The 71,523-nt window shown below is 34.0% G+C and overlaps 3 protein-coding genes and 1 long non-coding RNA gene across 4 annotated transcripts; all 4 read left to right on the top strand.

The window, feature by feature from the left end:
- Positions 1-15,597: 15,597 nt before the first annotated feature.
- On the top strand, positions 15,598-17,591 carry LOC108458644 (transcription factor MYB3R-3-like). The gene is made up of 7 exons (XM_017758050.2): positions 15,598-15,696; positions 15,807-15,861; positions 16,144-16,201; positions 16,304-16,398; positions 16,518-16,621; positions 16,704-16,832; positions 16,907-17,591. The coding sequence occupies exons 1-7, from the start codon at positions 15,626-15,628 to the stop codon at positions 17,589-17,591; spliced, it is 1,197 nt and encodes a 398-aa protein (XP_017613539.1). The 5' UTR covers positions 15,598-15,625.
- A 2,630-nt stretch (positions 17,592-20,221) lies between these two features.
- LOC128285619 (uncharacterized) lies at positions 20,222-22,461 on the top strand. Its single transcript, XR_008276131.1, has 3 exons — positions 20,222-20,380; positions 21,293-21,334; positions 22,218-22,461. It is a non-coding gene; the product is annotated as an uncharacterized LOC128285619 (long non-coding RNA).
- A 3,897-nt stretch (positions 22,462-26,358) lies between these two features.
- Positions 26,359-27,090, top strand: LOC108460028 (BON1-associated protein 2-like). The gene has a single exon (XM_017759414.2). It carries the CDS (start codon positions 26,471-26,473, stop codon positions 27,011-27,013), a length of 543 nt encoding a protein of 180 aa, XP_017614903.1. The 5' UTR covers positions 26,359-26,470; the 3' UTR covers positions 27,014-27,090.
- Positions 27,091-42,655: 15,565 nt separating this feature from the next.
- Positions 42,656-43,416, top strand: LOC108459984 (BON1-associated protein 2-like). Its single transcript, XM_017759373.2, has one exon. It carries the CDS (start codon positions 42,775-42,777, stop codon positions 43,318-43,320), a length of 546 nt encoding a protein of 181 aa, XP_017614862.1. The 5' UTR covers positions 42,656-42,774; the 3' UTR covers positions 43,321-43,416.
- Positions 43,417-71,523: the final 28,107 nt, after the last annotated feature.

Here is a 71,523-nt window from a genome sequence, read left to right as displayed (position 1 = left end):
GTCACCAAACAACACTGGGTCTCAGTCTTTCAGAATCTTCGCGCCAAGGACGTAACTTGGAGAGCACCGTGGATACGCCCGTCAGTTCTGCTATACAAGGTTGGAGATCAAGATTGGGTGCCACTACTCAGGTTATGGGGAGGATTTGGATATGCTCCGTTAATGGCCCAAAGGTAATTTTTTTCACGACAATTCGTACCCGCCACCGGAGGATTAGCACAATCAGAGTTTGCTTTTGCGGGTGAAGGATATATAAAGAGGGTCCGAGATACTGCAAAGTCTTGGAAGAGAATTCATCACATGGAATTAGCTCTATATGCTGATACCTTCACCCAAGATTACGACATATGGAGAAAGCAACGGGTGAACAGCCAGCAAATCTTGTAGACAAATTACACCGTCCAGAATCCTTTCTCGACAGAAGTGCCATCCGAGCTAGAAATAGCAAGACAGGAATTTGAGCGCGAAAAGGTCAAAATGTTGCGGGACATTAGTATTCTTCAAGAAGAAAATTACCAGTTGAAGATCAACATCCAGATCGAAAGGTCTAAAACCGAGAAAGTACAAAAAGAAGTTGAAGTCGTAAGAAATGATTTTAGGGACCTTCATCTAGAAAATAAAAAGTTAAGAGTCACTATCAAGAATAGTGGGTTGGGTAAGTCGTCAACAGAGTGGAGAGAAGAATTAAACAATGCTAAAGGCAAGATGGAATTTTGGAAAAAGAGGGCAGAGAAGGAGGAGGAAAAGGCTGCGCAGATTATGATAGAATTGAGAAAGAAAAGTGCTGAACACGAAGCTATGTCTACCAAATGGACAACCAGTCAATCTGAACGTCAAAGCTTAAGAGAAAGAGTACGGGATCTAGAAGATGCGTTGCGAGCTCGTCAGCAACAATTGGATACTCTCTTAAAAGCTTTGGAAGAAAAGAATGATCAATATGATAGAGACACTCACGCTTATAAAACGGACCTCCAAGAAAGAGAAATACAACTTGGCTTTTTGATCAACAAAATCCGTGAAGCGGCTGTGCACATGATACAACTATCAGATGAAGCAGAGGATCTCAGTTGCCAATTCCCGCCGAGCCAACAATCGAGCATATCGGAGTTCTTAGAGCGAGTAAAGAAATATAGCGATATAGCTAGGAAGTTTGTGTAATGGCCGAATCAAAAATGGCGAAATGTTTTGTAATGAACTCTTTTGATGAATGAAATGCCTAATAGGGACTATCTCGAGATCAACACCAATTTCTCGCATTTCTTTCATGACTGACATTCATTCAACATTTATTCATTCATTCATTGCATATACATATCCCATAATCATTCGCTAAGGTTAGAATCATATAATTCGCAGTTGCAACACTTCAAATCTGGAACCACGTCATTCGTATAAAACGCGTCGACAAGTTGGAGTAATGGAGGCTAATTTCAATGAAAGAATCGAAAGGATAGAAAGAGTCCAGAAGGAATTACAAGAACAACTGGCTAAGTCACAGTAAGAAAAGAGGGATTTGATAGTAAGATCTCGAGAGGAATCACTTGAACAAAAGGATCAAATGGCTAGAATGATGGAGATGATATCAGTTTTGGTCAAAAGAAAAGGACACATGCAGAACCCCGATAGTATGGAACCTCAATCAAGAATTAATCATGACCAGGATCCACTCTATCCCCCAGGATTCACTCCACCACATGCCCACGTAGCGTAAAGAGGGTATACTCAAGGGGAATCCATAGGCTTGGAACAACGACCTATGCCATTTGCTCATCTAGGGCAAGAAACATTTATGTCAAATCCCGGAGCAACCCCTGCCAATCTTGTAGTTCCAGATTTAGATGATCCAGTCGAAATAGCCAAGTTGAAAATAGATGACCACGAGGCTCAAGAGAAGTATAGGAGTTTGGAAGAAAGACTCAAGGCAATAGAAGGCACTGAAGCCTTCTCGGTACTAGGTGCTAAAGAACTCAGTTTGGTACCTGACCTAATCCTGCCTCTAAAGTTCAAGGTGTCTGATTTCGAAAAGTACAATGGGACAAGATATCCAAAAGCACATCTTGTCATGTTTTGCCGAAAAATGACTGGTTACGTGAACGAAGATAAGCTACTTGTACATTGTTTTCAAGATAGTCTAGTAGGATCGGCTCTTCGGTGGTACAACCAGCTCGGTAAGGAAAGGATCCGATCTTGGAAAGACTTGGCGTCGGTATTCTGTGAGCAGTACAAGCATGTATCAGATATGGTACCTGATCGAATGACTTTACAAATGATGGAGAAAAAGCCGTCAGAAACTTTTAGACAGTATGCGCAGAGATGGAGGGACGTCTCAGCCCAAGTGGAACCCCCACTGATGAAAACGGAGATAACCGTCCTTTTTATCAACATCTTAAAGAAGCCGTTTTATGACAAACTAGTGGTAAGCGCCACGAAGGACTTCACGGATATTGTAATATCCGGTGAGCTTATAGAGAACGACGTCAAGAGTGGTAGAATAGAAGGTCAAGAAAGTTCAAGAAGGGTAGCGCCCATGAAGAAGAAAGAACTAGAAGCCTACATGGTGGGAATGGGAAGCCGTTATACCCCTAATCTGTATCCAAACCAACCCCGACCTAGAAATTATCCACCTCCGAATTTCTATTATCCTCCTCAAACCCCTTACTACCAAACACCGCCTCCTTACTCTTCTTACCCTGTTTACGCCACAAGTAACCCGAGATCAATAGCCAAATTCCCACAAAATATAATACCCGCCCAAGGTCAACCCAAAAACGAGCAGAGGCCAGCAAAACCCAATTTCAAGAGACCACAATTTACCCCTATTCCTGTGTTATATGGGGAACTGTACCCAAAACTTTTGGAGAAGCAATTGATATCCCCATATTATATGGCACCCTTGAGGCCCCCATACCCGAAATGGTACGACCCAAACGCTAGTTGTGCATACCATGCGGGAAACCAGGGACATTCCACGAAAAATTGCCTAGCCTTTAAGAGGAGAGTTCAATGACTAATTGATGCGGGTATTCTACGATTCAATAGTGCCAGTAATGCAACTGGAAACCCGTTCCCTAACCATACTGAAGGGAATATAAGCACAGTGAGGAAAGAAGATGAATGGCAAGTTAGAAGATATGTTTCAGAAATAAGGACGCCTCTGTAGAAAATCTGGGAGGCATTGGTTAAGAATGGATTGCTCTGTTGCCCCGACGGTAATCTCAGAAAAGAATGTCAGGTTTTTTGTGATTTTTATGGAATTGTAAGGCACGACATTCAATCATGTGAGAAATTTAAAAGGTTACTGCAAGACCAGATAGATAATAAGGAGATTGAGATTATTAATGAAGGAGAGGCCAATGAGAAAGAAGTATGTGCTTCTGACAATCAATCGTCAGGTTGTCCGTATAGCACCGATCGACCATTCGTAATTTATTACGATGTAAGGAAGGAACCGGTGAAACCAAAAATGATAATTGAAGTACCATATCCTTTCCCTTACAAGGACAATAAAGCAGTACCATGGAAATATGACGTTAATATCGTCACACCTAAAGATGAAAAACCCAAAGCCATGACTGGAAGCGTCGGAGAAGTAGGTCATTTCACTCGTAGTGGAAGATGTTATTCGAAGGAGATAAAGAAGAACAGTGACTTGAAACAGAAAGGAAAAGCACCGATGCACGTGACCAAAGATGAGCATGAAACTGTGCCTGAACAAGAAGCTAAAAAGCCTGTGGACGAGGAGGAAGCACAGGAATTCTTAAAATTTATCAAGCACAGTGAGTACAATGTGGTAGAACAATTGAGTAAGCAGCCAGCGCGAATCTCGGTATTATCTCTGCTGTTGAAATCAAAACCATACCGGAACGCTCTGCTGAAAGTGTTAAATCAAGCTTATGTGGCAAACAATGTATCAGTTGAAAAACTGGATAGATGGATGAACAACCTGAATGCAGATAATTTCATTTCTTTTAGTGATGATGAAATACCACCCAATGGTAGAGGCTCAGTGAAAGCATTGCATATCACAACCCGCTGTAAGGGCTATATAATACCGAACGTGCTCATCGACAATGGATCGACACTCAATGTCATGCCTTTGGCCACACTTTCCAGGATTCCGATGGATTTGTCCTATCTAAGGCCCTGCCATTCTACAGTAAGGGCATTCGATGGAACAAGACGAAAAGTTATGGGAAAAATCAAAATCCTTCTAGAAGTGGGTCCCTACATATACGATGTTGAGTTTCAAGTCATGGACATTACACTATTATACAATTGTCTCTTGGGAAGACCTTGGATCCATTCTGCTGGAGCAGTCCCATCATCCCTCTATCAAAAGGTGAAATTTATCATGGATGGTTGTTTGGTCACTGTCGAGGGAGAAGAAGACATTGTCGCATCTATCTCTGCTAATGCACCATACCTTGAAGTAAGCAAAGACGCAGTAGAATATTTCTTCCGATCCCTTGAATTTGTCAATTCCATATTCATCGCTGAGGGTAACAAAATTCCCGAGCCAAAACTGTCGAGAAATACCAGGATGGGTATCAAGTTGACTATAGGAAGGGGAGCTCGAGCGAGAAGAGGTTTAGGGAGATATCTGCAAGAAATAGTTAGGGCTCTAAGGCCAGTACACCACAAGGCCCGATACGGTTTAGGCTTCCAACCGGACATGCATCAAAGAAGAAGGCAGTGGAAGAAAGATCAAGAAAGAAGGATCGCGAGAACCTTAGGCCGAGAACTAGAATGAGAGCCTGTAGAATTCCCTCTTTTGTCAAGAACATTTACGTCTGCGGGAATGATATACCCGGGGCAGGATAATACACAAGGCACAATGTTAATGATCGAAAAGGGTTTTCAGAATATCAGTATAAATGTCATTGATAAAGGAGCTAACGCAAGTGAAGACATCTCAAGGATACGTCCTTGTCCCCTGGGTTTCAGGTTGAACAATTGGACTGCCGAGGATCTTCTTGTAGTTTATAAGTCTTCAGAATAATGCTCAAACGTTAACATTCTGTTATGCCCCTAGATATAATAGAATTCGTTTGTAAGAGCCTGCATTCGCTCTTTATCATTCAAATGAATATCAATGAAGATGCATTTTGTCATAATCTTTCACATTATCACTAATTTCATAATCATTTTCTCATTTCATAGCCAATCCTTACATTTGCCTCATGCCATGCCATAACATTTCGTTTGTTGGTTCCAATACTTGGATGCCCCTCTATAGTTTCCTTTTCCATTCAACTTTCAGGTGCTCAGATGTCAACAGCATGAACAAACCCGTTACGAGTCTTGAAATCGATTTTGAGAAGGTTGTTTGTTTAGGAGAATTCGAAGCCGAAGAAAATGCTGAAGACTATGTCTCGTCTCCTGACTTGCTAAGAATGATGGAACAAGAAGATAAACAGATTTTGCCTCATCAAGAATCTGTTGAAACAATAAATCTGGAAACTGAAGAAAGAAAGCAAGAAGTGAAAATTGGGACTTCTATTTCAGGGGGCACTGGGTATAATTTGATTGCTTTGCTCCGCGAGTACAAAGATGTATTCGCATGGTCATACCAGGACATGCCAGGGCTGGATGAATATGTAGTGGTCCATAAGCTCCCATTAAAGCCAGAATGCAAGCCCATTCAATAAAAGCTAAGACGGATGAGACCTGATATGTTGTTGAAGATAAAAGAGGAAGTCAAGAAGCAATTTGATGCTGGCTTCCTACAAGCCTCCAAATATCCAGAATGGGTGGCTAACATAGTCCCGGTACCAAAAAAAGACGGTAAAGTACTAATGTGCGTGGATTATCGTGACCTGAATCGAGTAAGTCCTAAAGATAATTTTCCCTTACCACACATTGATACGTTGGTGGATAACACAGCAAAACATTCATTGTTTTCTTTCATGGACGGATTCTCGGAGTATAATCAGATCAAGATGGCCCCTGAGGATATGGAGAAAACTACCTTTGTAACAATGTGGGGAACATTTCGCTACAAGGTGATGCCATTTGGGTTAAAGAATTTGGGGCAACATATCGAGGCTATGGTGACGTTATTCCATGACATGATGTATAAAGAAATAGAGGTCTACGTCGACGATATGATTGCTAAATCCTGAGGGGAAGAAGAGCATGTAGTGAACCTGAAGAAATTGTTCGACAGACTGAGAAAGTTCCAGCTAAAGCTCAACCCGGCCAAATGTACGTTTGGGGCTACCTCAGGAAAATTGCTGGGCTTCATTGTCAGTGAAAGAGGTATCGAGGTTGATCCAGATAAAATAAAAGCTATTAAAGAGCTACCACCTCCGCGCACGCAAAAGGAAGTCAGAGGATTTTTAAGGAGGTTAAACTACATCGCCCGATTCATCGCTCAACTTACCAACCAATGCGACCCAATCTTTCGGCTTCTTTGAAAACATAACCCGGGAGAATGGAATGAGGAATGCCAGGTGGCCTTTGATAAGATAAAACAATATTTATCTAGTCCTCCAGTGCTAGTACCGCCAACTCCGGGAAGACCAGTGATATTGTATTTGACTGTGTTCGAAAATTCAATGGGTTGCGTACTGGGGTAACACGACGAGTGAGGAAAGAAAGAAAATGCGATCTATTACCTCAGTAAAAAGTTCACTGAATATGAGGCAAAGTATTCATCCATTGAAAAATACTGTTGCGTCTGGTTTGGGTAGCTCGGAGACTCAGGCAATACATGTTGTATCATACGACATGGTTAATTTCAAAGCTAGATTCAATAAAGTACATGATGAAATCACCTGCACTCTCAGGAAGAATGGCACGGTGGCAGATCTTACTATCGGAGTACGACATCGTCTATGTGAGTCAAAAGTCAATAAAAGGAAGCGCAATAGCTGACTTCATAGCAACCCGAACAATGGATGAATATGAGCCATTGAGATTTGATTTCCCGAATGAAGATTTGATGTGCATTATAGAAAAAGAGGGCGAGTCAAAAAAAAAAGTCATGGAAGATGAGCTTTGATGGTGCATCGAACGCATTGGGGCATGGGATTGGAGCAGTCTTAGTATTACCAGAAGGGAATCATTACCCACTCACTGCCAGGCTGAACTTCTTCTGTACTAATAACATAGCGGAATATGAGGCATGTATCATGGGACTTCGTGCAGCTATTGAACGAAACGTCAAAACTTTAGAGGTATACGGAGACTCAGCCTTGGTGATTTACTAAATCCGTGGAGATTGGGAAGTGAGAGACTCAAAACTGGTTAAATACTGAGATCTAGTGGTAGAGTTGATTAAAGAATTCGAAGAAATAACTTTTAATTACCTCCCACGAGAAGAAAACCAATTGGCTGATGCCCTGGCCACTTTGGCTTCAATGTTCAAAGCAAACAGAGAAACAGAAATAATGCCTCTTCAAATGAGCATATATGAAGTCTCTGCACATTGTTTCAGCATTGAAAAAGAGACAGATGGACGACCATGGTTCCATGATGTCTTAGAATATATCAAGAATCAAAAGTATCCCGAACAAGCAAACGAGAACAAAAAAAGAACAATCAGAAAAATGGCAGCGGGATTCGTTCTTGATGGGGACATCCTGTACAAAAGAGGAAAAGATCAGGTGCTCTCGAGATGCGTAGATGCTGTTGAAGCCAGAAAAATACTTAAAGATGTCTATGAAGGAATTTGCGGGACACATACCAATGGTTTCACTATGGCCAGGAAGATTATGAGACTCGGATATTACTGGCTGACGATGGAAAGCGACTGCATTAATTTCGCACGAAAATGCCACAAATGTCAAATTTATGGTGATAAAATTCATGTAGCCCCTTTACCCCTTCATGTCATGACTTCTCCGTGGCCTTTTTCTATGTGGGGCATGGATGTTATAGGGCCAATTTCCTCAAAAGCTTCCAATGGACACTGATTCATTTTTGTAGTTATTGATTACTTCACAAAATGGATAGAAGCCGTATCGTTTGCCAATGTGACGAAGACTGCGGTTTGCAGGTTTTTGAAAAAGGAAATCATTTATCGATATGGCTTGCCTGAAAGAATCATTTCAGATAACGCCTTGAATTTGAACAACAAGATGATGAAAGAAGTGTGTGAGTAATTCCAAATAAAGCATCATAACTCCTCGCCCTATCACCCAAAGATGAATGGAGCTGTTGAAGCGGCCAACAAGAATATTAAGAAGATTATTGGGAAAATGACCGAGACATATAAAGACTGGCACGAGAAGCTACCATTTGCTTTGTATGCATATCGCACATCTGTACGGACATCTACGGGGGCAACTCCTTTCTCTCTGGTCTATGAAATGGAAGCTGTGCAACCTATCGAAGTTGAGATCCCCTCTCCACGAGTCTTAATGGAGTCGAAATTAGAGGAAGCATAATGGGTTCGAGCTCGATATGACCAGTTAAACCTCTTCGAAGAAAAACGTCTAAAGACAATTTGTCATGGACAGATGCACCAGAAGAGAATGATCGCGGCTCATGATAAGAAGGTACGGCCAAGAGAATTCCACGAAGGAGAACTCCTACTGAGAAAAATTCTCCCAATACAAAGAGACCTGTACACCGAATTAGGAAGGACCATACGTCGTAAAGAAGGCATTCTAGGGCGGAGCTTTGATTCTCACCGAGATGGATGGGAAGGAGTTACCGAATCCAGTGAACTCAGATGCTGTAAAGAAATATTATGCTTGAAAAAGGAAACCAAGATGAAAACCCAAAAAGGGCATCTTAAAAAAAAAAGAGAGAGAGAATAAAAAGGGATCAAGGTGAAAACCCGAAAAGGGCGTCTTGATTAAACACAAAAGATTAGGATGAAAACTCGAAAAGGCATTCTAATGAAGTAAACCCGGGCTTAAAGAAAAAGGCGTTTTGAATGGTGGGTCAAATAGTGAGACTACAGTATCTGAAGCATTTCTGAAAGCTCGAAATCTTCTACGCAAGAAGCCATGCTCGAAAATATTTTTGATTGAGGAACGTGGAAGAGTTCATGCATTAAATATCTAGAGCATTTGCATTCGTTGAATGCAATCCCTTTCCTCTTTATGACACTCTTTTACTATCATTGGTTAACTTTCTTTATTTGCTACATTTGAAATGAATAAATGTGAGGTATCCTTTTGTCCCTACCTGACCATTTTCATACATCTCATTATGTGGTTCAATTACATGATAAATAGTGAAATGACATACTCTAAAGAAAAGAAATGTTAAGCATTACCCAAGTAAGAATTTGATATGTACAAGAGTCTCAACGCAAGGACAAAGCTCAACCAGGGGCAAAAGAGTGATATCTGAGAAACACAGATTATTCGTGAAGCTTGAGGACTGCACGGCATCAAGAGAAAGTCAAGAGTCGAAGCAATGAACGTGGATCATCAAAAATCGTGACAAAAAGAGATATATGACAAACATGCCTAAAGCTCATAGCATAATCATATAGGCATAAAGGCATTTAAGACAAACATGGCATATCATGATAACATCATGAATGACATATACAGGTACTCCAGCGGAGCAAGAGGATGCAATGTTAGTTATACTGAATCAAGGAAAAGACACCTGAGCTCCACCAGATGACATCTTTTGGGTATGTGGATGTTTCATTTCTGTTTTCAAAAAAATCAACTCATAATTGCGAGAGGTGAGTTGAGCCTCGGGGCACGCCGATGTATTTTCAAATTCTACTTTCAAAAAAATCAACTCATATTGCGAGAGGTGAGTTGAGCCTTGGCTTACGTGTTGAGTCACTTTCAATTTCTGTTTTTATCAACTCATATTACGAGAGGTGAGTTGAGCCTCGGGGTATGCTGAGGCATTTTCAATTTATGTTTTTCAAAAATCAGCTCATATTGCGAGAGGTGAGTTGAGTCTCAGGGCACGCTGAGGTATTTTCAATTTCTGCTTTTCAATTTCTGCTTTCCAAAAAATCAACTCATATTGTGAGAAGTGAGTTGAGCCTCAGGAGACGCTGAGGTGATTTCAATTTATGTTTGTCAAAAAAAAAATCAACTCATATTGCGAGAGATGAGTTGAGCCTCAGGGCACGCTGAGGTATTTTCGATTTCTGCTCTTCAAAAAAATCAACTCATATTGCGAGAGGTGAGTTGAGCCTCAGGACACGCTGAGGTTATTTCAATTTCTGTTTGTCAAAAATCAACTCATATCGCGAGAGGTGAGTTAAGCCTCGGCTCACATGCTGAGGTCTTTTCAATTTCTATTTTTAATTTCTGTTTTTCAAAAATCAACTCATACTGCGAGAGGTGAGTTGAGCCTCAGGACATGCTGAGGTAATTTCAATTTCTGTTTTCTCCAATTTATGTTTTTCAAAAATCAGCTCATATTGCGAGAGGTGAGTTGAGCCTCAGGGCACGCTGAGGTATTTTCAATTTCTGTTTTTTAATTTTCGCTTTTCAAAAAAAAAAAACCAACTCATATTGCGAGAGGTGAGTTGAGCCTCGGCTCACATGCTGAGGTATTTTCAATTTATGTTTTTTCAATTTATATTTTTCAAAGATCAACTCATATTGCGAGAGGTGAGTTGAGCCGTGGGTTCATATGTCAAGTTTTAAGGAGTCAATTCATATTGTGAGAAATGAGTTAAGCTCAGGATCACATGCCGAGTAAAGAATGAAGATTGGAGCTGATTGAAGACACCAGATCTTTTCTCCCTGAAGTTGCAGTGAAGCTGATTGATAATATCAAATCTTACCTTTCTGAAGTGGCAGAAGAGAGGGCCACAAACCTTATCTCGCTGAAGCAATAGAAGAGCAGATTGAGGTTGTAGATCTTATCTCCCTGAAGTTGCAGTGAAGCAGATCGAAGCCACAAATTTCATATCCTCAAAGTTACTTTGAAGTAGATTGAAGCTACAAGGCATATGTCAGAAGATGTAGTGGATTGAACCAAAGCTACAAGATGCGGTGGACTGGAAAGAGACTACCTAAACAAGAGGAGTACCAAGGAAGTCAAGACTCGGCGAGACTGGGCAAAATTGGCCTTTCTTTGTGTCTTTGCTCTATTCCCATTACACGACAATGAGCAAAGAGGGGCAGCTGTTGCAGGCTAATTTTGGCCCAAATACAACCCAATTACTCAAACCCCTTAAAACCCAATACAAAATAGCCCAAACTACTAACCCTAGCCCAGACCAATAATAAAAAATAACAAAGAAAAAAAAGAACCCTGGCAACCCCATGATGTTTGCCACCCCACGCCTCTGCAGCATCATTCCCAGGCATCACAGACTCCTACCAACTCCTCCATACCTTGCAATCAGACAAGACAGAAGCAATAAAAAATGGGTGTAAAAGGGTTATAAAAACCCAAATCAAAAACTGAAAGGGGGTTCCCCCTTTCTTTTCTTTTTCTAGACAACCTAAAATACAAAAGAACAAGAGAAGTATCTCAAGTTTATAATCAAAGTAACAGTTTTAATTAGTACTCAAATACAAGCAAAATATCCAAACAACCAAGCGTCGATATCAACACTAAGGTGATTTTCTTTTTTTTTCTTCATTTCAGTTTCGGCCTTCTATTTTATATGTGTACATACTAAATAAAATAATAAAATAATAAAGTAAACAATAACAAAAAAAAAGAAAGAAAAATTTTACCTTTTGAATATCCGCCACTGCAGCGGTGGTGGTAGCATGCATGCCGCCACGGCGAGACTCCGGTAACGGACCGGTGCTCCTTCCCCCCACTAGATTCTCCTTCCCTATCTCCCTTTCCTCTCCCTCTTTTTCTTTTTTTCCTTTTCCCGGCTCAAAATGATTTTTTTAAATTTTTTTGACTAATATAGGGGACCAAAACGCACCGTTTTGGTCCCCCCGGGTTAATAATAAAACGACGTCGTTTTGGGCCCCAGGTCGGGTCGACTCGACCCGCTCCGACAGGATCCGCGTGTTTTCTAAACGGAAGGGCTATTTGCTAATCGGCCCTTCCGCTTTTTAAACGTTTACAATCAAGTTTTATATTTTAATTTGGCCCTGAATTTTCCTTTTTTCAATTTAGTCCCCCCGTGCTACGCTGGGTTTTGTATAAATGGGAATATGGCGCTCTTGGTCCCTCTGAGTCACTTGCACGTTGCAGTTCGGCCCCGTGGCTTATTTTATTTCAATTTTCACCCCAAAGTTTATTTTGTGCTCGATTTAGTCCTTTTGTTAGTTTATTGTTTGTTTTCAAATTATTTTGTTATTATTTTTATTATATATTATTATAAATTATAGTCTATATAGTCATTTTATTTATTTATTACACATATAGTATAGTATCTTTTATATATGTATATGAACTTAGTATACTTGGGTATTATATTATATATATATAACTTTATATGTTATATATATACTTTTAATATTGTATTTTATATATATCATATATTTTAATGTTGTATTATTATATTTTAATATTATACTACATATATTTTCATATTACATTATATACATATATTTTATATATATTATCATGTATATATTTTGATATTACTAGTTATATATTACTTATATATTTCCATGTATATATTTATATCTGTCCCATAAACACATTTATGTAGTGTTGTTAATATTTTTATGTTATTAGCATTTCTAATATGTATGGTATATGTTCATTATCATATATTATATATATCTATATACTTTCAATATTATTAGTTTTTCTTATATACTATTCCATGTACATATTTCCATATTATCTTATGTATATATATTCTTAAATACTCTTACATGTATATGTATATTTTAATACCATACTATACATATATTATTGCATAATTAGTACACATGTTTTATTATACATATATATACACTTTTTATTTGTATTATTTCCGTATATCATATTATTCATTTTATACTTATTATTTTCATTATTGTCATTTATATATTATTATTATTTGGTGTACATACATCTTTTATTATTATTATTAGTATATAAATATATTTTCTATGTTTATAGTATCCCTAATATATATTGTATGTGTTCATTTATATTATGTATACATGTATCTAGTATGTATATATTTTATCTTTATTACTATTGTTGTTAATTTTAGCATATGTTTTATGTGTGCATGTATATATATCTCTAGTATATGTATATAGGTGTATATCTATGTAGTATCGTAATAGGTTTCTATTATTATTCCCAATGTGTATATATTATGTAAATATTTTAGTACTATAATACATATATATGTATTCATGGTGTATTTGCATTACATACGTATCTTTTTAAAATAAGAGAATTCTAATGTCCAATGTGAGTCATTCAAATGTTTTAAAAAAAATCATATTTCAAAATATTTTTTGAAATCTTAGACAAAAGGACGTTATTTAATCAATTTGGTACCAATTTTGGGCGTAGGGAGGGTGCTAATTCTTTCTCGAACGTAATCGGCTCCCGAACCCATTTTCTCAAATTTCGTAGGTCAAAATTGATTTAAATAAAATAAAATGTTTTATTAGGTGATCTAATCACACCTAAACAAAAGGATTGGTGGCGACTCCACGTTTTATTTTAAAAGTCGATCCTCATTTTTCAAAATATAAAAATGGTTTCGACAATTATATAACAAAAGATTTAAAATTTTAAAATGTTATCCAAAATTTAAATGAAAAATATATATATATAACAAAAACTAAAAATATATATATAACAAAAACTAAAACAAATTTAATATTTCAAAAAAATTATCCATGCAAGCAGACAATTTTGAAATGATTTAACAATATATTTTTTATATAATTTTTTTAAATATATGCATGTTAAGTCCTCTCAATCTAATAAAAAATTTATCTCTCTATTTATAGGTCAAGTCCTCTCAATCTAATGGTTACAAAAATATAAGTGTAAGATCAAATTTATGACACTTAAATAAGCTATAGAGAAATATTTTAGAGTTTCTATGACATTTTGCTACACTCTCCAAGCTTTCAAACCTTTCTATAGAGCTTATGGGTGTTCAAGATGTATTTAAAAGTATAAAATTTGTTTTTAAAATTATTACAAATTATAAAAAATAAAAAAATAATTACTTACATGTCATACCACTAGGATTTCATATTAACAAAGTTAATGAACGTTAACTTTTCATTCGCTCTAACCTGATTGTTTATATAAAGAGGGTTAAATAAATTAATTTGTCATTATATATATAAGTAAAAGCAAATATTAAATCGCTTTATTATAGGGACTAGATTAAATTAATCCCTTTAATAATTAATTTAATAATACAGAAACTATTTTAATCTGATTTCTATATATAAAGAAAAGAGTGAGTTTCATATTAGAAAGAAAAAAAAAAAAATAGAGAGCTTAAATTAATAAAGTTTGATAGGGACAAATAGGAGTTGGTCCTCAAATAAAATGTTGCTACAAATTCAGGAATAAATTGTTTAACTAAATTAACAAAGTTAAACATTATATGTGAAAATTGTAATTTAGCTATTTGAAGAAGGATGATTATAAACTACATGTAATGGTTTGATGGTTAAAAGTATTTATCGGCTCAAATGTGATTTGGGTTTGAGTCGCACTAGTCGTGTTTATTGTTCGGGCTAAATTTTTTTATAAAAATATAGATAGATAACAAAAAATTAAAGAAAATTTAATATTTTTAAAAACGTTATCTAAAATTTAAATGCAAAAAATAAAACAAAAGATTAAAAAATTGAATGTTTCAAAAAAATGTTATCCATCCAACTAGTAGACATTTTTGAGATGGTTTAACAACTTATTTTTATATAAGACTTTTAATGTTTTTTTAAGTGATAAATCTCAAAATTATATATGAATTTTAATTTAATTTATAATTATGTACATAAACTTTAATTTGATGTAATTCTACACGTGAAACTTTAATTGTGGTTTAAATGTATACTTAAAATTTTAATTACGATTTAATCATATGCATCTAAAAAATAAATACATTAAATTATTTTTACATTCAATAAATATAATTATTTATGCATGCGGTATATAAACATAAAATGATGTTATATCTATAAGTGTGTTAATAATTTACAATAATTGGATCATATCAAAATTCGTGTATAAAATTGCACAAAATTAAAGTTCACGTATACAAATACACATTAAACCATAGTTCATGTGTAATTTTGATATTTATCCCTTATTTTTAAAATATATGCTGATTAAATTTGTTAATAAATTTATTTTAAAATTTTAAAATTTCTAATTAAATCATATATATATATATATTCCTATTATTCCCAACTTTCCATCACTTACTTTCCCGCCAATTTTATGATAAAATAAAAGATAGCTCTTGACAACTCTGCTACTTATTCTTCAGTTCTTGTATTTATCTATTAATATCATCAATTCCCTTCATTCTTTCTTCTTTTTTTTTAAAATTATTGGATTTTATTAATTATTTCAAATATTTTTAAAGGAGTTAGAAACTTTTTAGAACAGTCCTTTTCGAAAAAAAGAAAACCCTTTTTTATGTTTCATTGGATTTAAGATCAAAGTTCAAGTTTTGAAGGTTTGTTTAGAAAAAAAAAAAAAAAAGGATTTGTGGCTCTGCCTTGCTGGTTAAGGCTTCGTTTAGGGTTTAGAAAAAGTTACTTATATTGGGATTAGTGTATTTTCAAGCATGGAACAAATTGATACTGATAATAACACCACAACCATTGATGCTGTTCAATCGACAGTATCTGTTCAAGGGTATTTTAATTTTCTCTTATTTTAACTCTTTTTTATATCAATTATGAATATGAATGTGTATATATTTCATCGTAATTTTTGCTCTAACCAGGCTTATTTTGTTCTTGTAGGAGGATTTCGGGTCCTACTAGAAGATCAACTAAGGGAGGTTGGACAGAGGAGGAGGTTAGTATCATTAGTATTTAAATGATGATATGTGCACGATAAGTGCCATTAGATGCTATTTAAATAATGAACGATATTCATAAACACACAAATGTGATAAACGTGACATGATTGCAAGTTGAATCCTTTTGAGTGTTTCAACTTTAGTGACTCTTTTAGTGTTTGTGTGTGAGATTGCTTGAATTAGAAGGTGATTTTATTGCGATTTAATTGAATCCCATTGCTTCTATTAACTTGTTGTTTCTTATTAGTTGCTAATGTTAGCTTTGTCTTTTTTAACAGGACAACATGTTGACCATTGCTGTCCAAAAGTTTAATGGCAAAAACTGGAAAAAGATAGGTATGTGTGTGTTGGTGTTTAAATGAAGTGTGACAGAACATGATCTCTTAGTGTATCATGTTGCACATTGATTGTTTACATGGTTTTCCTAATCATTTGCAGCCGAATCGGTGCCTCACAGAACAGATGTTCAATGCCTGCATCGATGGCAGAAGGTTTTAAATCCCGATCTTGTTAAAGGACCTTGGACCAAAGAGGTTGCTATTGGAATGATGTTTTCCCCCTTTTTTATGTATCGGCTTTATATATCAGATAAGACTCTGTCGAAGACTAGATATGGCAATGCTTTATTCTTTTTTCCCTTTCGGTCTTTCAGGAGGATGATCTTATCTTTGAGCTTGTGGAGAAGCAAGGGAAGAAGAAATGGTCTGAAATAGCTAAATTCTTACCAGGACGTATCGGCAAGCAATGTCGAGAAAGGTGCTTGATCACTTGTCGATAACATGATAACGTATAGCTTTGATTCATATGTTGTTTTCTGATATGTACATTTTTGTTTCAGGTGGTGTAATCACTTGAATCCAGATATAAAGAAAACTGCTTGGACTGAAGACGAAGAATTGATTCTTATTAGTGCGCACGGGGCGTATGGGAACCGGTGGGCGGAAATCGCAAAGCTTCTTCCTGGCAGGTATGTGGAAAGTATCCAATGGATCTATGCAGAACAAAATAAATGAACAACAGCTTTATTTTTCCCTATTACAGGACAGAAAATTCGATAAAGAATCACTGGAACTCCTCGGTGAGGAAGAAAGTAGACGCTATGGCTGCTTCTCGAATTAATGCAGTCGATCATAGCCCAAAAGCGGAGTGCATATCATTAGACATAAGCAAACCACTTGAACAGAATCTTGATCATGGAAGAAGTATCAGTTTCTTTTCAATGTGTAAAGATGCAAATGGGATAATGAAACCATCTTCTCTAAACATATCTATTAAGAGATACGAAGATCTGACTATCGAAAATTGCCGAGTGCACTCTTGTGATCCTCTGCCAAGAAACTGTCAAATGCATTCTTGTGATTCTCGATCATACTATAATGTTACTTTTGGGAATCATGAAAGAATAACTTCACAGTGCTTTCTTGCAAGAATGCATGCCGGATCTTCATCTCAACCATTGAGTGATTCATTACATGCTCCTGTTTCAGCTTCTTGTTTTGGGTCCTCAAGCAATGAGATGACTGGTAAATTTCCTGATACAAATAGTTACATTGGTCTGGAATCAATATTGAGAAGTGCAGCTAAAAGTTTTAAAAACACACCATCTATCATTAGAAAAAGAACTACTCAAATTAGAACACAAGCTGACAATCACAATATAAATCAGCTTCCTTTATCACCTACAAAGTCTCCTAAACTCGAAAACAAAGCACATCCGAGGTTATGACTAGATCATTAGCTGGTGATAATGGGTTTAGTTTCTATATTCCCATTAGTAGGATCCAAATAAATATATTAATGTATTTGATTTTTGTATTTTTTTTTTTTGTGTGTGTGAGATAAATGTTAAGCCAGTAAGATGTAATGTAAACAATTTGTTTCCTTTCATTACAATATATATAATTTTAGGTTTATTTGTTCTCATGAAAATTAGCATGGGAAATGGAAAATTAGTAGTTTTTGTTTTTGTTTTTGCTTTTAATTATTTTTAATTATTTGTATCAATAAAAGATTGAATATGGCTATTTAAATCATATATTTATGCTACATGCTTACTTTATATGTAAATATAAAATAATAATAAGTGCTGGTGGAAAGAAATTTAAAATATTTCGGATTAAATGTATAAATTTTAATTTTTTTTAATTTTAAACTATTTTAATTCAATGAAGCAACGTAGGTTGTGCAAGTGATTTCCATTTTATAATTTTATTGTTTCATCCATCAGTCACACACTGAATCTAGAATAGATGATTTGATTAATTTTATATATTTAAAATAAAAATTAAAAATTAATCAATTCAATTAATAATAAATTTTATTTTTAATTTTTACTAATAATTAATTTAATGATTTAGTTGATAATTTAACCAATTTAATCATGTGTGAAGATCTTACAACATTATACACCATTATTTGTAATTGTAAAAATTATTTTAATCATAATTTTCCTTTAAATTTTTTTAAGAAGGAGTGTTAAATAAGCCTTTTGGGCTTTGGTAATCTAAATTATTTTTTGAATAGTTATATATATTGTCTAAATTTGATTGGGTTAATTATATTATATACTATCTTTAATTTATATCCTTATTTTGAACTATTATAATTTGCATGACATTTAAACTTGTTTATTTTTATACAAGAATATTTTTTTCTTATTTGAATTTTTAAAGTTTAATAATTATTTAATATTTGAGTTTTAACATTTTAATGTGATTTTTTAGTATGATACTTATATTGGGTAAAAACTATACATTTTAACATGCATATCTAGCCTTTATGCTTATATGCATGTCTATATTATTTTTAATTTTTATTAAAACATATATTATTTTTAATTTAATATTTTCTATTGTTATATACAATTTTTTTCTTTTATTCAAATATTAAACATTAACAACTTAAATAATATTTATTTTAAATATTATATATCATATTAAATAAATTAGTTTTTTATTCTATGCTATTCACACGGATTAAGTTATATATATTAATTTTAATATTTGTATTTATTTTTATAAATACTATGATTAAGAAAGTAAAACAAATCTAATGAATCTCAAACTTTAAATATAAAAATCTAAGGTGAATCTATAATCTAAACGAATCTAGGGTGGGTTTGGCGCGGCGGTGTAGTGCGGTGTTGTGCGTTTAGCTTACTTTTTGTCTCACGCTACAGTACTGCTACAGTATTCAATCTCACCGCCACCACTGTTTTTACACTAATCGCAAGTAAACGCACTGCCCATCCAAACTCACCCCTAATCTTTCCACCTAAATTCATTTTTTAACCTAATATCTTTAATTAACTCTCATAAATATCAAACTAATCTTTATAAGTTTAAACTATTAACTTCACTTAGCATACATTACAAAAACATTAATCACAAAGTGATGATGATTAAAGTTGATCATGGGTGTCATGGGTTGGGTCACCCATCTAGGCCTAAAGGCCTGCTCAAATGAGTAAAAATATAAACCAATTAAATGAGCTTGGACAAAAATAAGGCCTATTTAGATTTGGGTGGGAGTTTTTTTGCTCGGCCCGGCCTAGATCAGTCTAAACTTTCTCTTTCATTGTTCTTTTGCCACCATTTTGTTATTATAATGTTATTATTTTATTGTTATTCTTTGGGTATTGTCTAACTTTTATTTTATTATTAATTTTACTACTATTGTAAAAATTATCTTAATGTTATTCAAATATAAAAACTTTTTAATGTATTTTCAATTTATTGAAAATATTTATTTTAATATTTTTGTGTATTAGATATTTTGTATTTTTTAAAATTTGTTTTATATAAAATAAACTTTTAAAATATTAATACAAGCAAAACCAGTCAAACTCGACTTTAACATTTTAAATTTTAGCTAAACGTAAACAAAATATTAGATTAATTTTTAAATCAGACTAACCATGTAATGCCCCAATTTTCGGGAATCATGTGAATGTTGGCATAGGTTTAATTATGTTAGTGGGCCTCTAGAAAGCCCAAACTTAAGATAGAACCCGACAATTTTAGTTAATTTTTGTTCCATAACAAAAAGGGGATGAAATTATGAAATAGAACCTATGTGAAAATGTTTGAAAATGCTATAGGCTAAATTGAAGTGGCCAAATAAATAGGAGTGCAAAATAGGAGGATTTGCATGACAAACTTCCCATTTTACATGAAATGGCCAGCTATCATGTTGTTGTAGACAAAATGTGCACTTGATATCCATAATTTATGGTACAAATTGATACAAATTGATAATAGGTTAGGTAAATGTTCCATGATAATGGGTTAGGTAAATGTTTCATGATAATGGGTTAGGTAAATGTTTCATGATAAGAATTTCATGTCTTTTGTATTAAAGAATTAAATGGATGAAATATGAAGTTTTATTAAAAGAAAAAGGGGTGAAAAGAACAAAGTTTTGTCCATCTTTGTTCATCATAGCTGAAAGTTAGAGAAGAGAAAGGAGAGGAGAAAGCTCTTGAGTATTCGGTCATTAGGAGGAGGAAAATTGAAGGTAAGTTCTTGGTACCTTGCTTCTATTTTGAGGTTCATGAGTTCTTCTTGATTCTACCTTAACTCTTGAAGTATATTTTGATTTTTAATTGTGTTGTGAGCATTTAGTCATGAATTAAAATGAAGGAAATGGTTGTTGTTTCATGTTCTTTTGATGAAAAATGGAAGATAGGTGAAGTTGAGACAAATGAGCATGCATGTGCCTTAGATGCTAAGGGGAAAAATCGGCTAACATGTTGTGCTTTAAAATGATGAAATGGAGATTATACTTAAGTAAAATCATAGATATGTGATGATTGATTGGTGATATACATGTTTAAATAACAAGCATGCAAGTTAGGTGTGAAAGAGTGATTTGGTAATAAATCTGCTTGGGACAGCAGCAGTAATGTGAATTTGGAAAATCACCATAAATTGTGAGAGATGAGTTAGAAGGTGAATAAATTATGTAATTAAATCTCAATGAGTCTAGTTTCAAATGAAATAAACGAGAATATATTTTGAATTCTGTACAATGAGAAATTTGATTCGTAATGAAGAGTGGTCAGATTAGTCAAACAGTGAAACATGGGAAACTTTGAGAAAAATCTGGTATTGATTGGCTAAACCAAAAATTCTGAAAATTTTATGGATAGAAGATATATGAGTCTATTTTCAATGAAAATTAACGGCACTTGATTTGGAGTTTCGTAGCTCCAGTTATAAATAATTTAGTGATTGTTGCTCAGGAAGACAGCTTGCAGTGAAATTATGATTATGTGGTAAACATTGACAAAAATTTGTTAATGAGTTGCTTATTGTTTTCTTATAAGCTTACTATGATCTGTAGGTGTGGTTGGTTGAATATTATAAGGGGTTAATACGTAGTTCGTATTTGAATAGTTAGATTAATGTGTTAGTAATCCAATTGTAGGCAGTTCGTGTGTGGATCTCGTCAGCATATCGTCGCAAATAGGTGTGTAACTAACACCCTCTTTCTTAGTCTAGATCGGCAAAAGTCGAAAAGCCAAAATGCCGAAAATCGGTATTTTGTAGATTTGCGAGTGTGCAAATGCTTGTGAGGTAAATCGATTAATGTTTTTGGTAAGCTGCAAAATTTGGACTGCAAAGTGCATGATTTCTGTGCCCTCAATATTTTTGGGCTTAATGGGCCAAAATTGGAATGATGGGCCAACGGGCCCAATTTGGTAAGAACCCTCGGCACGTGATTCTGTTAGTACGTGAAAGGTAGGAATATGCATGAAAAACCCTAAAATAGATAAATTACTGAAATACCTTTAAAAGTGAAAAATTTACAGTTTTACCCCTAGGAGATAAATTACCGAAATACCCATAGGGTTAAATTGACTTAAATGCATGTTTGACTGTTGTTATTTATTGCATGCCATGTTGTTATTATCGATGCATGGGATGGGATATTGACGGAGGAAGTCTTGAAAGTGGCTTGTCCACGTCTTGGAGGCTTTGCCTCAATTTACTATTAACTGAGCAAACAATGCCGCAGCTGTAGAAGTGTTAAATTTGGGTGGGTTGAGCTATCCCACATGGAGTGTAGGGCTAGTACGGTGGAGTGTAGTGGTTGGTGGGTTGAGTAGTCTCCCAAATGGGCTTGCATATGTTTCTTGATGTTGCATGTATTTTGAAATGGGCCTATGGGCCATATCATTATCTGAATAAGGGCTAAGGCCCGCTTTATTGTAATTTGAAAAGGGCTCGCCCAAGATCTTTATTACTGAATGGGCTTAGGCCCAATGGGCTTAAGCTGACTTGGGCTTTGAATGGGTTTTCCTTACACACTGAGTTTTCCCAAACTCACCATTTTATTTTCATCCACGCAGGAAATCCCCAACCATAGTGGGCTTGGAGCTGTGAGGGAATTCGAAGTGGCCACCCGTTCTGAAAGTTTGATTTTCTTCTGGTGAATTGGACATTCTTTTATTTACGTTTGAAGTTTTGGGTTTTTAAATGTAATAAGGCCGCTTAATTATTTTTGATGGTTTTAATATGTATTACTAAGATAGGTATTACTTATTTTAACTGTTGAAATTGGATAGCTTTAGGGTGCGTTTTCAAAAACAACAATTGATTTCAAAATAACACGACAACAAGCAAAGCTTCCGCAATGAAAGTATTTTCCAAAATTAATCACTTTTCCTAAAAATGACTATCGGTTTCCTAGAAATATCCATGACGTTAAGGTGTGGCAATGGCGATATGCATGTCTAGGATTGGATCCGAAGGAAGCTTGGTACTTAAGCAGTCCGATGGACTCACCACCTCTTTTCTGGTTTCCTACCTGGTGCACAGCTTCCATTCACTTTAACCTTTAATGAATTAATCTTTTGAACATCAAGTACAATTTTCTGGACTTAGAATGAAAATTTTTTTTTTTACGTTTTTGATGTGGCATGCCGGATCCGGCCATAACTTCTGGGCCGGGTTTAGGGTGCTACAAACCAGAGTTTAGAAAATAAATTTTAAATTTTAAATTTTAAATTTTAAATCAACCCAGCTTTAACTCGATGCAACTCATGAATCATGATGTAGTGTAGTGACGATTGAGTGGTGATGTAAGTATAGGAAGAGGCGTTGGCTCTCAAGGCCATGATTCATCAACTTTTTTCAGTTTATCCAAGAAGAAAGAACACAGTTGAGTTGACATGGTCAACTTAAAGTACCCGTTTGCAGATTGTCAAAGCAATGTGAATAATCTATTAGCTGTTATACAATTTTTCCACCACACGTGATTAAGGAGGAATTACTATAATTTTTAAAAGATTTTGGTAAAATATAAGTGCAAATCACGTTGGTTTGAGGGAGAGTGTAATAGGGTTAAAAATAAAAGGGTTACTATAAGTTTTCGTTTTCAAATTTGATATTTAAGTCCATTTTGACATATGTATTTTATTTATTTATTTTTGGTATTTAAACTTGACAATTAGTTGCACAGATGAAGTTAGAAAATTGCTTTATGAATGGAGCAAAGATGAATCATAATTTTTTTGGAAGAATTAAAGTGTAATTTTACCATTATATTAGGGCTAAATGGTATTTTAAGATTGTGTCATGTTATCACTTGAATTACCTTAGAGTGTCAAATTATCAAATTTCTACATTTTTTAAGTTCAATGATCAGAATGGATCTAATTGTCAAATTCAAGTACCAAAATCGACAAAAAAATAAATAGGTACAAAATAGATGAAGTTGCTAAATTTAAATACCTAAAGCTATTACCCAAAAATAAAATGAAGACTTCAAAGTCAAAGGATAGTTAACCAAATTAATTTAGCCTTGAAATTTCCAATCAAATGGTCCAAAATTAATTAAAATTTTGATATTACTTAGTTCCTTCCATGATCCTGCGAACACTCACCATCCATCATGCACAGCTTTGCCACTTGACTTTAATTAGACTTGTGAATTGGGTCGGTGAAATTGATTTTAAATTTGATTAATTTAATTTTTTAAAATTTTAAATTATCTTAATTTTAATAATTTTTAGTTATTTTATGTTCAAATTATTCAATTTTAGGTTTAATTTTTAAGTCGGGTCGATATATATTTTGATCAATTGATGCTCAAATTATTTATGCTTGAGTCATTTTAAATTGTGTCAATTTCAAATTTGATTTATTTTATATTAGAACAATTTAAATTTTAAAATTTTTTACTCAATATGAATTTAGATAATTTCAGTTTAGAATTATTTTTGTCCGAATTATTTAGGTTTAAGACTCAAATTTAGAGCCAAATTATCATAAAAATAATTAACTTAAATTATTTTAAATGAATTATTTCAAACTTATATCAGTTTTGAAATTTAAATCAATGAAACAGTTTAAATTTAAGCGGAACCAATCTGAATATTATAAACTTTTTATTTTTAAATTAAATTAAATTTTCAATTAAAAAGTGGCAGCTGTATTTCATTATTCTCAACCAGCTCAACTCCCATTGTTTAACACAAAATTCAGCCCACAATTTTCAAATTAAACTGTCCAAATTATACTTTAAAAGTGACATTACTTGTCACATTCAAATTCAAATTAATAATAGAAAATAATTTCTTTAAAATTACTTTAAGGTGCAGTTACTTATTATTGATATTTTAATATAAAATTTCTATTTCTGACTTTCCTTTTATAATTCCAAAGTTTCATTAAAGCATGTCTGCTAAACTTTCCTTACCCAATTTTAATTTGAATTTCATTCTTATATTTTTAATAATCTTTTCATCATATGTGCTTTTTATACTATGTTTATAATTATTTATAATCTTTTTTAATCTATAAATAAAAGAATAATGTATTTCAATATACTCTAACCTACGTCCTCTAACCTACGTCCTCCTACATTAACAATAATACTTATGTCAATCGAGTTAAGACTTAATTGATAAGTATCAATATGAAATTAAATTAATTCATTTTCATAGTTAAAATTAAATATTAAGAATAATTCACACAAAGTTAAAATATTTTTAAATATGTTTTTTTCCAAGACTTTTCCGTGTAAGATTTAAGAAGGAATATGATTCAAATTGTATTTTCAATACTTATATTTATTTTATTTAAAGAAATTAAAATTTTATTTATGAGATAATATCTAATAAATTCGTAATTCAAATTTCGAATATATAATTTTTATCTTCAATGGTAATTTTTTTCCTTAAAATAGGGTTAAAAGATAAGAAGATTTGTCTTTGGCAATATTTAAATATTAAATTATATAAAAATATTAAATATTAAATTAAAGGTTGAATTTACGGCGACGGCCACTAGAAATTTTAGAGTAGAAAATTCAAAAACGCAGCACACGCCGATATTGAATGACCCAACTATGACACGCTCCCCTTCAAGACGTGCGCATTTTTATATGGGTTAATTCCGACATGATCCTTAAATTATGATCTTAATTTTAAATTGGTCCCAAAATTTGAAATATTCTGATAAAGTCCATATTAATCAAGTCCTTCTGCTAGTCTAGGTATCAACTTGAGAATTAAAGTATGTCTGGATTTAATGTAAAGTATATTTAAATTATGTCGGTGTGGATTTAACGTAAAGCATATTTAAATTATGTCAATAAGATTTTAAATGTGTGTCCACCTATTGTATTAAGAAGTTTAAATCTAATGTGTTAAAATCATAAGGGTCATCTTTTTATTTTTAATGTTTAATCCAAACTGTCCATGTGATATGGATACATATGTTTTAAATATGCTCCTTGTTAATTCCAAGCTAATATTTAACTCCTAAGCTTACATTTAAGTTCTTGGAAGGCTTTTATTTATATTGAGTGATTTTTGACTCATTCACACAGAGTCAACAAATCCCTCAACAAGTTTGGCATTGTTCTAAGTCAGTATTTTATCCCTCTGACTCTTTTGAAAGCCGCACAGAGTTCATGTAATAAGAATGCCTCGTCGAATTGAGCCATTCGTGACACACGGCCACTACCAAGGAAATAGTGCCCATTTTCCTTTGATAAGGTTTGAACCCAAGCCCTAAATGGCATTTAAGGGCACATATGCTACCATTTCTTTTGGTTAGATCAACTGGTACCATCCCTTTCTCACAATGACAAATATGCCATAAGTCAGGGGCACCCTACCAATGTGCATCCCCATAAAGCATTCTCACTTTGTGAATTCATGTTGCAAGCAACCTTTTCAGACACTCAGGCTCTTTGTAGAATTGGAGAACAAAATCCCAACTCAACCCAAAGACAATATCAACCTGTTGAAGGGTTCATCACCTCCAAATGGGCAACATTTTGAAGACTTGTCTAAAAGAGGTCAACATTTTGTAGATTAAAGATCAATTTAGAACCAGAGATATAGTTTAGGATGTCTAGTAAAATTAACCCCTTTTTTTTTTAAAGTCTAAATTGGTTGTAAGATTTTACGGTCTAACTTGAACCACCCTCTCTCTTTCCACTGCCTTTCATGTCATCTTCCTCTGTATACATATATATATACACACATATATGTATGTAACTCTGTCAAAACTTCAAATCAGCCATAGCCTCTCATAATTTCCAATAAAACCCAGTACTTAGAAACCTTTTTATTTTCAATCTTCATTATCAATGGAGACCAAGTCTCGTACTCTAGAGATCACAGTTTTATCAGCAGAAGACCTGAGAATCGACAACAAACCGGTGAAAAAGAACGCCTACGTCGTCGTTTCTGTCGACCCTTTCAACAACAAGGCGACCAAGGTCGACGGAGAAGGAGGTAGCAATCCTTCGTGGAACGACAAGCTGGTGATGGAAATGCCGTCACAGACGCGGTTTGTAACCCTCCTAGTCAAATGCAAGGGGTCCAGAGGGGAAAAAACGGTGGGGTTAGCAAGGATACCGGTGATGGATTTCGTCGGAGGGTATTCGCCGGCAGCTTGTTTGCAGTTCTTGAGTTACCGGTTAAGGGATCCCAAGGGATTGAAGAATGGGATTATTAATGTTTCGTTGAGAGTGAAAGAGCCTTTGCAGGATTGTTCTTCACAGGCTGGTGGTGGTGGTGGTAATGCGGCGGCGATAGGGCTGGGAATTCCCATTGATGGACGAAGAGATTATGGTGTGGTTACTGGGATTCCAATATGGACTGGTTATCCATCTAATTCTTTGTTTTAAATGATTGATTTTTGTAGTGATTCAATTGAAGTAATTGCAAAAGTTGTACAAAAAGTACACAAATATATTCCAACAAATTTGTTTAATCCAATCAATTTGGATCCAGTCATGATATAAAAGGAAATTAAAAAATTAAAAAATCAATTAACTCTCTTAATTCAATTCCGCAAACCAATCAGATGACAAGTGATATTTCAAAATAGGGCTTTAGCGGCGTTTTATCAAAAAACGTCACAAAAATTGTAAAACATAGAGCAATAGCGGCGTTTTACCAAAAAACGCCGCTAAAAACAGAGCAATAGTGGCGTTTTTTTTTAAAATGCCGCTAAAAATAGAGCAATAGCGGCGTTTTTGGTAAAACGCCGCTAAAAACCAAATCATTAGCAGCGCTTTTGGTAAAACGCCGTTAAAAACAAAGCAATAGCGGCGTTTTTGGTAAAACAGAGCAATAGCGGCGCTTTTGGAAAAACGCCACTAAAAACCAGAGCATTAGCGGCGCTTTTGGTAAAACGCCGCTAAAAACCAGAGCATTAGAGGTGTTTTTGGTAAAACGCCGCTAAAAACCAGAGCATTAGAGGTGTTTTTGGTAAAACGCCGCTAAAAATCAAAGCATTAGTGGCGCTTTCGGTAAAACGCTGCTAAAAGTCATATAACCCCTAAAAACCTAAACCCACCAAAAAATCATAAACGCTAATCTATAATCCTTAAAACACTAAACTCTTAAACTTTAAAAATTTTAAACCCTAAACTATAACTCCTAAAATACTAAACCCCAAAAACATCACATGGATGTTGATGTACATCATATGTTAAATATTTTCTTATATAATTTTAAAAGAGATAGTATTAATTTTAAAATATTGAATTAATTATCATTATAGTTTAAGGTTTATGATTTAGGGCATATGGTTAAGGGTTTAAGGTTTACGAGTTACTATTTTAAGTTTTATGGATTATGGGTTTATGGATTATGGTTTAAGGGTTAGGGGTCTAGGATTAAGAGTTTATATTTTATGATTTAGGATTTAGGGTCTAGGGATTAAGGATTAAGAGTTTAGGGTTTAGTTTATATTTTAAAGATTTTTGGTAAATGAGTAATTGTTTTTAATTTATATGTTAAATATTTTCTTATATAATTGTAAAAGAGATAATATTAATTTTAAAATATTGAATTAATTATCATTATAGTTTAGGTTTTACGGTATTTGGTTAAGGGTTTAATGTTTTTGAGTTACTATTTTAAGGTTTATGAATTATGGGTTTAGTGATTATGGTTTATGGTTTAAGAGCTGGAGTTTAAGATTTAGGGTTAGGGTTAGGAGTTAAGTGTTTGGTTTTAGGGTTTATAGACTATGTTTATGAATTCGGGTTTAGGGGTAAGGATTAGGGTTTAAGGCTTAGATTTATTAATGTTTTGTAAATTATATATTAAATAATTTATTATATAATTGTAAAGAGATAAGATTAATTTTAATATATTAAAATTATGATTATAGTTTAAATAATAGGTTAATGTTTGGGGTTTATGGTTTAGGATTTATGATTTAGGGTTTTGGGTTTAAGGGTTGGGGTTTAGGGTAAATATAGTGAACTACTTAACTTGTGTATCTTGGATTTTTTTATAATATAAATCTAAATAAGATAAATATAAATTATTATTTTAAAATATATATATCAAAATGGGTTAAATCCCAAAAGCATAAATTATGAACACAATTATTGATATAACATCATTTTATATTTATATATTGCATACATAAATATTTATATTTATTCAATATAAAATATATTGATGTATTTATTTTTAAAACGTGTATGATTAAATCAAAATTAAAGTTTTAACTATACATTTAAGGCACAATTAGAATTTCAAGTCTACAATTACACATCAAACCGAAATTCATATATAATTCGAAATGTATCTCTATCAAAATTTAAGTGTATACATATAATTAAATATAGTTTAAATTATTTAAGAGATAATGATAAAGTTTATTAAAAATGCCTTTAAAAACGGGAAAATGACTTTTTGTGGCGTTTTTATTAAAAATGCCGCAAAAAGTAATTAATAGTGGCATTTTTTATAAGAAACGCCGCAAAATTTTTTACACAAGACGGTGCCGTTTTGTTACCCAAAATGCATTAGACTTTTTCGTTCCCCCCTTCCCCCCGAAATCCCAAAATTTGACAAGAAATCTTTCTTTCTTCCCTCCTTTCTTTCCCCAAAATCGGTTCCCTCCCCCCTCCCCAAAGAAATCCTAAAATTTCACTCAAATTTCTTCTCTTTTCTTTCTCATTTTATTTTTCCCAAACCATTTCTCCCCTACCCCGATTCCCTTTATTTTTTCCTCTAATTTCCCCAAATCGGCAGCCCTCTGCATCTCGCGTCAGTAGCCATTCTTTGTATCTCTGTCGACATCATCATCAAGTATATTGAAAAGAAAAATCACCTAAAATTTCTCTTTTCGCTATCGGTTTAGTTACATAATATATCTCTTCGCGGCTCTCTCACCGCCACGCCATTTACTTGGTGCGGATTATCTTCACGGCCCGTTACGAGTACCATGAGGATGATGAGTCTGACGAAGAATTTAGCCCTAAAAAATAGGGTATGTTAACATTCCTACGAATCCTCTTTGTTAACATTCCTGCGAATCCTCTTTGTTAACATTAAGGAAGCCCTTTGATCAAATGCCATAGTTTTTATTAATTATTTAAATAAGTTCTCGGTTTGATTGTTCAAGACTTGTAAATCATGTCTATGTCATCTATGACTTTTCATTTTATTTAAAGTTTCTTTTTTAAAATATGTAATATGCAATCCAAGCACTTGTCTTGTTATTGTATTACTCGACGCTATTTTTGCTTGCTTTATTCTAATATGCTTTAATCTTTTGTCATTCTATGTGATGTCGATCTAAAGCCTTCATACAACATTTTAAGCTTATTTTTAGTTTCTTATTGACCTATCTTTGATTGTGTAACGATTGCATCTTTGTTCTATGGTATTGTGAACCTAGAATTGTTACCTCTTGGATGCTAATTTTATTATATTTCATGCGATTGCTCGCAAAGCGGTTTGTCTCATCAATCGACTGTCATCCGCACTTCTGTGGCATAAAATTATCTGGTACATGAAACCAAAAATGGTGCTTGTATGTTGGTGATGCAGTTCTGTTGCTCATGATTATGAATCTTCTGTATCATATATATATATATATATATATATATCACCTTAAGCAGTGTTTGTATCCTCTGTTTAATGTTTCCTGCTTTCCATTTGACAGATAAATTCAAAAGCACAGTGTCTGTATCAATTCATCATTGCCTTAAATGTAAGCATTCTTCTGCTCATAAACACTTTTTACATTTTTGCTCCTGAATTGAGTAAAAAAATATAACAACAGATAAGTTGCATACACCGAAAGCACTTTGTTGATAGTTTTGCTCATAAACACTTTTACTTCTCCTTTATATTTTTCAAAATTTAACAATAGATTGTAGTGTTTGACTTAATGCTTTCTGTGTTATTACACGGTTCAGAGCAAAACTATCAACAAAGTGCTTCAAGAATGGCGAGTGTAGCACCCCAAACCCGGCCCAGAAGTTATGGCCGGATCCGACATGCCACATCAAAAATGTTAAAAAAAAAATTTCCATTCTAAGTCCAGAAAATCGTACTTGATGTTCAAAAGATTAATTCATTAAGGGTTAAAGTGAATGGAAGCTGTGCACCAGGTAGGAAACCGGAAAAGAGGTGGTGAGTCCATCGGACTGCTTAAGTACCAAGCTCCTTTCGGATCTAATCCTAGACATGCATACCGCCATTGCCACACCTTAACGTCATGGATATTTCTAGGAAACCGATTTGATTAAGTCATTTTTAGGAAAAGTGATTAATTTTGGAAAATACTTTCATTGCGGAAGCTTTGCTTGTTGTCGTGTTATTTTGAAATCAATTGTTGTTTTTGAAAACTCGCCTAAAGCTATCCAATTTCAACATTAAAATAAGTATTACCTATCTTAGTAATACATATTAAAACCATCAAAAATAATTAAGCGGCCTTATTACATTTAAAAGCCCAAAACTTCAAACGTAAATAAAAGGATGTCCAGTTCACCGAAGAAAATCAAACTTTCGAGCAGTGGCCACTCAAATTCCCTCACGACTCCAAGCCCACTATGGTTGGGGATTTCTGCGTGGATGATAATAAAAGGGGTGAGTTTGGGGAAACTCGGTGTGTAAGGAAGACTCATTCAAAGCCCAAGTCAGCTCAAGCCTATTGGGCCTAAGCCCATTCAGTAATGTGATGGTCTTGGACGAGCCCTTTCAGATTACAATAAACGGGCCTTAGCCCTTATTCAGATGACAAGATGGCCCATAGGCCCATTTCAAAATACATGCAACATCAATAACATATGCAAGCCCATTTGGGGAGACTACTCAACCCACCAACCACTACACTCCACCCGTACCAGCCCTACACTCCATGTGGGGAATAGCTCAACCCACCCACCCAAACCTCCACATTCTGACCTTTGCTGCTCGATTAACGAAGAATTGAGGCAAAGCCTCCAGTACGTAGACAAGCCACTTTCAGTACTTCCTCCGTCAATATCCCAATCCCATGCATCAGATAATAACAACATGGCATGCAGTAAATAACAACAGTCAAACATGCATTTAGGTCAATTTAACCCTAGGGGTATTTCGGTAATTTATCTACTAGGGGTAAAACTGTAAATTTTCTACTTTTAAAGGTATTTCAGTAATTTATCTATTTCAGGGTTTTTCATGCATATTCCTACTTTTCACGTACTAATAGAATCACGTAGCGAGGGTTCTTACCGAATTGGGCCCGTTGGCCCATCATTCCAATTTTGGCCCATTAAGCCCAAAAATATCGAGGGCACAGAAATCATGCACTTTGCAGTCCAAACATTGTAGCTTACCAAAAAATTAATTGATTTACCTCACGAGCATTCGCACACTTACAAATCTACAAAATACCGATTTTCGGCATTTTGGCTTTTCGACTTTTGCCGATCTAGACTAAGAAAGAGGGTGTTAGTTACACACTGCTTTTGCGACGATATCTTGTGAGATCCACACACGAACCGCCTACAATTGGATTACTAACACGTTAATCTAACTATTCAAATACAAACTACGTATTAACCCCTTACAATATTTAGCCAACCACACCTACAGATCATAGTAAGCTTATAAGAAATCAATAAGCAACTCATTAACAAATTTTTGTCAATGTTTACCACATAATCATAATTCCACTGCAAGCTGTCTTCCTGAGCAACAGTCACTAAATCATTTATAACTAGAGCTACGAAACTCCAAATCAAGTTCCGTTAATTTTCCTTGAAAATAGACTCATATATCTTCTATCCATAAAATTTTCACAATTTTTGGTTTAGCCAATCAATACCAGATTTTTCTCAAAGTTTCCCATGTTTCACTGTTTGACTAATCTGACCACTCTTCATTACGAATCAAATTTCTCATTGTACAGAATTCAAAATATGTTCTTGTTTATTTCATTAGAAACTAGACTCAATAAGCTTTAATTACATAATTTATTCAGCTTCTAATTCATCTCTCACAATTTATGGTGATTTTCCAAATTCACATTACTGCTGCTACCCCAAGTAGATTTATTACCAAATCACTCTTTCATACACCTATCTTGCATGCATGTTATTTAAACATGTATATCACCAATCAATCATCACATATCTATGATTTTACTTAAGCATAATCTCCATTTCATCATTTTAAAGCACAACATGTTAGCCGATTTTTCCCTTTAGCATCTAAGGCACATGCATGCTCATTTGTTTGGCTCAACTTCACATATCTTCCATTTTTCATCAAAAGAACATGAAACAACAACCATTTCCTTCATTTTAATTCATGACCAAATGCTCACAACACAACCAAAAACCAAAATATGCTTCAAGAGTTAAGGTAGAATCAAGAAGAACTCATGAACCTCAAAATAGAAGCAAGGTACCAAGAACTTACCTTCAATTTTCCTCCTCCTAATGACCGAATACTCAAGAGCTTTCTCCTCTCCTTTCTCTTCTCTAACTTTCAGCTATGATGAACAAAGATGGACAAAACTTTGTTCTTTTCACCCCTTTTTCTTTTAATAAAACTTCATATTTCATCCATTTAATTCTTTAATACAAAAGACATGAAATTCTTATCATGAAACATTTACCTAACCCATTATCATGAAACATTTACCTAACCCATTATCATGGAACATTTACCTAACCTATTATCAATTTGTATCAATTTGTACAATAAATTATGGATATCAAGTGCTCATATTGTCTACAACAACATGATGGCTGGCCACTTCATGTAAAATGGGAGGTTTGTCATGCAAATCCTTCTATTTTGCACTCCTATTTATTTGGCCACTTCAATTTAGCCTATAGCATTTTCAAAAATTTTCACATAGGTCCTATTTCATAATTTCACTCCCTTTTTCTTATGGAACAAAAATTAACTAAAATTACCGGGTTCTATCTTAAGCTTGGGCCTTCTAGAGGCCCACTAACATAATTAAACCTATGTCAACATTCACAAGATTCCCGAAAATTGGGGCGTTACAGCGAGCTTCTTATTCTTGATGGTGAGGCCATGGCAATTTACCAACTCTAGCTCTTGAACATGATAGTAGAAGAAGCTGATATAAAGTTGAACTTGTAAGTCATGAATTCATTACACAGCTTGATAACTGTTGGGATTGTAGAAAGTTGACTGACATTTTTTCAATTTTAAATTATTATTATTTAGTTTACATGTCAACTCTAAAACCCAAGTGCTTCAGTCAAAACACATTTCATCCTTAATTGCAATAATGCTTTTGGTTTGGTTAAGTTTGGCATTACAAGTTGTCTGTAAGCCTTTTGATAGGATGTTATAAAGCATTCCTTACACCTGTTAATGATAATAATAAATGTATTTGAACAGCAAATGGCAAAAGATATTAGATTGAATCTTAACTTCTAGGCTTTATTGATGGTTTGACCCTTAATTAGTTAATTATATCATTTTTTTTGTCCACTTTGATACTTGAAACCCAGACACATGAAGCCTATTAGAATGCATCATGTGACATTCTTATATTTCATAGCATTTCCACCCTCAGTCAATTATTTCCTCTTAACTCTCTAAACTTGCTGTCAAGGAACAACCTAAATGATTGAAAATCGTTTAATCATTTTATATTGAATTATTTCTAAAAATCATTTTATAAAGAAAGTTTTTTTTTAAGTCTTCCTAAAATCATTGTTATATGGCCTCCTTCATTTTCATTGTTAGTGTTTGCACCATCGAAAGCTTTCCTTTTATTTCCTTCTCAATACCTCAAAAATATTGATGGCTTAAGCTAATGTATTTAACTTCAAACACTTACCAGATTGCTAGAGTTCAAGATGCTTTGTTGACTGCTTGCAAGCTTGCTAATGTTTCCCTAGTGAAGTACTATTTTAAAGACCTTTTAATTTCCATATTTTGCTTTCTGAAATATGCTTATATTTGTTTCATTTGCAGTGGAATTGCTATATCAATGGTAATGAAATATGCAGACAATATTGTGAAGGTAAGATATGACCCAAAATTTCATGTTAGTCAATCATTGATTTGTCTGCATTTACATCCATCTCTCGATTTTTAAGAAACTTGTTAGGCATGTCATGGTTATTAGTAATGTTCATGCATTTTGCATGGCATAATGAAGGAAGTTGCTTCTCTTTCTTAAGTTGATTGGGTTACTTGTTTATTCCTCTGCTTCCACTATATGTAATATCCGTTTTCTTCTTCTGAAACACGTAAGTAAGGTGATTTATTTTATTGAGCAAGAATGTCATCTTTTGTCTTTTGATTATACTATTTACAACGTTGATGCAACCCAAGCTAAGTGGTATGCGATTTAATAATATTTTAAGAATCTTTAGCTGCATACTAGAAGCCTCCTCGAAAGAAATTGAAGCTAAGGAATGACTTTGTGGCTTCCTAATGATATACTCCACGTGTCCAGTGAATTATTTAACCACACTCGAAACTAAAATTATTTCGATGGATCAAATCTTATGCAAATTAACTTTTTAACATGTCAGCCTATTTAGATAAGTGATAAAAGGGATCAAATGGTACATTCATAGCATATTAGTAACCATTTTGAATCCTTGATTGAAGTTCCATTGTCTATTCAATGTGGTGCGTGTCTATTCTACTTGGTGGCAATGCTTCTCACCGCCGTTGTTTGATGTTTCTGTTCGCTTCAATCTTACCCTTGCTTTCTTCCTCGGTGCTACGTAAGTTATCTCTGCCACATTTTAATATTCATACAATAGATAGTCTCTCTTGTTTGAAGCTTCAAATCGGCATCTAGCATAATTCGAGCATCACCGCCTTTTAATTGGTCCTGCACATACATATAGGGAGGATAGCATTTAAATGCGGATCAAAACATGTAGCAATTATGTATAATTTCGTATTTCACTTTGACTACTGATAGCATTTACGATTAGCCTAGCATCGCTTTTTTTATTATGGGTACCGATTTCACTTTCATTACGATAGATGGTATAGCTAATTTCCTTGTTTTGCTCGGTCGGTGACCGAGATTCCGTTTAACAATTTTCTTTATTGCTAGAACAAGTCTTAACCAAGATCAAGATCAAAGTACTTCACTAAGTTATATATGCAGCATTGCAATGAGAGGTGATGATGATTTGGCATTATATTCTCACCGGGATGAATTTTGTTTTAGAAATTGTAATACTTTGTGTGTCTCTGCGTGTGTGTTTTTTTATGTATTAAATTACATATTGAATCAATGTTTATGTATTAAATTTAATTTCATTAATTTTTATATTTAGTTTTGAAGTTTAAATTTTAATGGAAAATTTAATTTAATTAATATTTTTATTTATCCATAAAAGTTCAAATTTGTTTAAAGTTCAAATTTCAAAATTAAACATAATATAATATTTAACATAGAAATAAATATTATTTAATTAAAATAAAATAATTTTTTAAAGTTCATGATTTTTAGCGGCATTTGTGAGAAAAGCGCCGCTAAAGGTCATGATCTTTAGTGGCGTTTGTAAAAAAAACGCTGCTAAAGGTCCTGGTCTTTAGCGGCGTTTCTTAAAAGAGCTCCGCTAAAGGTCCAGGTCTTTAGCGGCATTTTTTATAAAAGTGCCGCGAAAAGTTCTGGTCTTTAGCGGCATTTTTTAGATTTGTGGCGTTGCATATAGCGACGTTTTTTGCAACGCTTGGGAAAGCGCCGCTAAAAGTATTAGCGGCGTTTAGCAAAAAAAAACGCCGCTAAAAATCTGTTTTCCTGTAGTGCAACTAGTATTCCCTAATGAAAGCTTAAATCATGATTCCTCATTTAATTTATCCAATGTAATTATTAATTAAATAGTTTAATTAAATTTTTTTTTGATTTAATTTGGTGCGAATTAAATTGAGAGGCCTTTTTTAAAATTTGTTAACATTTTAAGTTTAAGTAATTTTAAGTCTATTTAGTCACTTGTTTGAGTATTTTTATTATTATTTGGACATTTTTATTGGAATTAAGTGAGTTTTAGTTATTAACTTTTTATGATGAAATTATGTTTAAATGAGGTTTTGGATATAATATTGATAGGTTGTAATTGTAGAAGCTAAGATTAAACTAGTTTAAAGATATATGTTTATATATAAACTATGTGCACCAATGATTTAGACTCGGTTTGTCATTAAATTTATTTTATTTTGATTTGGTGAGCATAAAGATAATTAAGTGGTTTTTGCCATTTAGTTCACAATAACATTTTATTTTCGATAATTATAGATTTTTTATTGATTTAAAATCAAGCTTCTCGTAGTTAGGGGTTGGAAGGGATCTCCCTCTAAAATAACAAAAAATTCATTCAAACCCTTTAATTTTTTTAAAATTTTAAATTAATAAGATAAAATTACACTTTGGCCTAAAGTTGTTCATGGGGGTGAGCTTAAAATTTTACTCAAGCCCGGCCTAGATAAAAATGTTAAACTTGAGCCTAACCCGACCCAACCCAGATAAAAATACATTAGAAATGCTAAAAATTAAAATAAATATTTCCTAACAAATTAAAAATAAATTTTGAAAAATATGTATACTTAAATAGCATTAAGATAGATGCAACTTAACAAGCAAATGTCTCTAAAATAATAATAAAATTAACAATAAAACAAGCGTTATATAATATCTGAACAATAACGACAAAATATTGATAACATAATAGTGAAATGGTAGCAAAATAGGGAGAAAACAACAAGAAAATGACATTAAAACAACAAAAAATTAGTAGATTTTTTTATCCTTTTGTGAATTCGGATCGGCCTGGACAAAAAATACTTTACCTAAGGCCTAACTTATTTTTTAAACGGGTCTTATTTTTGTACCCAAACTTATTTTTCAAGCCTATATTTTTGCCAAAACCCTTCTACTTTTTGGGTCGAACCATGAACCGGTCTATTTAACCCTTCTAAAATGATAAAAATTTGATTTAATCTTTTAAAAGTTATAAAGATATAAACTATTCAAATGGTGATATTATATTTTTATTATCATAAAAATTAAAATTTATTTTTTACCCCTCTTAAAATTCATTTTTACCTTCACCCCTAGAAGCAGCTCAATAAAGCCGATTGAGACCCGCTGAAAGAAGAATCTAACAAAAATTACCAAGGGTCGTCGACTCCCATGATTGAGGAAACTTCAGTTTTATATCCAAAAATACAGTTGAGTTGACATGGTCAGCGCAAAGTCTTCGTTATTCCATCTTGTCAAAACAATATGAATTACATTTGAAATTTAATACGTTTTCCCACCATACGTGATATAGAAGGAAGTTTAAGTTTTATTATTAATATTTGTAATATATGGATTTATTTTTTATTTTAATTTTATCATTTTCGGTTCTTGTATTCTTAGAATTTTAAAATTTTTGTCTTAAGTAAATGGTAGTTATTAATTTCATTAAGTTAAGGTGTTTTCAAAATTTGATACGACAAATATATTATCATATGTGTAATGTCATGTCAATTTATTATTTTGACATATTAATAAAAAAGCAGTTAATAGATTTAATAATTTTCATTTGTGTTAAGATAAAAATTCTGAAATTTGAAAAATATAGTTGCTGAGAATAATCTAATTAGAAAATATAAATTAAATATATAACTTTATGCACAATATAAAATTAATAGCATAATTTAGCCAAAAGAATTACAATTATAATTTGGTCAGACTAAATTTTAAAATTTTAAAAATATAAGGACTAAAATTGATCGATTTGGAAAGTACAACAACTACAATTAATCAAATTAATGTACATATACTAAATCCACAATTTAGACGAAGTACAAGGTCTAATAAAACAATTTGACCTAGAAATAATTATAAGTAGAAATATTTATAATAGGGAAAAAAAGAAATGGTAAAATAGAAGGTGCAAATTACTCTAAGAGAGTGAACGCCATCTTTTGATTAAAACTCTGAAAATTTGTTAAATTCAGGGATTAAATTGTAAAAAATATAAATTTAAAGACTAAATGTTATTTTATCCCAAAATAAAATGGAGACTTCAAAGACATTGCTTAGTTCCATACATGATCCGTCTCTTGACTTTAGGGACGAACTCATGAATTTGTTATTTGGGGTGACCTAAAAATTTAGCTAAAAAAGTTTAAATTTAATATTTTATAATTAAAAGAGATTAAAATTGATATTATACCAATTAGTTAGGAGCAAGGTCAGTTCTCGATCCCTTATAATTAAATTGAAGTTTTTCGTATTTTAAATACGATATTATTTTATGTTCAAGTAATTAGAATTTGATGCTTAATTTACAAGTCGAATCATTATAGATTTTAATTAGTTTAGTTTTAAAGTATTTTAAAATATTTATTCGAGTAACTCAAATTGAGTTAAAATTTATTTTAAATTTAAATTAATTCACTTTTACGTAAATCAAACATTTAATTTCATATTAATAATAGGAAATAATTTTTTAAAAATATTTTAATGTGGCAGTTACTTACCAAGTTAATCATTGAAATTTGAATAGAGAATTCTAATTTTGACTTTGCTTTTATAATTCTATAGTTCTATTAAAGGAAGTGTGAATGGTGAAAGCAATTTTAATTTGAGTTTCACACTTTTTAAATGGATTGTAATATTTAAATGAATATTATTGTCAATCCAGTAGGATGTGAGTTTTAGCGTACTGAAGCGCTTTATCATCTTATTTATGAGTTTGGGAAGGATTATGGGTAGAGTTGTTCATGAGTCGGGCCATTCGGTCTAGTTCAAAAAATGAAAAGGTTTAGATAAAAATATAGGTCTGAAAAATGAGTTTAGTTAAAAAATAAGACCTGTTTGGAGAATGAGTTGAGCATTGGGTAAATAATTTTGGCCTGAGCCTGACCTGGCCCGAATTTGCAATAAAAAACTCTCTGCTATTTTGTTACCATTCCACTATTATATTGCTACTATATTGTTGTTAATGTTTGGATATTGTATAACACTTGTTTTATTGTTAATTTTGTTACTATTTTAGAGGTATTTTCTTGTTAAGTTGCACTTACGTTAATATTATTTAAGTATAATTTTTTTAAAATTTTATTTTCAATTTGTTGGTAAACATTTATTTTAATATTTTTAGTATATTTTATATATATTTTAAAAATTTATATAAAAATAAAAAGTAAAAAATTAATACTGGTAGTCGAGTCCAGATTTTAGCCTTTTTATTTGAGTCGGGCTCGGGTAAAAGTTTAGGCCCATTTTTTGACCCAGACAAGCCCGAGCCTATCAATCATGCTTAAAGATTTATAGGGGCTCAACCCATGGACAACTCTAGTTATGAGTAGTTCTAGACATTGTATAAAAAAGAACAGATATGATAATAACCTATAAATGACTTAAATAAATTTTTTTTAACATTAAACATGTTTTTCCTTGTCAAGTTACCTTTAAAATATCACATTGATCCCTGATGTTTCTTCCAAAGTGCAATGTGATATCTGTACAAAGACGTGCTATTTTTGGGTATATTCAATGTACCCCAAAGCCTTAACATTATTTAATTACACGCTGACTTAGCAAAAATGAATAAACGAATGTCAATTGCTGTCATATGATTGGTTTTGTATTTTAACTATAATTTTTGCCATTCAATTTTTAACAAATATAATTTTTTTGTTTAAAGTTTTTCTGAAATAAATTGTTTATTTCTTAAAAAATCAAAAATCAAATAATTTAATCAATCGATAAAAATTATATTGAAATGCTAAAATCAATCGTACGATGATATGTGCCATTTATTTATGTGTTGTTGCCAAGTCAATATGTAAATTAAGTGGTACTATGACTTTAGAGTACATTAATATGCGACAAAATAGTACATGTATCAAATTAAATATTTTATTTATACGAGCAATATATTGCACATTAAATAAAAGTTTAAGGACCAACTATTAGATTAGTATAAATGTGAAATGCATTTTGTTCCTAATTTTGTTATATATGAGTTTCCCAATATTGATATTGAGTAAATTGGACATTTCAAAAAAAAAAAACAGAACAATTAATTACAAAGTTCATTAGTTGTGTATATTTTTATTAGTATAATAATAAATTTAGCCTCAAATTTTACATATTTTATCAATTTAGTCTTGATTTAACCCATTTAGCTAGCAACTCTTACATATTCTTTACATAGAATATGTAAACATCAAAGGGTAAATTTGTTATTATACCAATCAAAATTATATACAATTGACGTAAAATATTGATGCCATGATTAGCTATCATTAGTCGCTCATTTTCGAAATTGACAGAGATTAAATTGATCTTTTTTTTTTAAAAGGGACTAATTTGCTTAATATCAAATTAGAAAAGGACTAGAAATTGTTTTTGAATTACACCGATAGTTATCCAACTATTAGTAAATTTCTTTTTTTGGTCACACAATAACTTTTAAAAATGAAAAGATAACAACTTTAACCCTCAACATTTATATATTGTGTAATTTGGTATTTTTTTTGTAGTTTTGCTTTTCTTTTGGACCTAATCACTTAAAAAGCTAAAAAAAAAATTATAAGCTAAATTTGATTGAAAATATGCCAAAAATAGAAACAATCAAAATTTTAAGATAACAATTTTATCTTTTATCATTCTTTTAAAATTAACCCTTAATATCACAAAGAAAAGAAAAATTACAAAATGACCAAATTACACAATATATAAATGTTGAGTGTTAAAATTTTAAAATCAAGACTAAATTGACACATTACATAAATACTAAGGAATAAAGTTGCTATTATGTCAATTTTAAAAGTTACTAAGTGACAAGTTATATTCCCATTAATAATGTAACGACTTTTGATAAAAACGAAAAAATTGAATAGTTAAGTAAACATTCTATAATTTTTTATAATTGGATGACAAAAATAATTTAGGGCTGATTATTAATGTAGTTTACTTCAAATTAATTTTTTTTTTTTTAATTTTTGCTTTTACGGCGACCGTCGGTAGAAACTTTATAGTAGAAAATTAAAAACGCAGCACACGCCAATATTGAATAACCGCACTTTGACACGCGACACCCCTTAACCACGCGCTTATTATTATATGGATTAATTGCACCCAACATATATAAATTATGATGCAAATTCAAATTAGTCCTAAATTTTAAAACATTTTAATAATGTAATGGGCTGATGTCCCATGAAACACGATGTTGTTTTATATTTTTTACAACCTAATACCTGATATGAAATTAAAAAAAAAAAATCTAGAGTACTGGGGGTATTGAGTATTTGTACTTAGAATGTTAGAGTTTATATCAAATTTTACCCTTTCTGATTCTAGGTTAGATATTCGGGTCTGCAATTTTTAACATTTAAAACAAAATTGTTTTAGTTCAACTAGTATTAGTATTGTTGTTAGTGTAAGAGGATGCAGATTCAAGCGCATTAAAGCACGTTTATCTTCTATTTAACTGTTGAAGAAGAGTTATGAGTAGTTCTAGATATTGTATAAAAAAAACAACACCTTTTAAACTATATCAATTAAATATTGACACACGATTATGCCACGTAGGCACTATTACTATTTCTGCTAAAAATCAAACAAATTTGTCACGAAATTGAAATGATGAAGGCAAAACTACTAAAAAAAAAGGAGAAGAAGAATAAGTGCTAATTTATCAAAAAGTGTAAGCATTAAGGACCTTTTTGTTATTATTCTAATTTCAATTACATGTCTACCTACTATAACTTGAATTTGATTAAAGAAAACTAGTTCCATTAAAATTTATTAAATTCATACACGTTATCTATATGTTAAATTCGAGCTAGGATTTAGTGCTTAAGTTTAGATCTAAGTTAAGCTCATTCGTTTTTAAATTCAAGAACCAGTTTAAAATCTGACGTATAGGTTGAGGATTTATGATGAAATTAATCCTTTATTATATTTAATAGTCTTGGGTGTAAAATATTCAAGTCTTAACCTGAAGCACCCTCCCTCTTTCTTCTTCCTTTCATATTAACTTCCTATATGTGTGTGTGTATATATATATATATCCCTTAGGAGCCTTTCTTCTCAACACCATAGCCTCTCAAATTTTCATTAGAAACCCAAAATTTTCTTAGAAACCTTCTTTGATTCTTCTTTGATTTAATTAATTTAATGGAGACCAAGTCTCGCACTCTAGAGATCACGGTTTTATCAGCAGAAGGCCTGAGAATCGACAACAAACCGGTGAAAAAGAACGCCTACGTCGTCGTTTCGGTCGACCCTTTCAACAACAAGGCGACCAAGGTCGACGGAGAAGGAGGTAGCTACCCTTCTTGGAACGACAAGCTGGTGATGGAAATGCCGTTACAGACGCGGTTTATAACCCTCCTAGTCAAATGCAAGGGGTCCAGAGGGGAAAAAACGGTAGGGTTAGCGAGGATACCGGTGACGGATTTCGTCGGAGGGTATTCGCCGGCGACTTGTTTGCAGTTCTTGAGTTACAGGTTAAGGGATCCTAAGGGGTTGAAGAATGGGATTATTAAGGTTTCATTGAGAGTGAAAGAGCCTTTGCAGGATTGTTCTTCACAGTCTGCGGCTGGTGGTGGTGGTAATGCGGCGATGATAGGGCTGGGAATTCCCATTGATGGACGAAGAGACTATGGTATGGTTACTGGGATTCCAGTATGGACTGGTTATCCATCTAATTCTTTGTTTTAGATGATTGATCTTTGTAGTGATTCAATTGAAGTAATTGCAAAAGTTGTACAAAAAAATACACAAATATATATCAACAATTTTGTTTAATCCAATCAATTTGGATCCAGTCATGATATAAAAGGTCCTTTAAGAAAGAAAATTGAAAAATCAATTTAACTCTCTCAATTCAACTCTCACCCAATTAATCATTTTATTAAAAATTTCATTTATTTATACCATTAAAAATTGGTCAATGAGATATGTATCTCAACATGAGGTACACATAACACGCCATTTATCACTATTTCATTATTTCATCAACCATGCAACGATGAATTATTTGCAGAATGTTTTAAATCTAGTTAAATTGGTTGAATTTAAAACATGTTTATTAATTAAAATCTTAATAAATTATTTACAGAATTATTTTAATATAATCATATTTCATTTATATAAATTATGAATGTTAGGTTTAATGTAAATAAAAATTTTAATATTTTATTTTATGTTAAAAAATTTTAACCATTTAATAAATATTAATATATATTATTTAGATCAATATAATAGAGATATTAGATCGATAAATATAATACGATTAAATTATTAAAATATTTTAATAAGAAAAGGAAAGATTTTATAATTAGAAAACTATATGGTATATTATATAATCATTGTTGGACTCGTCAAGGGTGGTTAAAGGTATTTTATTGTTCCATTAGAGCTATATTTATATTAATGTAAATCCACCAAAAAGAAAAGTAGGTCGTCGTCGGTGATGAAACCAGAATCCACTATCCCCCGCTCAAAATCCTCCATTTGTGAAGGAAGTGTCAATTTTAGATATGTAAATTTTGATTCTTTTAATTCGATTAATTCAAATTTAAATATAATTTAATTATAAAAAGTTAAATATTTGAATTTGATATCAAAATTATTTAAACATAAATTAATTCGTACAAATCAATCGAAATGATGTCCTTAAGGTCGAAGATGGAGTAAGTAGTAGTCTTACCCTTTTAACCCCAAATTGTTAACTATAAAAATGCAAGTTATTATGATGACAAAATTACATTTTGATCTCCGAAAATTTATTATTCATCTCAGATTCTTAAAGCAACTTTTTGACTTCTCCTTTGACCATGGCTCCGTATTTGATTATATTACCATATAAACCCTTCTAGTTTACAATATTATAATTAATAAAATGATAATTTTTTTTATTTTAACTCTCAAAATTTCACAATTTAATTTCGACCATAAGCTTCATCTCTAGTCTTGCCCACAAAAATTGACAAACAACTCGATTCGAACAAGGCTAACCAAATTGCTTTTTTAACTTTTTCATTCTTTAGGCAAAAACATGTGAGAGTATATTAAAGGAATAGTTTTATTCACGTTTTAAATTTCAAACATTTGTGGGTTATTTTATCAATTCAATTACTATTCAAAAAGGGCCTACTCCACCTTTAAAATTTGGTTAAATTTCATTGTCAAGCTGCCGGTTGCCAACTTGTCCATGGAAAAAAAATACAAGTCGTCATATTAATTAAATGTCAAGTGACGATGGTGAAATAGCGGCTCTCCTCTCTTGTTTCTCGTTATCTTCCTTTGAAATAAAGGTTAGTTATATGCATATATGTTGATATTTCTGAATTTTTTTAGAAAAATTTTTGAAGTATCGTTTGTTCAAAGTTAGTAGACCTTTTTAACACATTCAGTTTTATATTTAGCTATGCACGACCCTTCCACACGAGACGCTCCTGCTCAGTGCATTTGTTGCTTGGGGATGAATCCAAAAATTTATTTTAGGGGTTAAACTATAATTTTATCATTGTATTAATATATTATTTAAAATTTTTTAATGAGATTAAATTGAAAATTTACCATTTTAAAGGATCAAAGTGCAATTTTACCATTGTATTAAATTTTAATTTCAAATTTTTTGAAGGGGCTACAAAGTAATTTTTCCATTTTGAGAGGGGGCAAGGCCCTTACCTACCCCTTGGTGTGATCCCTGCCATTGCTTCTTTAAGCAACCTATTTAGGCACTTGAGCTCTCTGCAGAGTTGAGAGGCAAAACTTCAGTTTGACTCTAGGACAATATAGACCTGTTTAGGGATCCATGGCTCCGGACAGATGACACTTCAAGACTTTTCCAAAAAAAGTTAACCTCGCAATCTTTCTTAGTTCTAAAATTTTAGTTTCTTGGAAAAAATTTAGATCAATAATGGGAAGTTTCCTTGGTTTTTTCCCTTGAGAGAATCATTAATTATAAAAGAAGTTACAAAAGCTCCAATTGAACCATATTGGAAAAATGTCTTATCTTAAGAAAATATGGAATCGAAAAGAACGCAAAATATCATGAATACAAACTACAACATTTGACGTCAGCAATCGGAATGAATATCTCAAACAGATCCGTTGGATTAAAAAACAATGATTTTATCCTTCCATAATAACTTGCAAAACCTCATAACGTTAAATCCTACAATATATTAATCAAAATAAATGTAAAGCAACTTAAACATATACTTACAAATTATTTAGAGACTAAAATGTTCATATTTGATGTCTGACCATTACAGCGAAACAAATGTGTCTCAGGGACGAGATAAAAACGATAAATAAACATCCCTTTATCTCTAATTTAAAAGTTGTTAGAATTAAATGACCCGAATCCTTATTTAAATAAAATACAGTGATAAAATAAAATAAAACTAAAATCAATATAGAACTACACTTCTTTTATTTTATTTTAGAATAAGGTTTTTTAAACCTTATTAAACCCCATCTATTTTATATTGATTAGAATAATGTGTTTCAATCTTACTAGAATATGGCTTTACAAGCCTATAAATAGACATAGTCTATTCCTCTTGTATTCATTCGAATACAACATAATGAATTTTCTTCTCCTCTGCCCTTGATTTTTTTCCAAAAAGGATTTCCACATAAAATCTGTGTGTTTTTTATTTTATTTTATTTTATTTTCACAAAAGTATTATAAAAGTTTTTTATTTACATTCCCAATTCTTATATTTAATAGTTTTGGGTACAATTGTTTTAAAAGAAAACTAAATTTTAATAAATGTTTTATGTCTAATGATAAAAAATATAAGTTTGAATCCCAAGTGTATGCACCACATTAAAAAAAACCTCTAAATTCTCTGTGTGATGACTAAGGAAGGTGGAAGTGATAACTCGACTGATCGGAACACTAAAAAAGTCCAATTCAAAGACTTGGACTCAAATAAGAACTGTGACATGACAGTAGATCCAACCCCAACACCGAGTTTATCTTGGAAAGACATAGTTATGAGCCAAGGGCTACCCGAATCTGGTTGTGATAAGGACCTTAGTTTATTGAGAGCAACATCACAAAGTCTTCCGTTAATACAATCAATTTCTCTGAAAGGGTCCAACAAATTCTTTTAAAAGATATGGCAACCATATTAGTGGTTAAATTATTAGGTCAAAATTTATCTTATACCATCCTCAAAAATAGGATTTAATCTCTTTAGAAACCATCGCAACAGTTTCATATAATGGATGTGGAGAATGGGTACTTCCTAATTAAATTTCAAAGCCATGAGGACTACGAGAAAGTTCTTACCCAGGGGCCATGGATCGTGCTTGGGTATTATCTCACGGTTCAACCGTAGACTTCAGAATTTAACCCTATTCAGGCCTTTCCCAGTAGAATTATGATTTGGGTCTAATTACCTGGTCTTTCTGGTTATCTTTACAAATGGCGTGGTTCTGGAGGAAATCAGGAGATTGATAGGTAAGGTCATTAAGCTTGATTTCCAGACAGAAAAAGGGTTCGAGGGGGAAATTTGCTCGAATGGTAGTGTTCATTGATCTGGGAAAACCCCTGATATCCTAGATCCTGGCCAACGATGTGGTTCAGAAGGTTGAATTTGAATCTCTTCCGTTATTGTGTTTCTCTTATGGTAGGTTTCGTCGCATACAAAACTTCTGCCCTAGCTCTAGACCAGCAAATGATGCAGTAAGGGGTATGGGCTAGACGGCTAAAAAGCCATCAAAAAAGGAAAAAACGGTGGAACCTACGGAGGCCTTTGGACCATGGATATTGGTTGAACGGAAATCTAGGCATAATCCAAGGAACCATCAAAGCTATGATAAGGAAATAGCTGGAGATGGTGCCTTGAATTCGTTGGAAATCAAAACCTCCAAAAATGGCGCAGTAACGACTGATTTGTTGGGAATGCATTTTAAAAAGGGAAATTTCTTAAAGGAGAAAAGGTAAGGAACATTATTTAAAGTTAATAATATAGTTGAGCCCTTGACCAAAACAACAAATGGGTTTAACGTGTTGGGTAAATTAACTTCGGATGGGCCAAATGTCTCAAATAGAAGGGACAACGTGGTGGACATAGGGCCTGAAAAAAATAATTTGAATTCTTTAAAGGGTGCATTAATGAAAGGGCCAGCTTTGGGGCATGTGACTCAGATGGAAAGGTTTACTTCGGGTATTAACGAAATAAGGGGAACAACATTTAAGACTGGGCTGGCTAGCAGGCCTACACATGACCCAATTAAACTAGACAAAGTTGGGAGCGGACTAGTTTAGGAATCTTTAGAGAAGCAGATTGAACTGTTAGTTATTCCAAGCCCTTCGACCAACCTTGATTTGGTCCAAGACATTAACAAACATGTTCGTCCTAGATCTTGTTCGCATTCTACTTGCCATGGTTTTTCTCATTCTTTTTCTATTGTAGGTGAAATTTCATTGGGATTTGAGACACCTATACAGGACAAGAAAAATGACAGAATCATCGCACATATTAACCTAGTCTTTGAAGGCCCCGAAAAAGTTGAAATTTTTCTGATAGAAGGTGTACTTGATCCTAGGAAGCATACTGCCATAATATTCAAGGATAACCAACACCTAAATTGCAAAAATTCTATTGGAAAGTGAAAGTAGTAGTATCGAGAGCGAACAATCTAGGAAATAAGGATAGGAAGAATGGTGGTAAATTTATTACTGGACGAGAAAGTGAAAAACCAAGTAATGCTTTAAAAGGACGTGAAAGTCGTTTCAAATTTTCTGGAAGTTGTTTAAAAGGATGTTAAAAGGATCCTTGGATTCCAAACATAAGGCATTTGATTAAGTTTATTCCAGCTAATATTAATTTTGATGTTGATTGTTTGCTTAGTGATATGGTCACAGAGGAAGGTACATGGAACCTTGATTTTTCGTAAGTTTGGTTACCAGAAGATGTTATTCAACATATTATGGGCATTCCTCCTCCACATCCATCTAAAGGTTCTAATAGACTTTCTTGGCTTCACACTTCGACAAGAGTTTTCTTTATTAAAAGTGCCTATAAAATGATGAAGGAAGATTCTTGGGACATATATATAAGAAATTTAAAAAGGTATGGAAGCTACCGGGACCACAAAGAGTCCACTTTTTCATATGGACTGCTCTAAAGTAGAGACAACTCACCAATGTGGAAAAAGTTAAGCACCATTTAGCGGTTGATCTTTCTTGCCAAATCTATGGTTACAGGTCAGAAGATATATTACATATTATTAGAGATTGCACAACAACTAAGGAAGTTTGGAATAGGTTGTTCCGAGTAATCAACTTTTAAATTTTTTTCTTTAACAATTTGCACGAGTGGGTATCTTCTAATTTGCAAGACACCACAAAGCTTCATGATGGAAGAGCTAGTTGGGCATGTCTCTTTGGTTTACTAGCTTGACGCATATTGAAGAATCATAACCTCTTCATCTTTCAAGGAAGATCTTGGACTTCAAGCGAGATAATTAAAGTATCAACTAGTTGGGCCACCTAATTTTCTTCGGTCCTTAGAGATGAGTCGATTGGATTCCATGAATTCCCTTATGGTGATCAACTGAGAAGAGACTAGTTTATTCTTAATACTGATGGTGCTATTATTTTATATTCAGGGAGTGTAGCTGTTGAAGGAGTATTGCGTAATGAGAAAGAAGATTAGGTCTTGGGATACAACAGATTTCTAGGGAATTGTTCAGTTTTTGACAAAAAAACTTTGGGGCATTTTAGATGGCCTTAAGCTCACCCAAAGAAGAGGGCATGGCAAGGTGATTATACAGTCGGATAGTTTAGTTGCTGTTAAGGTCATACATGAAAGCGATTTGTGTACTTCAACCTCTGTACTAATGAGGCAGATTCATTACATATTGTCTCAAGAAGGTCAGTGGATTTTAAGATACATACCTAGGGAGCATAATTAAGGTGCAGATTGCTTAGCCAAATTGGCCTTAGTAAAAAAAAACTTGTATTTGTTTGAATTCCCTCCTAATAAAGCATTAGATTTTTTTAAAGCAGATAAGAGAAGGGGTGCTGTAATACTCCTAACCCATATCCGTCATCAGATCAGGGTTACGGAGGTTTACTGTACAATTCAGAGCATTTAACAAGCATTTCATATATAGACATACACATATTATAATCCATTCAATTACATACATATCGTCCCTAAATTAAGCCTTCGTGGCCCTAAAAATACCTTAGAAACCATTTGGGATCAAATTGAAAACATTTGGAAAATTTAAGAAAAAGTTACAAAATTTTGAATACAGGGGTCACACGGTCAAGACATACGGCCATGTCCCAGCCCATGTCCTTACCCATTAACTCTCTGAATAGGGTCACACGGTCACACCACACGCCTGTGTACCAGGCCGTGTAACCTTCGAAATGGCCTCACACGTCCGTGTGCCAAGCCGTGTGCTTGGTCGTATAACTACCTGACTTGCATGCAAAGGAACCTACAGGGGACACATGGCTGTGTCGCCAGGCCGTGTGGACAAAAATTCACCTAGAAACAGGCTCTTCCAAAACCATTACAAGCCTAACCATTTAACCTAGCAAATTACACTATAAAAATGACTTAAGCAACATCAAGCCACATTCAAATGAGCTTAAAACATATCAAAACACATATATTAAGTGCTTAACCAACGTGCCCTCATTGACACCACATTTAAATTATCCATTCACATCCAATATACCATTCATAGGTACCTCAAATAAAGTTCAAGCAATCAAATAATTAGATATGGTAAAAACATAACCTATGCTCATCTTTCTCAAAATAACCATTTTTATTGAACATTATCACATGACATAAACATATAGGCAAATCCAACCATTACCAAACATGCCATATAACATATATCTATATATACAAACTTATAATCACATATTCAAAAGATTCAACTTCAAGGACATAATCACGCCCTAGGTACATGCCAAAATTTACAAAAGAAAACATCATCAACATTGAGTACGGGATTCTTGTAGGATGCTGAGTCCAAGTCTACTATTTATCTAATTCGCAAACATGGAAATCAATTCACATTTAATAGTTTTCATTTATATAATTAACTACAAGAATAACCAAATCATAAGAGTTTATTCCTTAACCAAAGAGAAATTACAATTCTTTTTTTATAATACCTATAGCGAACTCTTTTTGATGAATCTAATACCTTAGTATATGGTTGGAACGGTGGAAATGTGCAAGTGTACACAATCGTAACAAGTAATAAAGTGACAAGTAAATGTCGAGTTATTGTACCCACAGGGATTGTAAAAAGCAATATTTATGAAATTAATTAAAACACTTTGGTGAGGTAAAAATAATTCTGGTTTGAAAAGAGTGATTTATAAACTAAGATTTTAAAACTAAGAAAACAATTTAAATAAAATAAAAGAGTTCTAGTGCACGATTTCAATTAAGATTTAATCAAGATGATATAATTGTGTTGGATTAATTATACCTTTTTAACTTAGAAATATTAAATTCGTGCTTACGCTGTTATGAATAAATTCACGGCAACCCAGTAATTTGTTAACTTATGAACATATTTACTAATTAAAAAATTCCATTTATCTCTTGAACATATCCCTATGCCAATTCAACCGACTAAACAAATTTAATAAAGTAAACATGCTATCGCACATACATACTTATTGAATTAAATTATCTCTCGCATATTCCTATGTCAATTCAACCGATTAATTCAACTTAATAAACATGTAAAAGATTATGTAAAGTAACAAAGTAGCCATACCTTGAAACAATTTAATCACAACAATCTTGCAAGTTATGCAAGGCATATGTATCGCCAAATACAATGCTAATTTAATTTTCAGTTACCTTAGAAGAATTAAACATGCCTCGATTAAATCTTGAGTCCATTAATTGTAATTTCAATCCGTTTAAACAATTAATTCTTTAGTTATCTAAACAATTATAATGCGGATAACCTAAACATGATTTTACTTAATCAAGCATTTCCTTTGAGGCCTATAACAAACATAAACACTATTTTAATAATTCAAGTAGGCAAAATATAATCAACCCAACACGAATTGAATTCAAGCTAAATTGATTAAAATAACCATTTCAACAACAATATTTTTCATAGATATGTTCATCATAAAAACAACAGAAATTAAAAAGAAAGAGAACAGAAAGTAAATCCAGTGTTTCTCTGCGCCTTGACTGTTGCTCCATTCTTAGTCTCCGTTGTCTTCGCCGAGCAAGGCTTCTATGAATCCTTGATTGCTGCCCAAGCTGGCTGAAGAAAACCTCTTTCTCAAGAGAGGAAATCGACACAAAAAGAAGGGAAAATGGGATGGAAAAATGGAGAGGAAACTTTGAGAGAAGTGAAGAGAGGATGAGAGAATGTTGTGGAATAAGGGATGTTGAGGGATGCTTTGAAATGGGCAGAATAGGGTGGCTTTTATAGCCAAAGAGGGCTGCTAAAAATAGCAAATTCAGCAGCCAAGAGAGCCCTCCCATGGCCGGCCACACACATGGCAAGGTTGAAGCTTTCGACCTTGTTAAAAATAGGCTGGGGCAAATCTACAAAGCCTAAAATAAAGGTGGGGTTTGAACGTAATTTGGAGGTTTTTCAAGGGCCTTTTTGCAAGAATATTTTATCAGCTAATTTGCTGATTTGGGTCAGCCACTGGACGGTTCTGGTCAGCCCAATTAGTGGCTGGTTCGGCTCACTTCATTCGGTTCAACCAGTGCGGTTCACTAGGCCCTTTCTTCATAATTAATTAAAATTAATTCATTTAACCTAAATTAAATAGGAAATAAATTAAAATTAATTTAATTATGAATTAATACACATTTTTGGACCATCTTGGGCTGGAAATTAATTGGCCTCGATACTTCAAATTGCTCTCAGTTTTGTTCTTCTAGCAGTGTTCACCGGGCCCTTTTTCTCCAATTGTGTAATTCTGTCAAAAATAACCAAATTTAATCAAAATTAACTACAAAATTAATTAAAATTCATAATGTTTATATTTTTAACATAAGTTAATTATTTTATAATATTTAATTATTTTTTTTACAAGAATTTAACCGAATTTGCATGAATTTAAGTAGAATTGGGTATGAAAAAGTATATAATTTTTTGTGTTTCCAATGGTCCATTAGTTACATGACACCCGGTGCCTAGCGGATAAATCGCAGAAGAGTTTGCGCCTAGCGCTAGTCAGATTAATCAATGATAGTAGATGTGAGCCCAACTCTAGTTGGACAAACCAACGATGTTTGCTCCCAGCGCTAGTCAGTTATACCGACGATTGTATGCCCAGCACTAGTCAGACAAGCTAAAAAAAGTTGCGCCTAGCGTTAGTCAGATATACCGACAAAATCAATAGTGAGCCTTGCTCTAGTTGGATAAAATAATGATGTTTGCGCTTAGCGCTAGTCGGATAAATCGATGAATGTGTGCCTAGCACTAATTAGATGAAATGACGAAAGTCGCGCTCAGGCTAGTCGAACAAATCGATGATATCAATTACTCATTTGCGAGTCCATATATTACTTTTCATTACTAAATATCACATTTTATAATTTAATAATACTTCTACTCCAATTATCTACTAATCATACATTAAATTATTTCATCATGTCAGATTCTGGAAACTTCCTTTCAATTGGTTTAGCAAATACATTAAAGATATAATAAGATATCAAGTAGTAGCTAATTTAAATAAGATAATTTATGAAGTTCGAGATCTAAACTACGAACTTACCGAAACTATGCTTGCAGAAAATTATTCCTTAGCCTTCTCTTTTCCGCGACTAGCAACGGGATCTCTTATATCTTGATCTAGATTTAATAATTTATTTTAATCAATACTCAATAACTAGCCTCACACATTTAACCATTAACATTTGATATTCACTCAACTTAGTCCTTGTCATAAAATACAATCAATCAATCCCATGTTTATAGTACTTTCCTCCACCCATCAAATGTATGAGTATAGCTATTTATATAATTCCAAAACAATTCCTGTAACACCCTAAACCCGGCCTAGAAGTTTTTGAATCCCGGATGCTACATCGATCACCGAAGTGATCGTAGGTAAATTTTTTTTTTAGGAAGTCAATTTATATGTTGGTTCATAATACTTAACCGTTTAAAACCAGTCAGTAAAATTATAGTTAAGATGGTATATATGTATATAAGCGAAATAAAAATGTTTAAAACTTAACTCGAAACATGTACCACAGCTTTATAAAAATCTTACAGTTGAAAACTAGATAATCAAATGGATACTGAAAATGCAAACTGATAATAATTCATTTTCATTGAGACTATTTGAGACCTCCGCACACCGATCCAGCGTTAGAATTCAGGAAAGGGTACCTGAAAGGGAAACACTAAGAGGGGGTGAGCTACTCGAGCTCATTGTGAGACCAAAACAAGACTAAAAACACTTTTTCAGAATTCAAATCAGTATTGCATCATATTTACAGATAAACATCGCGTCAAAAAGAAAGTTGGAACTAACATCCCAACAAAACAGAAATCGCACTCACATCAGTTCACAAACAGACAGACAGAGTTCAGTGAAATAGTCAAGCATCTAGAACATATACATGGGCATAGATGAAATGCAGTCAAATAAAACCCACCCATCCAACCAGCACACCTCTATGTCCCTTGATCACACCCCATAAGAGTTGTTTAAGCTCATCCAGCTGAAACACACCATATAGGACCTCGATGGCCCATCCAACCCTGTACACCACATATGTGGACTAAGCCACTTAGATAATAATTCGCAGCAAAGCTGGAGTATGTGCCGTACAGTGCAATGTGGTAATCCATTGTCACAGCAAGTTACGATCTTAATCTGTTAGAAAGATAATAAAGACGCAAAGAAAGCTAACGTACTGCAGGATGTCACGATAAATAGTTGTACGAGCAAATTGCAGTAGAACTGACATATCAGATCAGAATCAAACTCCCTTCTCTTCATTAACCCACCAAAAATCCTTAAATTTATACAAGTTTATATATGCACACAATTTCAGAGAACAAAGACATTTACACAGTCAGTCAGACGAAACAGATATGTAACACACTCTATAGACTAGATTCAAAATCACACATCACATGCAATCATCATAGATATCGAGTCTAGAACACTCTCTTTAAACTTGGTTAAGGGTCGGAGCACCCACACAAACATATATTCAGATCATAAATGCACACAGAACCAATATAAGGGTCTTAAAACCACATGCCCGTGTGCTCTGGCCTTGTGGTAGTGCCTAGGCCATGTAGGAGGTCAAAAGCCTATGCAAAAAGGGGCACATAGCTGTGTGGTAGAGGCACACGCTCGTGTGAAGAGAGGCACACGACCGTATGACTAAGGCACATGCCCGTGTGGACTAGGGACATGGCCTTGGGGACAGGCTGTATAACTCTCTGTCCATTTACACTAAACCTGAGTAGAGGGCTGACACGACCGTGTGAGGGTCTCACACGTCCGTGTGCCCACCAGACATGGCCGTGTGTTTAAGACACACGCCTGTGTAGGATTCTTAAATCCCTAAATTCCCAAACTCACACGCCCGTGTGAAAATCGACTATTTTTTCCAAGTCGGCCACACGACCTCGTGGCACCAAATCTTGCCCGAAAATCCTAATCCCTAATTCTACACGGCCGTGTGAACAGTTACACGCCTGTGTGGCCGTCCCTGTGGTCACGAAACCATTCTAAAACAGCCTACAAATCGTGAATTTCACCCTCAAACACTCCCTAACCCCCGTTAAGATCAACACATATTATAGTAACTTGAATTTGATGCAATTTAATATCCAATCCACATTACAATTACCCCATAATCGAAACCCACACATGAATTTTTCCCAAAATAAACGATTCACAAATAGAGTTGAAGAGTTCTGAACCTACACCTCTTTTGATAATAAAAAATGTCCTGATGCTGACTTGATGACAAGGAAAAACGAAGCTCTGCTTAAACCACCACACCACCGATTCAAAAAGAAAGAAGCCAATGAAAGAAAACAAAAGCCAAAAAGAAGGGAGGAAAATAAAACGTGAAGAAGAAAAGAAAAATAATAAAAATAAAAATAAAAACAAAACAAAAATAACAATAAATAATTAAAAATATTCACTTAAAACAAAACAAAATAAATTGCCTTCCTAAAAATGCACCCTAAAACATTTGAACTCAAATCCTTAAGGCAAACTAACACACAACCAATTACCAGACCAGCAGGTCCATTCTGGCATTTAAATGCACCACTAAACTCAATAGCACCACTAACTCACTGACCCTAACCACAAAACCCAAAACTTCTAGCCCCAAAATTCAAGGCGTTACAATCCCTATACTCATGAATTTCATCAGTTAATACCATGCCATTATAGTTTTAAAATAAGCTATATTCCAAATAATTAATTTCACCTAAACCCATCACACAATTTAACTAAAATGACTAATGAAAGAAATTTATAAATTATCATAATTTCTTAACAACTCATTCCATAAAATGCCTATATATAAGAGTTCACCATTATATCCCAAAACCTTAAAACATCAACAATGGAATTGTCCACTATTTCTAACAAATTTATACTTTAGCTCAGGAATTAGCTAAGTTAAACCATTTCCAACACAAAAATATAATCAACATGAAAAATCAATTTGAGTAACACTTACATGCAAGTCCTTCAAATTAAACATACAACCTTTATCAATGGTTTCTTTCCCCTTTACTTTTCTTTTATTTCGGCAAGAAGAAGAAAAATAATAGCCATCTCTATTAGTGGACTCTTTTGTGCTTTATTAAATTTGTTTTTATTATTTATTTTCTTTTATAACCTTTAATGATTATTATACTAACTTAATATATATATATATATATTTATAATACTATAACATTAATTAAAACCGTCCTCTATCACCCTTCCTATAATTATTGGCTTATTTATTTAATAAGTTCTTTAAGCTAGTTCCATTTTAAAATTTAATGGAAATTCCTACTTTTATCCCTTATTCAATCTAGGCCATTTTAATTTAATTAATACATAATACTTTCAAGATATTTAACTATTATTCAATTCACTTCTAAGATAACTTCATATATATTTAATGATGACATTTATAAACACTATTTACAGAAATGAGGTCCTGAAAATACAATTTTTGACACCCTTAACTTTCAAGTCATTACAGGGGCTTTTAACCCTAAAATTTAATATTTTTAATAATTTAATTCTTTTGCGTAAGTTTGATAATTCAAAATTAAAATAACGTAATAATTTTTGTCCTAAAAATGTGAAAATAATAAATAAATAAGAGATATTTATCACTTGAGAATATTTTCAATTTTATTCAATTAAGTCAATTGGGTTTCTTACTTTTAAATCTAAAACTATCAACGTTGGTTTCGCCTTTCTCGACACTACTTTCGCTGCCATGGGTTTTGGAGGAGCAAGATTTCATTCTTTTCCAGAACCACACCTCTCCATTTCACTGTTAGGTTTCGGCTCTGGACCATTCTTATAGTTCTATATTTTATGAATTTCTACTAAATTCTTTTTAGGATAAACTATACAATTAGTCGCCTAACTATATTTGCATTCCTGTTTTAGTCATCCAACTTTAAAAATTTTCAATTTAGGCACTAAGCTTTGTATTCATTCATGTTTTGGTCACTAGTCGTTAAATTGACATCGGAAAGTCTTTTTCTATCAGGTATAATAACACATTTAGTCTTCAATATTTATATATTCTATCAATTTGATCTTAATTCTAAATAATTTAATAAGTTTAACCCTTCATACTTACAAATTCAATCAATTTGATCTTCAAACTTCCTAACTAAAGCTTTTAGATTTTAAAACAGAGGCATTCCACAACTATAGTAAAACCCAAAAAAGAAAAAAAAAACTTTTTTAGTTGTGCAAATAGAACATACTTTACGGGGTTTCTTGAAAATTGAACTATACGGGGCTTTTTGTTTTTGGGTCATTTAAATTTCTACTTTTTCTTGTATTATATAATGGTTACCCAATTTAATCCATGGCTCAAATATAGGTTTTTTTCTGCTGGAAAAACTGAAAAAGAAATTTAATCCGATTGTTTGGTTTTTAAGAAATAATATATGTGCACGTGTTATTTATTGCAAGTATGTTATATTTGTACAATTGGAGAAGTTTTTTTTTCTTTTTTTATTATAATAAATTTATAAATGTGAGAAGCTTTTTTTTAAAAGCTGAAAGCTTTAATTAATAAATTTGAGGATCAAATTAAATGTAGCACTTCGAAATCAAGAAACCGAATGAGAAGAAGGATGCAGTGGCTACACAATTTGTTGTGGAAGCAACTCTTAGAAGGGTGCATGCAAACCTGAAGGATGATGATGATGTTTTTGTAGCGACGTAAAAAAAATTTAGTTTCGCTTGGTCACTAATTGTGGCGATTTATTAAACATTTGAAAACAAACTTTCGATTTTATTAACAAAGGGAGTCGCCACCGATCAATTTTTATAGGTGTGATCGGACACCTAATAAAATTATTTTAAAACAAAAAGAAGGCCAAATTTAGGTCTACATGAAAGTCCAGAGAAAAATTGGGGTTCGGGAGTCAGTTACGCGTGAGGAAAGTATTAGCACCCTCGCGACGCCCAAAATTGGTATCTCATAAACATGTGTTGACTTGATTTTCAAAAATACGAGTTCAATATAATATTTAATCGTGATCCGATTGAAAAATGAGAATTTTTAGTTTTCGATTTTTTTAGAAAGGGTGTCCGTTTTTTAACACAAGCCATTTAATTTCACCCAACATAGCGATGAAATCGATGGCTTAATATTAAATCGGTACATTTCCTTATTCTTGAAATTAATTAAAACATGAGAAAAATATTCCTAAAGTGAGAAATTAAAATAGATAAAGAACATAAAAAAATGATATCATTAATGAAAAATATTAACATGGAATACTAGAATATTAGAATAACAATAATAATGATATTTACAAAAAAAACAAATCATGTACTAATAATAAAATAGGAAAAATGATATATTTGGTAATAATAATATAAAATAATAATATGTACATAAAAATACATATATATATATATATATATATATGCATATAATAAAAGTATGTAATAATAATAATAATATCTACAATAAAAGAAAATATTAGTAAACGTACATAAAAATATATACATAAAAATTTATAACAATAATATAAAATAATGATATGTGCAAATATATATATATACATATGTACATAAAATATACACTAATATAATAATAGTTATAATAATACTAGCAATAGTAATAATTTGTAATAATAATATATACACAATATGGTATTTAAAATATATATATATATATGTATATAATAGTATTTAAGAATATATACATAAGAAATATATAACTAATGGCATTAAAAAATATATACATAATATATATAAAATACCTAAAAAAAAGAAGGGCGAAAGAAGAGAGAAGGAAGGGGGGAAAGGAAATCCGGCCAAGGGGGGCCGGTCACCGGTCGATCGTCGTCATCTGTCGTCAATCGACCATCGTCGACCACCGCCTACAGTGGCGGAAAAGGTAAATTTTTTAAAATATATGTATATATAAAGAAAGAAAAAAACAACACAAAAAAAAAAAGAAAAAAAAGATTCGAAAGAAGAGGAAAAAAGAAAAAGATGCAACCTTTTTATTGATGTTTCTTTTGTGTTCAAAATTTGAAGGGATTTTTGTGTTTTTTTTTTCAATCTTTGTAAAATCCCCCCTCCTTTCTTACATGATTTTTGAATGGCTTTTTATATCCATCTTTTACATGATTTTCTATTATTTCTTTTTCTATTTTGTAGGTGGTGGTGGTAGACAATGGATATCAAAAATGGGAGGAAAAATGGGGCAAGTGGGAAAGTGGCTAGGTGGCTAGGGTTTCTTAGTTTTTTTTGGGGGGGTTAGGTTTTTCTTTTTTCTTTTTTCTTTTTTTTTTTTAGGGTTAGGTTTTTTTTTCTTTTTTTTTTGGGTTAGGTTTTTTTGGGGGGGCTTTTGAATTGGGTTTGATATTTGGGTTTTGTAATGGGTTTGGGTAGATGTAAATGGGTCATGGGTTAAGGGTTTTAGTGGGTTTAGAGGTTTGGTTGGGTTTTGATGAAATCGGGCCCGGGCAATTTGGGCTTCTACAGCTGCCCCTCTTTGCTCATTGTCGTGCAACGATAATAGAGCAAAGACTTTCAAGGAAGATCAAATTTGCCCGGTCTTGCTAGGTCTTGACTTGCTTTGGAACTCTTCTTGTTTAGTTAGTCCCTTTTCAGTCCACCGCATCTTGTAGCTTTGGTTCACTCCACTGCATCTTGTGATATACTCCTTGTAGCTTCAATTTATTCCGATGTAACTTCAAGGATATGAAATGTATGGCTTCGATCTACTTCGCTGTAACTTCAGAAAGGTGAGATCTACAACTTCAATCTACTCTTCTATCGCTTCAGTGAGACAAGGTTTGTGGTCTTTTCTTCTGCGACTCCAGAAAGGCAAGATCTGATACCCTCGATCAACTCCACTGGAACTTTAAGGAGACAGAATCTGACGTCTTCAATCAGCTTCAATCTTTATTCTCTACTCGGCATGTGATTCTGAGCTCAACTCATTTTTCACAATATGAATTGACTTTCTAAAAACAGACATTAAAAACAGAAATTGAAAATAGCTCAGCACGTGAGCCAAGGCTCAACTCACCTCTCGCAATTTGAGTTGATTTTTTGAAACTTAACTTGAAAAGCAGATTTTGAAAATACCTCGATATGTGATGAAGGTTCAACTCACCTCTCGCAATATGAGTTGATTTTTGAAAAAGAAATTAAAAGACTCAACTCAACTCTCGCAGAATTAAAAGCTCAACTCACCTCTCGCAATATGAGTTGAATTTTTTGAAAAAAAAGAATTGAAAATAGCTCAAAGACGTGAGCCAAGGCTCAACTCACTTCTTGCAATATGAGTTGATTTTTGAAAGCAGAATCTGAAAAGCAGATTTTGAAAATACCTCGACATGTGACTCGAGGCTCAACTCACATCTCGCAATGTGAGTTGATTTTTTGAAAAATATAAATTGAAAAATACTTGATGTGTGATCTCAAGCTCAACTCACCTCTCGCAATATGAGTTGATTTTTTGAAAGACAAAATTGAAAATAGCTCAGTAGCGTGAGCCAAGGCTCAACTCACCTCTCGTAATATGAGTTGATTTTTTTTGAAAGGCGAAATTGAAAACGGAAATTGAAAATACCTCGGCGTGTGACACGAGGCTCAACCCGCCTCACAATCTGAGTTGATTTTTTGACAATGAAATTGAAATTACCTCAACGTGTCTTGAGGCTCAACTCACCTCTCGCAATATGAGTTGATTTTTTGAAAAAGAAATTGAAAATACCTCAGCATGTCTTGAGGCTCAACTCATTTCTCACAATATGAGTTTTTTTTTTTTTGAAAAAGCGAAATTGAAAATACCTCAGCATGTCTTGAGGCTCAACTAATTTCTCGTAATATGAGTTGAATTTTGAAAACAGAAATTGAAATTACCTCAGTGTGTCTTGAGGCTCAACTCATTTTGAACAGAAATTGAAATTACCTCAATGTGTCTTGAGGCTCAACTCATTTCTCGCAATATGAGTTGAATTTTGAAAATAGAAATTGAAATTACCTCAACGTGTCTTGAGGCTCAACTCATTTCTCGCAATATGAGTTGAAATTTTTTTTTTTGAAAGACGAAATTGAAAATACCTCAAAGATATGAACCGAGGCTCAACTCACCTCTCGCAATATGAGCTGATTTTGAAAAAGTAGAAATTAAAAGGTTCAACCCACCTCTCATAATATGAATTGATTCTTGAACAACATAAATTGAAAATGAATTGAAAATACCTCAACGTGACTCGAGGCTCAACTCACCTCTCGCAATATGAGCTGATTTTGAAAAAGTAGAAATTAAAAGGTTCAACCCACTTCTCATAATATGAGTTGATTCTTGAACAACGTAAATTGAAAAAGAAATTGAAAATACCTTAGCGTGACCTGAGGCTCAACTCACCTCTCGCAATATGAGCTGATTTTGAAAAAGTAGAAATTAAAAGGTTCAACCCACCTCTCGCAACATGAGTTGATTCTTGAACAACGTAAATTGAAAATAGAAATTGAAAATACCTCAGCGTGACCTGAGGCTCAACTCACCTCTCGCAATATGAGCTGATTTTGAAAAAGTAGAAATTAAAAGGTTCAACCCACCTCTCGCAATATGAGTTGATTCTTGAACAACGTAAATTGAAAAAAGAAATTGAAAATACCTCAGCGTGACCTGAGGCTCAACTCACCTCTCGCAATATGAGTTGAAATTAAAACACAAAAATTGAAAATACCTCAGCGTGCCCCGAGGCTCAACTCACCTCTAGCAATATGAGTTGATTTTGAAAAACAAAAATTAAAAGGCTTAACTCACCTCTCGCAATATGAGTCAACTAAAAAATACCTCAGCGTGCCCCGAGGCTCAACTCACTTCTCGCAATATGAGTTGATTTTGAAAATAAAAATTAAAAATACCTCAACGTGTCTTGAGGCTCAACTCATCTCTCGCAATATGAGTTGATTTCCTTGAAAAGCATGAATTAAAAACATCAAAATACCAAAACACGTCCTTTGGTAGAACTCGGTGTCTTTTCCTTTGATTCAAGTCGACTCTCATTCAAGATTTCTTGCTCTGTTGGAGTACCAGATATGCCATGTATGATGTTATCAAGATATGCACATGTTTGTCTTAAATGCTTTTATGCCTACATGATTATGCAGTGCTCCTTAAGCATGTTTGTCGTATGTCCATTTAGCCACGATTGTTGAGGATCTGTGTTCATTGCTTTGATTTTCGACTTTCTCTTGTGCCTTATACTGTCTTCAAGTTTCACGAGTAATCAACGTTTCTCGATATCACTCTTACGCCTCGATTGAACTTTGTTCTTACTTTGAGACTCTTGTGCTTATCAAATTTTCATCCGTAATGCTTAACATTTCTTTTGTTTAGAGTATGTCATTTCACCATTTATCATGTAAATAAACACATAATGAGATGCATGAAAAGGTCGATAGGGACAAAATGATATTTCATATTCATCTATTTCAAATGTGGCAAACAAAGCAAGTTAACCAATGAGAGTAAAAATGTCAAAAGAAAGAAAGGATCGTATTTAACGGATACAAATGCTCTAGATATTCAACACATGAACTCTTCCTCGTTCCTCAATCAAAAATCTTTTCAAGCGCGGCTTCTTGCGGAGAAGATTTCGAGCTTTCAAAAATGCTTCAAATACTGTAGCCTTACTACTTGACCTATCGTTCGACCGCCAGGTTTGTTTCATTAGGACGCCCTCTCAGGTTTTCATCCTAATCTTTTGTACTAATCAAGACGCCTTTTCGGGTTTCGCCTTGATCCCTTTTTTTAAGATGCCCTTTTCGGGTTTTCATCTTAAGCATAATATTTCTTCACAAAGATCCGAGTTCTTTGGATTCGACAACTCTTTCCCATCCATCTCGGTAAGGATCAAAGCTCCTCCTAAGAATGCCTTCTTTACGACATATGGTCCTTCCCAATTTGGTACCCATTTTCCTCGCAGGTCTTTTTGTATTGGGAGAATTTTCCTCAGCACGAGTTCTTCTTCATGGAATTCTCTTGGCCGTACCTTCTTGTCATGGGCTGTGATCATTCTTTTCTGGTACATTTGTCCATGGCAAATTGCCTTGAGACACTTTTCTTCAATGAGGTTCAGTTGATCATATCGAGCTTGTACCCATTCTGCTTCTTCTAACTTTGATTCCATTAAGACTCGTAGAGAGGGGATCTCAACCTCAATAGGTAGCACAACTTCCATTCCATAAACCAGAGAGAAAGGAGTTGCTCCTGTAGATGTTCGCACAGATGTGCGATATGCATACAAAGCAAATGGTAGTTTCTCATGCCAATCTTTATATGTCTCAGTCATTTTTCCAATGATCTTCTTAATATTTTTGTTGGCTGCTTCCACAGCCCCGTTCATCTTTGGGCGATAGGGCGAGGAGTTATGATGCTTTATTTGGAATTGCTCGCATACTTCTTCCATCATTTTATTGTTCAAATTCATGGCATTATCTGAAATGATTCTTTCAGGCAAACCATATCGGTAAATGATTTCCTTTTTCAAAAACTTGCACACTGCAGTCTTCGTCACATTGGCAAACGAAGCGGCTTCAATCCATTTTGTGAAGTAATCGATAACCATAAAATGAATCGATGTCCATTTGAAGCTTTTGGAGAAATTGGCCTATGACATCCATGCCCCACATAGAAAAAGGCCACGGAGAAGTCATGACATGAAGGGGTGAAGGGCTACATGAATTTTATCGTAGTAGATTTGACATTTGTGGCATTTTCCGCAAAATTGATGTAGTCACTTTCCATTGTCAGCCAATAATAACAGAGTCTCATGATCTTTCCGCCATATTGAAACCATTGGCATGCGTTCGCAAATTCCCTCATGGACCTCTTCAAGTATTTTTCGGCTTCAACATCATCCACACATCTCAAAAGCATCGATCCTTTCCTCTTTATACAGATATCCCAATCAAGAACAAATCCACGCCATTCTTTGATTGTTCTTTTGTCGTTCTCATTCGCTTGTTCGGGATAGCTTTGATTCTTGATATATTCTAAGATATCATGGAACCATGGCCGTCCGTCGCCTCTTTCTCAATGCTACAACAAGGTGCGGGGACCTCGTATATGCTCATTTTGAGGGCATTATTTCGCTTCTTTACTTGCTTTGAACATTGAAGCCAAGGTGGCCAGGGCATCAGCCAATTGGTTTTCTTCTAGCGGGAAGTAATGAAAATTTATTTCTTTGAATTCTTTGATCAATTCAGCTACTAAATCACTGTACTTAATCAATTTTGGGTCCCTCACTTCCCACTTTCCACGGATTTGGTAAACCACTAGGGCTGAGTCCCCGTACACCTTTAAGATTTCGATGTTTCGTTCAATAGCTGCACGAAGTCCCATGATCTGAGCCTCATATTTTGCTATGTTATTGGTAGAAGAAATTCAGTCTTGCGTTGAACGGATAATGATTCCCGTCTGGTGATACCAGGATTGCTCCAATTCCATGCCCTAAAGCATTTGACGCACCATCAAAGCACATCTTCCATGACTTCTCTTTTGATGAGTCAGATTCCATTTCTGTGATGCACATTAAGTCTTCGTCTGGGAAATCAAATTTCCAGGGCTCATATTCTTCCGTCGTTCGAGTCGCTAAGAAATCAGCTATTGCGCTCCCTTTTATCGACTTCTGACTTACATAGGCAATTTCATATTCTGATAGGAGGATCTGCCATTGTGCCATTCTTCCTGAGAGTGCCGGTGATTCCATCATGTATTTTATTGGGTCTAGCTTTGAAATTAGCCATGTCGTATGATACAACATATATTGTCTGAGTCTCCGAGCTACCCAAACCAGAGCGCAACAGTATTTTTCAATGGATGAATACTTTGCCTCATATTGATGAACTTTTACCGAGGTAGTAGATCGCCTTTTCTTTCTTTCTCGACTCGTCGTGTTGCCCCAAAGACGCAACCCATTGAATTTTCAAACACAGTTAAATACAATATCAATTGTCTTCCCGGAGTTGGTGGTACTAGCACTGGAGGACTAGACAAATATTGCTTTATTTTATCAAAGGCCACCTGGCATTCCTCATTCCATTCTCCAGGGTTATGTTTTCGAAGAAGTCGAAAAATTGGGTCGCATTGGTTGGTAAGCTGAGCGATAAATCGGAAGATGTAATTTAATCTCCCTAAAAATCCTTTAACTTCCTTTTGCGTACGCGGAGATGGTAACTCTTGAATGGCTTTTATTTTATCTGGATCAACCTCGATACCTTTTTCACTGACAATGAAGCCTAGCAACTTCCCCGAGGTAGCCCCAAACGTACATTTGGCTGGATTGAGCTTTAACTGGAACTTTCTCAGCCTGTCAAACAACTTCTTGAGATTCACTACATGCTCTTCTTCCCCTCGGGATTTAGCAATCATATCGTCGACGTAGACCTCTATTTCTTTATGTATCATTTCATGGAATAACGTCACCATAGCCCTCTGATATGTTGCCCCAGCATTCTTTAACCCGAATGACATCACCTTGTAGCAGAACGTTCCCCACATTGTTATGAAGGTAGTTTTCTCCATATCCTCAGGGGCCATCTTGATCTGATTATACCCCGAGAATCCATCCATGGAAGAAAATAATGAATGTTTTGCTGTGTTGTCCACCAACGTATCAATATGTGGCAAGGAAAAATTATCTTTTGGGCTTGCTCGATTCAGGTCACGGTAATCCACGCACATTCGTACTTTGCCATCTTTCTTTGGTACCGGGACTATGTTAGCCACCCATTCTGGATATTTGGAGGCTTGTAGGAAGCCAGCATCAAATTGCTTCTTGACTTTCTCTTTTATTTTCAACAGCATTTCGGGTCTCATCCGTCTTAATTTTTGTTGGATAGGCTTGCATTCTGGCTTTAATAGGAGCTTGTGGACCACTAAATCTTCATCTAGCCCTGGCATATCCTGGTATGACCATGCGAAAACATCTTTGTACTCGTGGAGCAAAGCGAACAAATTATGCCTAGTGCTCTCTGAAATAGAAGTCCCAATCTTCACTTCTTGTTTCCTTTCTTCAGTGCCCAAGTTTATTGTTTCCACAGATTCTTCATGAGGCAAAATCTGTTTATCCTCTTGTTCCACCATTCTTAACAATTCAGGAGACGAGACATAGTCTTCAATATTTTCTTCAGCTTCGAATTCTCCTAAACAAACAGCCTTCTCAAAATCAATTTCAGGACTCGTAACGGGTTTGTTCATGCCATTGATATCTGAGCACCTGAAAGTTGAATGGAAAAGGAAACTATAGAGGGGCATCCAAGTATTGGAACCAACAAACGAAATGTTATGGCATGGTATGAAGCAAATGTACAGATAGGCTATGAAATGAGAAGATGATTATGAAATTAGTGATAATGCGAAAGATCGTGATAAAATGCATCTTCATTGATATTCATTTAAATGATAAAGAGTGAATGCAAGCTCTTACAAAAGAATTCTATTATATCTAAGGATACAATAGAATGTTAATGTTTGAGCATTACTCTGAATACTTATAAACTACAAGAAGATCCTCGCCAGCCCAATTGTTCAACATGAAACCAGGAGGACAAGGGCGTATCCTCGAGACGTCTTTACTCACATCAGCACCTTTGTCAATAACATTTATACTGACATTTTGAAGACCCTTTTCAATTAACCATAGCGTGTTTCGTGGACCATCTTGTCCAAGGTACATCATTCCCGCAGATGTAAATGTTTTTGACAAAGGAGGGTACTCTATTGGTTCTCATTCTGGTTCTCGGCCCAAAGTTCTTGCAATCCTTCTTTCCTGATCTTTTTTCCACTGTCTTCTTCTTTGACGCATGTCAGGCTGGAACCCCAAACCGTATCGGGCCCTGTGGTGCACTGGCTTTAAAGCCCTGACTATTCCTTGCAGATATCTCCCTAAACCTCTTCTCGCTCGAGTTCCCCTTCCTACGGTCAATTTGACACCCATTCTAGTATTTCTCGACAGTTTTGACACCGAAATTCTGTTTCCCTCAACAACAAAAGTGGCATTGATGAATTCAAGGGATCGGAAGGAACATTTCAATGCGTCTTTGTTCACTTCCAAGTACGGTGCATCGGCAGAGACAGATGCGACAATGTCTTCTTCTCCCTCGACAGTGACCAAACAACCGTCCATGATAAATTTCACCTTTTGATGGAGGGATGATGGGACCGCTCCGTGAGAATGGATCCGAGGTCTTCCCAAAAGCGCTTATAAGAGGTGTAATGTCTATGACTTGGAACTCGACATCATAAATGTAAGGCCCACTTCCAAAGGGATTTCGATCTTTCCCATGACTTCGCGCCTCGTTCCGTCGAATGCCCTTACCGTGGAATGACAGGGCCTTAAGTAGGACAAATCCATCGGTATTCTGAAAAGCGTGGCCAATGGCATAACATTTAGCGCTGACCCATTATCGATGAGTACGTTCGGTATTATGTAGCCCTTACAGCGAGTCGTGATATGTAGCGCTTTCACCGAGCCTCTACCATTTGGCGATATCTCATCATCACTAAAAGAGATGAAATTGTCCGCATTTAGATTATTTACCCACCTATCATGCTTCTCAACGGATATGTTGTTGGCCACATAAGCTTGATTTAACACCTTCAATAAAGTATTCCGGTGTGGCTCTGAATTTAACAGTAGAGATAAAACTGAGATTCGTGCTGGCTGTTTACTCAATTGTTCTACCACGTTGTACTCACTGTGCTTGATAAATTTTAAAAATTGCTGTGCTTCTTCCTCGTCCACAGGCTTTTTAGCTTCTTGTTCAGGCACAGTTTCATACTCATCTTTAGTCACATGCATCGGTGCTTTTCCTTTCTGTTTCAAGTCACTGTTCTTTACTGATTCGACCTCTTTTGAATAACATCTTCCGCTACGAGTGAAATGACCTACTTCCCCAACGCTTCCAGTCATGGCTTTGGGTTTTTCATCTTCAGGTGTGACGATATTAACGTCATATTTCCATGGTACTGCTTTATTGTCCTTATAGGGGAAAGGAGATGGTACCTCGATTATCACTTTTAGTTTCACTGGTTCCTTCTTCGCGTCATAATAAATTATTAACGGTCGGTCGGCGTTATATGGACAACCTGATGATTGATTGTCGGAGGTACATACTTCTTTCTCATTGGCCTCTTCGCCTTTATAAAAAATCCCAATCTCCTTATTGTCCATCATATTTTGCAGTAATCTCCTGAACTCTTTGCAGGATTGAATGTCGTACCCTTCAATACTATGGAATTGGCAAAAACTTGGATCTTTTGTATTCCTTCCCTCGAATACTCTGTTAAGATGACAAAGCGAACCCTTTTCAACTAGTACCTCCCAGATTTTCTGCAGAGGTGTTCTTATTTCAGAAACCTGTCTTCTACTTTGTCGTTTGTCTTCCTCTCCTACTGCGCTCACATTCCTTTTGGCGTGGTTTGGGAATGGGTTCCCTGATGTACTGCCAGTGCCATCAAATCGCAGAATACCCGCATCGATAAGTCCTTGAACTCTCCTTTTGAAGGCCAGGCAGTTTTCCGTAGAGTGCCCTTGGTTCCCGGCATGGTATGCACAACTAGCATTTGGATCGTACCATTTCGGGTATGGAGGTTTAAGGGGTGCCATGTAATGGGGAGATATTAATTGCTTCTCCAGAAGTTTTGGGTACAGTTCCCCTTACGACACAGGAATAGGGGTGAATTGCTGTCTCTCGGAATTGGGCCTTGCTGGTCTTGGTTCATTTCTAGGCTGGCTTTGAGCGGGTACAGTGTTTTGTGGGAATGTGGTGACGGGTCTTTGGTTATTCGTGTCGTATACAGGGTAGGAAGAGTAAAGAGGCGGTGTTTGGTAGTAAGGGGTTTGAGGAGGATAATGGAAATTCGGAGGTGGGTAATTTCGAGGTCGGGGTTGGTTAGGATACGAATTGGGAATGTAACGACTCCTAGTTCCCACCATGTGGGCTTCTGGCTCTTTCTTCCTTACGGGTGCTGCATTTCTTGAGCCTTCTAATCCTTCCATTCTACCGCTCTTGACGGCATTCTCTATGAGCTCACCAGATATTACAATATTCGCAAACTCCTTCGTGGCACTTCCCACTAGTTTGTCATAAAACGGCGCCTTTAAGGTGTTGATAAAGAGAACGGTTATCTTCGTTTTTGTTAGTGGGGGTTCCACTTGGGCCGAGACGTCTCTCCATCTCTGCAAGATATCTTGTCTGAATGTCTCTGATGGCTTTTTCTCCATCATTTGCAAGGTCATCCGGTGCGCACCATGTCTGATACATGCTTGTACTGCTCGCAGAATGCAGACGCCAAGTCCTTCCAGGATCAAATCTTTTCTCTACTAAGTTGGTTGTACCACCAAGAGTGACCTGTTAGACTATCTTGAAAGCAATGTATGAGTAGCTTATCCTCGTTCACATAACCGGTCATTTTCGACGTGAACATGATGAGATGTGCTTTTGGGCACCTTGTCCCATCATACTTTTCAAAATCAGCGCCTTGAATTTGGAGGCAAGATTAGATCAGTACCAAATCGAGTTCTTTGGCACCTAGTGCAGAGAAGACTTGATGCCTTCTATTGCTTTGAGTCTTTCCTCTAGACTTCTATATTTTGCATCATGATTATCCAATTTCAACTTGGCTACCTCTGTTGGGTCGTCCGGATCTGGAACTAGTGGATCGTGGGGCTTGCCCCGGTTCGACACGAATAATCCTTGCCCAGCATTAGTGGGTGGAGCGGTGGCATAGGTCGTTGTTCCAAGACCGTGGGTTCCCTTAAGTATACCCTCTTTGTGTTGTATATGCGGGTGGTGGAGTGAATTCCAGGGGATAGAGTGGATCCTGATCGTGGTGAATTCTTGACTGAGGTTCCATAACATCGGGGTTCTGCACGGGTCCTTTTCCTTTGACCAAAGTTGTCATCATCTTCATCATTTTGGCCATCTGATCTCTTTGCTCGAGTGATTCCTCTCGAGATCTCACCATTAGGTCTCTCGTTTCTTGTTGCGATTTGGCCAGTTGCTCTTGTAATTCCTTTTGAGCCCTTTCCATCCTTTCAATTCTCTCATTGAATTCAGCCTCCATTACTCTAGCTTGTCGACGCGTTTTATACGGATGACGTGGTTCCAGTCTTGTGGTATTACAACTGCGAATTATATATTTTATCTTCAGCGACCGAGTATGGGATATGCAATGTATGAATGAATCTATGAATGAATGCATGAATGTCAAAATGTTAGTTATGCAAGGAATGCAAAAATTTGGTGTTAATTTCAAGATAGCCCCTATTTAGGCATTTCCTTAATCAAAGGAGTCTATTACACAACGTTTCGGTCACTCGTATAATTGACTCCTCCATTAGAAACCCGTTTTTGGCAACCAATCTCTAATCAACACCTTCCTAACAAGATGCCTTCGATGCATGATGAAAAATAGAAATCTGGATAAACGACCTTGGTTAGCGCAACACATATAAACAGAGAAAAACTGTGGAAAATCTAACAAATTAAGCTACTTGGTCCAGTGGACTCGATTCTCTTGCTTAGAAAGCACAAATGTAAAAGAAATAGAAGGTAAGATGTGATTTTCCCATGTACTTATTTCGGTGACTACTAAACGAGCGGAGGTCCGGCATGGCTCTAGTTGGGTGGCTCGTATGGTTCACTATATGCAGTTTTGGTTCTAGATGGGTACTCGAATCGTCTGCACTGTCATCTACTAAGATTAGTACAGAGCCTCGGTCATGGCCCATCATAGGCTTACGAGATCAATTCGAGGGATTACATTTACTTATGCCTATGCGGAGGGACAAGTTAACTCACGAAAGCATAAGTCATATGTAACCGAAAGTATTCACTAGCTTTGCATGGAGGAACGAGTTAACTCACGAAGGCGTAGCGTTTACTTTCACTTAACAGGGACGGAGCCGGGTATAGAGCTCATGTTATGCAACAAAATGCACGGTATGCGGTGTGGGGAGAAACTTGCAAACCTTTACGTTTTATTTAAAAACTAAACCAAAACCAAAATCACAAAAATTTAAAGTGAAAAACAACCGGATAAAACAAGTTAGAATATATACAACACGATGCAAATGTATGATTTTTTTGAAAACAAAAAATTTGAGGATCACGACTAAATGTTAATTTGAACAAGGAACTTTGAA

Source organism: Gossypium arboreum, chromosome 12 (genome assembly GCF_025698485.1).
Source record: "Gossypium arboreum isolate Shixiya-1 chromosome 12, ASM2569848v2, whole genome shotgun sequence".
Taxonomy (NCBI): domain Eukaryota; kingdom Viridiplantae; phylum Streptophyta; class Magnoliopsida; order Malvales; family Malvaceae; genus Gossypium; species Gossypium arboreum.
Note: the sequence above shows the minus strand (reverse complement) of the source record. Positions and strands in the feature narration are given on the sequence as shown.

What these genes read in the sequence shown, in the direction of transcription:
- LOC108458644 (XM_017758050.2), top strand. Translation starts at nt 15,626, where the DNA reads ATGGAACAAATTGATACTGATAATAACACCACAACCATTGATGCTGTT. An exon ending in AAGGACCTTGGACCAAAGAG is followed by an intron (nt 16,399 to 16,517) that starts GTTGCTATTGGA and finishes TCGGTCTTTCAG; the next exon opens with GAGGATGATCTTATCTTTGA. An exon ending in GGCAAGCAATGTCGAGAAAG is followed by an intron (nt 16,622 to 16,703) that starts GTGCTTGATCAC and finishes TTTTTGTTTCAG; the next exon opens with GTGGTGTAATCACTTGAATC.
- LOC108460028 (XM_017759414.2), top strand. Translation starts at nt 26,471, where the DNA reads ATGGAGACCAAGTCTCGTACTCTAGAGATCACAGTTTTATCAGCAGAA.
- LOC108459984 (XM_017759373.2), top strand. Translation starts at nt 42,775, where the DNA reads ATGGAGACCAAGTCTCGCACTCTAGAGATCACGGTTTTATCAGCAGAA.